The sequence below is a fragment of the Procambarus clarkii genome, chromosome 3 (assembly GCF_040958095.1).
Source record: "Procambarus clarkii isolate CNS0578487 chromosome 3, FALCON_Pclarkii_2.0, whole genome shotgun sequence".
NCBI classification, from domain to species: domain Eukaryota; kingdom Metazoa; phylum Arthropoda; class Malacostraca; order Decapoda; family Cambaridae; genus Procambarus; species Procambarus clarkii.
In genome coordinates this window covers 44811505-44882588 of record NC_091152.1, presented here as the reverse complement: position 1 = coordinate 44882588, position 71084 = coordinate 44811505, and the positions used below count along the sequence as shown (strand labels likewise).

Below are 71084 nucleotides of genomic sequence, written 5' to 3'. Positions count from 1 at the left end.
TACCAAATCACCTCATTCTTTGGGGCACACGTGAGGAACACAAATGCGAACAAGCCTGAATGGTCCCCAGGACAATATGCAACTGAAAACTCACACCCCAGAAGTGACTCGAACCCATACTCCCAGATGCCACGCAACTGGTATGTACAAGACGCCTTAATCCACTTGACCATCACGACCGGACATAATGAGGTGATAGCCGAGGCTATTTGAACCACCCCACCGCCGGCACTCGGATAGTAATCTTGGGCATAGCATTTTACCAAATCACCTCATTCTTTGGGGCACACGTGAGGAACACAAATGCGAACAAGCCTGAATGGTCCCCAGGACAATATGCAACTGAAAACTCACACCCCAGAAGTGACTCGAACCCATACTCCCAGATGCCACGCAACTGGTATGTACAAGACGCCTTAATCCACTTGACCATCACGACCGGACATAATGAGGTGATAGCCGAGGCTATTTGAACCACCCCACCGCCGGCACTCGGATAGTAATCTTGGGCATAGCATTTTACCAAATCACCTCATTCTTTGGGGCACACGTGAGGAACACAAATGCGAACAAGCCTGAATGGTCCCCAAGACAATATGCAACTGAAAACTCACACCCCAGAAGTGACTCGAACCCATACTCCCAGATGCCACGCAACTGGTATGTACAAGACGCCTTAATCCACTTGACCATCACGACCGGACATAATGAGGTGATAGCCGAGGCTATTTGAACCACCCCACCGCCGGCACTCGGATAGTAATCTTGGGCATAGCATTTTACCAAATCACCTCATTCTTTGGGGCACACGTGAGGAACACAAATGCGAAAAAGCCTGAATGGTCCCCAGGACAATATGCAACTGAAAACTCACACCCCAGAAGTGACTCGAACCCATACTCCCAGATGCCACGCAACTGGTATGTACAAGACGCCTTAATCCACTTGACCATCACGACCGGACATAATGAGGTGATAGCCGAGGCTATTTGAACCACGCCACCGCCGGCACTCGGATAGTAATCTTGGGCATAGCATTTTACCAAATCACCTCATTCTTTGGGGCACACGTGAGGAACACAAATGCGAACAAGCCTGAATGGTCCCCAGGACAATATGCAACTGAAAACTCACACCCCAGAAGTGACTCGAACCCATACTCCCAGATGCCACGCAACTGGTATGTACAAGACGCCTTAATCCACTTGACCATCACGACCGGACATAATGAGGTGATAGCCGAGGCTATTTGAACCACCCCACCGCCGGCACTCGGATAGTAATCTTGGGCATAGCATTTTACCAAATCACCTCATTCTTTGGGGCACACGTGAGGAACACAAATGCGAACAAGCCTGAATGGTCCCCAGGACAATATGCAACTGAAAACTCACACCCCAGAAGTGACTCGAACCCATACTCCCAGATGCCACGCAACTGGTATGTACAAGACGCCTTAATCCACTTGACCATCACGACCGGACATAATGAGGTGATAGCCGAGGCTATTTGAACCACCCCACCGCCGGCACTCGGATAGTAATCTTGGGCATAGCATTTTACCAAATCACCTCATTCTTTGGGGCACACGTGAGGAACACAAATGCGAACAAGCCTGAATGGTCCCCAGGACAATATGCAACTGAAAACTCACACCCCAGAAGTGACTCGAACCCATACTCCCAGATGCCACGCAACTGGTATGTACAAGACGCCTTAATCCACTTGACCATCACGACCGGACATAATGAGGTGATAGCCGAGGCTATTTGAACCACCCCACCGCCGGCACTCGGATAGTAATCTTGGGCATAGCATTTTACCAAATCACCTCATTCTTTGGGGCACACGTGAGGAACACAAATGCGAACAAGCCTGAATGGTCCCCAGGACAATATGCAACTGAAAACTCACACCCCAGAAGTGACTCGAACCCATACTCCCAGATGCCACGCAACTGGTATGTACAAGACGCCTTAATCCACTTGACCATCACGACCGGACATAATGAGGTGATAGCCGAGGCTATTTGAACCACCCCACCGCCGGCACTCGGATAGTAATCTTGGGCATAGCATTTTACCAAATCACCTCATTCTTTGGGGCACACGTGAGGAACACAAATGCGAACAAGCCTGAATGGTCCCCAGGACAATATGCAACTGAAAACTCACACCCCAGAAGTGACTCGAACCCATACTCCCAGATGCCACGCAACTGGTATGTACAAGACGCCTTAATCCACTTGACCATCACGACCGGACATAATGAGGTGATAGCCGAGGCTATTTGAACCACCCCACCGCCGGTACTCGGATAGTAATCTTGGGCATAGCATTTTACCAAATCACCTCATTCTTTGGGGCACACGTGAGGAACACAAATGCGAACAAGCCTGAATGGTCCCCAGGACAATATGCAACTGAAAACTCACACCCCAGAAGTGACTCGAACCCATACTCCCAGATGCCACGCAACTGGTATGTACAAGACGCCTTAATCCACTTGACCATCACGACCGGACATAATGAGGTGATAGCCGAGGCTATTTGAACCACCCCACCGCCGGCACTCGGATAGTAATCTTGGGCATAGCATTTTACCAAATCACCTCATTCTTTGGGGCACACGTGAGGAACACAAATGCGAACAAGCCTGAATGGTCCCCAGGACAATATGCAACTGAAAACTCACACCCCAGAAGTGACTCGAACCCATACTCCCAGATGCCACGCAACTGGTATGTACAAGACGCCTTAATCCACTTGACCATCACGACCGGACATAATGAGGTGATAGCCGAGGCTATTTGAACCACCCCACCGCCGGCACTCGGATAGTAATCTTGGGCATAGCATTTTACCAAATCACCTCATTCTTTGGGGCACACGTGAGGAACACAAATGCGAACAAGCCTGAATGGTCCCCAGGACAATATGCAACTGAAAACTCACACCCCAGAAGTGACTCGAACCCATACTCCCAGATGCCACGCAACTGGTATGTACAAGACGCCTTAATCCACTTGACCATCACGACCGGACATAATGAGGTGATAGCCGAGGCTATTTGAACCACCCCACCGCCGGCACTCGGATAGTAATCTTGGGCATAGCATTTTACCAAATCACCTCATTCTTTGGGGCACACGTGAGGAACACAAATGCGAACAAGCCTGAATGGTCCCCAGGACAATATGCAACTGAAAACTCACACCCCAGAAGTGACTCGAACCCATACTCCCAGATGCCACGCAACTGGTATGTACAAGACGCCTTAATCCACTTGACCATCACGACCGGACATAATGAGGTGATAGCCGAGGCTATTTGAACCACGCCACCGCCGGCACTCGGATAGTAATCTTGGGCATAGCATTTTACCAAATCACCTCATTCTTTGGGGCACACGTGAGGAACACAAATGCGAACAAGCCTGAATGGTCCCCAGGACAATATGCAACTGAAAACTCACACCCCAGAAGTGACTCGAACCCATACTCCCAGATGCCACGCAACTGGTATGTACAAGACGCCTTAATCCACTTGACCATCACGACCGGACATAATGAGGTGATAGCCGAGGCTATTTGAACCACCCCACCGCCGGCACTCGGATAGTAATCTTGGGCATAGCATTTTACCAAATCACCTCATTCTTTGGGGCACACGTGAGGAACACAAATGCGAACAAGCCTGAATGGTCCCCAGGACAATATGCAACTGAAAACTCACACCCCAGAAGTGACTCGAACCCATACTCCCAGATGCCACGCAACTGGTATGTACAAGACGCCTTAATCCACTTGACCATCACGACCGGACATAATGAGGTGATAGCCGAGGCTATTTGAACCACCCCACCGCCGGCACTCGGATAGTAATCTTGGGCATAGCATTTTACCAAATCACCTCATTCTTTGGGGCACACGTGAGGAACACAAATGCGAACAAGCCTGAATGGTCCCCAGGACAATATGCAACTGAAAACTCACACCCCAGAAGTGACTCGAACCCATACTCCCAGATGCCACGCAACTGGTATGTACAAGACGCCTTAATCCACTTGACCATCACGACCGGACATAATGAGGTGATAGCCGAGGCTATTTGAACCACCCCACCGCCGGCACTCGGATAGTAATCTTGGGCATAGCATTTTACCAAATCACCTCATTCTTTGGGGCACACGTGAGGAACACAAATGCGAACAAGCCTGAATGGTCCCCAGGACAATATGCAACTGAAAACTCACACCCCAGAAGTGACTCGAACCCATACTCCCAGATGCCACGCAACTGGTATGTACAAGACGCCTTAATCCACTTGACCATCACGACCGGACATAATGAGGTGATAGCCGAGGCTATTTGAACCACGCCACCGCCGGCACTCGGATAGTAATCTTGGGCATAGCATTTTACCAAATCACCTCATTCTTTGGGGCACACGTGAGGAACACAAATGCGAACAAGCCTGAATGGTCCCCAGGACAATATGCAACTGAAAACTCACACCCCAGAAGTGACTCGAACCCATACTCCCAGATGCCACGCAACTGGTATGTACAAGACGCCTTAATCCACTTGACCATCACGACCGGACATAATGAGGTGATAGCCGAGGCTATTTGAACCACCCCACCGCCGGCACTCGGATAGTAATCTTGGGCATAGCATTTTACCAAATCACCTCATTCTTTGGGGCACACGTGAGGAACACAAATGCGAACAAGCCTGAATGGTCCCCAGGACAATATGCAACTGAAAACTCACACCCCAGAAGTGACTCGAACCCATACTCCCAGATGCCACGCAACTGGTATGTACAAGACGCCTTAATCCACTTGACCATCACGACCGGACATAATGAGGTGATAGCCGAGGCTATTTGAACCACCCCACCGCCGGCACTCGGATAGTAATCTAGATAGTAGCATATTGTCCTGGGGACCATTCAGGCTTGTTCGCATTTGTGTTCCTCACGTGTGCCCCAAAGAATGAGGTGATTTGGTAAAATGCTATGCCCAAGATTACTATCCGAGTGCCGGCGGTGGGGTGGTTCAAATAGCCTCGGCTATCACCTCATTATGTCCGGTCGTGATGGTCAAGTGGATTAAGGCGTCTTGTACATACCAGTTGCGTGGCATCTGGGAGTATGGGTTCGAGTCACTTCTGGGGTGTGAGTTTTCAGTTGCATTGTAACGGGGGGTGGGGGAAATAGCTCTATCTTGTCCATTATTCCACCCCCCAGTTAACTAACGAGGCCGGGGGAAACAGCTCTCTCTAGTCCGTTATCCCGTCCCCAGTTAGCTAACTATTCTAGAGCACTCCCAGAGTTCCTAAGGCAACCTCTCTCGTTCAACACCTTGTAACCTAGGTATTTGACTACCTAGGTGCTAAGACTACAAGGCGCCGAGACTTGATCAGTTACCCGAAACTCCAGAGAGAACTCTAGAATACAGAATCATTGCCACCAACGTATAAGAGAAAACGAAAGGAAAGAAATGAATAGTGAAGTAATTAGTGAGGGTTTGGGGTGAGAGGGAGATAGGTGGGAGGAGCGAGGAGGGTCATTAGTTGAAAGTGAGAGTTTAGAGAGGGGTGGAGGGAGAGGTGTAGATAGGTAGAAGTAGAAGAGTAGATAGTAGAAGTAGAAAGTAGAAGACGAAATGCTGCCACCATCCATTCATGATCATTACATACAAGACAAGGAATGGAACTTGCCTGTATCACAAAATTCTCAAAAGATGTTATCATGAGTTCATTATTAGTATGTTCCCTCTGTACCATGTATCAGCTCCAAACATGTACTCGTTAATATCATGAAACCAGTAACCACAGAGGCTTTCTCACCTCAACTCAAAATCTCTAGGGAACAAAGTTAAACACAATTTAAATAATAAATTCATAATTATATTTCCCATGAAGTATCATAATATAAGCAATCCAAGTAAAATGTTAACGATTAATATTCAAAGTGAGTCATCATCCAAGAATTCGAGAACCCTACAACTTGACTGCCCCTGATCGTCACACAACACTTGTAAAACACGACAAGTCACCTTAATGTTCACTCACCGAGGACTGAGTCTAAGTTGAATAGAGAGGGGGGGGGGGGGGTCTGTAGTTGACAGAGACTCCCGCCCTTGCCGGCCGACAGCCTCCCTGCTAGGGACGTCGTCTCTGCTCTCGTCTGCTCTTCTCTTGATGCTGTTCTGTCTGTCAATGCTTCATGCTCGATAGTTCTTCGAGTATTTATTGGGGAACCTAGTAGCTAACTCCGCCCACAAATAGATAGCCTCCGGCACTACCAAGCCACTCCTTAAACGTCGGCATGTTTGAAGGCTACCCGGCTCCAATTATACGCTTAGCGGAAGCAAGGTGAAATTATCATGATCTGACCTCAGGTCACTTGGGGTCATTAACGGTTAGAGGTGTGAGATCTCAGGCAGACAACTGGCGCCTCTCAGATCCTTGTCTGTGACTCGTGTACTCTATATATATTTTAAATAAACTAACCCAAACACTTTTACAGTGTTACAGCATATTGTCCTGGGGACCATTCAGGCTTGTTCGCATTTGTGTTCCTCACGTGTGCCCCAAAGAATGAGGTGATTTGGTAAAATGCTATGCCCAAGATTACTATCCGAGTGCCGGCGGTGGGGTGGTTCAAATAGCCTCGGCTATCACCTCATTATGTCCGGTCGTGATGGTCAAGTGGATTAAGGCGTCTTTTACATACCAGTTGCGTGGCATCTGGGAGTATGGGTTCGAGTCACTTCTGGGGTGTGAGTTTTCAGTTGCATATTGTCCTGGGGACCATTCAGGCTTGTTCGCATTTGTGTTCCTCACGTGTGCCCCAAAGAATGAGGTGATTTGGTAAAATGCTATGCCCAAGATTACTATCCGAGTGCCGGCGGTGGGGTGGTTCAAATAGCCTCGGCTATCACCTCATTATGTCCGGTCGTGATGGTCAAGTGGATTAAGGCGTCTTGTACATACCAGTTGCGTGGCATCTGGGAGTATGGGTTCGAGTCACTTCTGGGGTGTGAGTTTTCAGTTGCATATTGTCCTGGGGACCATTCAGGCTTGTTCGCATTTGTGTTCCTCACGTGTGCCCCAAAGAATGAGGTGATTTGGTAAAATGCTATGCCCAAGATTACTATCCGAGTGCCGGCGGTGGGGTGGTTCAAATAGCCTCGGCTATCACCTCATTATGTCCGGTCGTGATGGTCAAGTGGATTAAGGCGTCTTGTACATACCAGTTGCGTGGCATCTGGGAGTATGGGTTCGAGTCACTTCTGGGGTGTGAGTTTTCAGTTGCATTGTAACGGGGGGTGGGGGAAATAGCTCTATCTTGTCCATTATTCCACCCCCCAGTTAACTAACGAGGCCGGGGGAAACAGCTCTCTCTAGTCCGTTATCCCGTCCCCAGTTAGCTAACTATTCTAGAGCACTCCCAGAGTTCCTAAGGCAACCTCTCTCGTTCAACACCTTGTAACCTAGGTATTTGACTACCTAGGTGCTAAGACTACAAGGCGCCGAGACTTGATCAGTTACCCGAAACTCCAGAGAGAACTCTAGAATACAGAATCATTGCCACCAACGTATAAGAGAAAACGAAAGGAAAGAAATGAATAGTGAAGTAATTAGTGAGGGTTTGGGGTGAGAGGGAGATAGGTGGGAGGAGCGAGGAGGGTCATTAGTTGAAAGGGAGAGTTTAGAGAGGGGTGGAGGGAGAGGTGTAGATAGGTAGAAGTAGAAGAGTAGATAGTAGAAGTAGAAAGTAGAAGACGAAATGCTGCCACCATCCATTCATGATCATTACATACAAGACAAGGAATGGAACTTGCCTGTATCACAAAATTCTCAAAAGATGTTATCATGAGTTCATTATTAGTATGTTCCCTCTGTACCATGTATCAGCTCCAAACATGTACTCGTTAATATCATGAAACCAGTAACCACAGAGGCTTTCTCACCTCAACTCAAAATCTCTAGGGAACAAAGTTAAACACAATTTAAATAATAAATTCATAATTATATTTCCCATGAAGTATCATAATATAAGCAATCCAAGTAAAATGTTAACGATTAATATTCAAAGTGAGTCATCATCCAAGAATTCGAGAACCCTACAACTTGACTGCCCCTGATCGTCACACAACACTTGTAAAACACGACAAGTCACCTTAATGTTCACTCACCGAGGACTGAGTCTAAGTTGAATAGAGAGGGGGGGGGGGGTCTGTAGTTGACAGAGACTCCCGCCCTTGCCGGCCGACAGCCTCCCTGCTAGGGACGTCGTCTCTGCTCTCGTCTGCTCTTCTCTTGATGCTGTTCTGTCTGTCAATGCTTCATGCTCGATAGTTCTTCGAGTATTTATTGGGGAACCTAGTAGCTAACTCCGCCCACAAATAGATAGCCTCCGGCACTACCAAGCCACTCCTTAAACGTCGGCATGTTTGAAGGCTACCCGGCTCCAATTATACGCTTAGCGGAAGCAAGGTGAAATTATCATGATCTGACCTCAGGTCACTTGGGGTCATTAACGGTTAGAGGTGTGAGATCTCAGGCAGACAACTGGCGCCTCTCAGATCCTTGTCTGTGACTCGTGTACTCTATATATATTTTAAATAAACTAACCCAAACACTTTTACAGTGTTACATCTCCCCTTCTCCCCGAAAATAAAGTTTTTGCAACACTGCTAAAGCAAGCTAGCTGTGTGCGACAACTTTATTAACGAAAAGAATACATCCTAGCTAAACAAATATACATCATCCTATTCTAAAAAATGAAATATGTAGACAGACGTCCATTGTCTCTGGCTGGGCGACGTCACTGCTTGGTCTTGTAGATAATCCTGTACCACATTTTTTTCAACACAACTGCCTCCGTCGCTTCTCCGTCGTTAACGCACAACAACCCTTGGTCAACCCGAAAGCCGTTACTACTTGAACTGCGCACAGGACCGTGGAATTCGGTTGTCCCAGCTGATCTGTAATTGGCCCTACGTCAGTCACCATGAGAGACGTATATTGGGGTTCTTCACAGCTATAGGGACTACAAGTTTCGAGACCTTCATATAGTTGCCAACAGTAGAAATCCCATCCTACTCTTCTTCCTCCCTGTTGCTCCAGCACGCCTCCTTCAGAGAGCTACTTCTGACAGCCACATCAAGTCCGCATGACACAGGAAGAATCACTCAACAGAGCAACATGCTTGTAGGAGGGGCGGCCAGTTAAGGCAAACGATCCTGTCTTGCAATTACGCTCCATGCAATGATGCTGATACCAGCAAGGGACACTAGGCATCGTGTCTCACTCAGCTTGTCTTATCTTCTTCTTCTTCTTTCTTCTTTCTTCTCTCTTCCTTCTTCTCTCTTCTTTCTTCTCTCTTCTTTCTTCTCTCTTCCTTCTTCTCTCTTCCTCCTCCCCTGGGTCTTTGACAAGCGACCTGGGGTCCATTGGGGTCTGTCCGTCCTGGGGTCCACTGGGTAGACCGATGTTGGTGGGACAGACTGGAGTCGTTGTTGCTCCTCTTCCATCTTTACTGGGTCGTCTGGGGTCGTCTGCAGAACGACCTGGGGTCCACTGGGGTCCGTCCGTCTTGGGGTCCACTGGGTAGACCAATGTTGACCGACCGAGAGGGCTGCATCTTGGGGTCCCCTGGGGTGGTGGTGGTGGTGGTGGAGCCATGACCTCCAGGTAGTGGGCTGGTCGTGGTGGTGGTGATAAACGCCCGTGAGTATGGTACACAGCAGCCGTCTCCCTCTTTTGTATGTGCGTCTCTCCTCTCTTCTGGCTCCCACCTGTGGGTGAACAGAAAGGCAACAATACCCGTGTTCCATCTTGTTGTGTGACCCTGTAGTTTGTATAGGGTTCACACAGTCCAATTATAAGCTCTCCTCCTGGCAACAACTACACTTAAATTTTAATAATCCAATTAACTCTGAATGATATTGACTTGGTGGAACATAAAACAGTAACAGAGTAAAGTTAGAGAAGAGAGAATAAGGTCATCACTACTTTTAACTTGTCACACAAAAAAAAATCAACACTAATAGACAAAACACTAGCCTAACTTAACTGTACCGTTCCTAATCTTAAGTACATAATTAAACGTTACTCCCACCCTTAACCTACAGCCACCTACGTGACCCAGAGTGTTTCCCTAGCATCTCCGCCGGTCAACAACTCCAAACTGTTGCCACCCCTGTGACCAGACTATCTAACGTCGAGCGTCCCCAACGTGAAGTCTACTGACATACTAAGGCTCCCCCTAGCATGCTGTACAATACCAGTACACCTCGGGTTATTGCGTTCAAATGGAGTAAAACAGTCGATCGCAATAATCTGAGCAGAACCACTACTTAAACTATTTAAAAACTACACCTGCCACTCCCCACTGACCTGGAGACCAGCGGTGGCTGGGTGTCCCCGTGGGACATGCGAGGTCACCTGTCACACTCAGCTGACCTGCACTACCAACACCGCTAAGTTCCCAAATCGCCAAATCTTATTACTAACATAAATCACTACACACGCAAGTTCTGGTGAACATTCCCTGAACTACACAAAACTCACAAAATCACTAAACACAACACCAGAGAATCACTATCTCCAAGCCTGAAAAAAACTCGCTAAATCGCGAAAGTAAAACACCTGTCAAGATCTCCCTGATAGCGCCTGAGCGGCAAAAGACACGTGGGACTGAACAATGTTAAAAGAACACCAACTACCTACAACATTGTTCAACACCGCTGCCAACATTGTAACGGGGGGTGGGGGAAATAGCTCTATCTTGTCCATTATTCCACCCCCCAGTTAACTAACGAGGCCGGGGGAAACAGCTCTCTCTAGTCCGTTATCCCGTCCCCAGTTAGCTAACTATTCTAGAGCACTCCCAGAGTTCCAAAGGCAACCTCTCTCGTTCAACACCTTGTAACCTAGGTATTTGACTACCTAGGTGCTAAGACTACAAGGCGCCGAGACTTGATCAGTTACCCGAAACTCCAGAGAGAACTCTAGAATACAGAATCATTGCCACCAACGTATAAGAGAAAACGAAAGGAAAGAAATGAATAGTGAAGTAATTAGTGAGGGTTTGGGGTGAGAGGGAGAGAGGTGGGAGGAGCGAGGAGGGTCATTAGTTGAAAGTGAGAGTTTAGAGAGGGGTGGAGGGAGAGGTGTAGATAGGTAGAAGTAGAAGAGTAGATAGTAGAAGTAGAAAGTAGAAGACGAAATGCTGCCACCATCCATTCATGATCATTACATACAAGACAAGGAATGGAACTTGCCTGTATCACAAAATTCTCAAAAGATGTTATCATGAGTTCATTATTAGTATGTTCCCTCTGTACCATGTATCAGCTCCAAACATGTACTCGTTAATATCATGAAACCAGTAACCACAGAGGCTTTCTCACCTCAACTCAAAATCTCTAGGGAACAAAGTTAAACACAATTTAAATAATAAATTCATAATTATATTTCCCATGAAGTATCATAATATAAGCAATCCAAGTAAAATGTTAACGATTAATATTCAAAGTGAGTCATCATCCAAGAATTCGAGAACCCTACAACTTGACTGCCCCTGATCGTCACACAACACTTGTAAAACACGACAAGTCACCTTAATGTTCACTCACCGAGGACTGAGTCTAAGTTGAATAGAGAGGGGGGGGGGGGTCTGTAGTTGACAGAGACTCCCGCCCTTGCCGGCCGACAGCCTCCCTGCTAGGGACGTCGTCTCTGCTCTCGTCTGCTCTTCTCTTGATGCTGTTCTGTCTGTCAATGCTTCATGCTCGATAGTTCTTCGAGTATTTATTGGGGAACCTAGTAGCTAACTCCGCCCACAAATAGATAGCCTCCGGCACTACCAAGCCACTCCTTAAACGTCGGCATGTTTGAAGGCTACCCGGCTCCAATTATACGCTTAGCGGAAGCAAGGTGAAATTATCATGATCTGACCTCAGGTCACTTGGGGTCATTAACGGTTAGAGGTGTGAGATCTCAGGCAGACAACTGGCGCCTCTCAGATCCTTGTCTGTGACTCGTGTACTCTATATATATTTTAAATAAACTAACCCAAACACTTTTACAGTGTTACAGCATATTGTCCTGGGGACCATTCAGGCTTGTTCGCATTTGTGTTCCTCACGTGTGCCCCAAAGAATGAGGTGATTTGGTAAAATGCTATGCCCAAGATTACTATCCGAGTGCCGGCGGTGGGGTGGTTCAAATAGCCTCGGCTATCACCTCATTATGTCCGGTCGTGATGGTCAAGTGGATTAAGGCGTCTTGTACATACCAGTTGCGTGGCATCTGGGAGTATGGGTTCGAGTCACTTCTGGGGTGTGAGTTTTCAGTTGCATATTGTCCTGGGGACCATTCAGGCTTGTTCGCATTTGTGTTCCTCACGTGTGCCCCAAAGAATGAGGTGATTTGGTAAAATGCTATGCCCAAGATTACTATCCGAGTGCCGGCGGTGGGGTGGTTCAAATAGCCTCGGCTATCACCTCATTATGTCCGGTCGTGATGGTCAAGTGGATTAAGGCGTCTTGTACATACCAGTTGCGTGGCATCTGGGAGTATGGGTTCGAGTCACTTCTGGGGTGTGAGTTTTCAGTTGCATATTGTCCTGGGGACCATTCAGGCTTGTTCGCATTTGTGTTCCTCACGTGTGCCCCAAAGAATGAGGTGATTTGGTAAAATGCTATGCCCAAGATTACTATCCGAGTGCCGGCGGTGGGGTGGTTCAAATAGCCTCGGCTATCACCTCATTATGTCCGGTCGTGATGGTCAAGTGGATTAAGGCGTCTTGTACATACCAGTTGCGTGGCATCTGGGAGTATGGGTTCGAGTCACTTCTGGGGTGTGAGTTTTCAGTTGCATATTGTCCTGGGGACCATTCAGGCTTGTTCGCATTTGTGTTCCTCACGTGTGCCCCAAAGAATGAGGTGATTTGGTAAAATGCTATGCCCAAGATTACTATCCGAGTGCCGGCGGTGGGGTGGTTCAAATAGCCTCGGCTATCACCTCATTATGTCCGGTCGTGATGGTCAAGTGGATTAAGGCGTCTTGTACATACCAGTTGCGTGGCATCTGGGAGTATGGGTTCGAGTCACTTCTGGGGTGTGAGTTTTCAGTTGCATATTGTCCTGGGGACCATTCAGGCTTGTTCGCATTTGTGTTCCTCACGTGTGCCCCAAAGAATGAGGTGATTTGGTAAAATGCTATGCCCAAGATTACTATCCGAGTGCCGGCGGTGGGGTGGTTCAAATAGCCTCGGCTATCACCTCATTATGTCCGGTCGTGATGGTCAAGTGGATTAAGGCGTCTTGTACATACCAGTTGCGTGGCATCTGGGAGTATGGGTTCGAGTCACTTCTGGGGTGTGAGTTTTCAGTTGCATATTGTCCTGGGGACCATTCAGGCTTGTTCGCATTTGTGTTCCTCACGTGTGCCCCAAAGAATGAGGTGATTTGGTAAAATGCTATGCCCAAGATTACTATCCGAGTGCCGGCGGTGGGGTGGTTCAAATAGCCTCGGCTATCACCTCATTATGTCCGGTCGTGATGGTCAAGTGGATTAAGGCGTCTTGTACATACCAGTTGCGTGGCATCTGGGAGTATGGGTTCGAGTCACTTCTGGGGTGTGAGTTTTCAGTTGCATATTGTCCTGGGGACCATTCAGGCTTGTTCGCATTTGTGTTCCTCACGTGTGCCCCAAAGAATGAGGTGATTTGGTAAAATGCTATGCCCAAGATTACTATCCGAGTGCCGGCGGTGGGGTGGTTCAAATAGCCTCGGCTATCACCTCATTATGTCCGGTCGTGATGGTCAAGTGGATTAAGGCGTCTTGTACATACCAGTTGCGTGGCATCTGGGAGTATGGGTTCGAGTCACTTCTGGGGTGTGAGTTTTCAGTTGCATATTGTCCTGGGGACCATTCAGGCTTGTTCGCATTTGTGTTCCTCACGTGTGCCCCAAAGAATGAGGTGATTTGGTAAAATGCTATGCCCAAGATTACTATCCGAGTGCCGGCGGTGGGGTGGTTCAAATAGCCTCGGCTATCACCTCATTATGTCCGGTGGTGATGGTCAAGTGGATTAAGGCGTCTTGTACATACCAGTTGCGTGGCATCTGGGAGTATGGGTTCGAGTCACTTCTGGGGTGTGAGTTTTCAGTTGCATATTGTCCTGGGGACCATTCAGGCTTGTTCGCATTTGTGTTCCTCACGTGTGCCCCAAAGAATGAGGTGATTTGGTAAAATGCTATGCCCAAGATTACTATCCGAGTGCCGGCGGTGGGGTGGTTCAAATAGCCTCGGCTATCACCTCATTATGTCCGGTCGTGATGGTCAAGTGGATTAAGGCGTCTTGTACATACCAGTTGCGTGGCATCTGGGAGTATGGGTTCGAGTCACTTCTGGGGTGTGAGTTTTCAGTTGCATATTGTCCTGGGGACCATTCAGGCTTGTTCGCATTTGTGTTCCTCACGTGTGCCCCAAAGAATGAGGTGATTTGGTAAAATGCTATGCCCAAGATTACTATCCGAGTGCCGGCGGTGGGGTGGTTCAAATAGCCTCGGCTATCACCTCATTATGTCCGGTCGTGATGGTCAAGTGGAGTTTTCAGTTGCATATTGTCCTGGGGACCATTCAGGCTTGTTCGCATTTGTGTTCCTCACGTGTGCCCCAAAGAATGAGGTGATTTGGTAAAATGCTATGCCCAAGATTACTATCCGAGTGCCGGCGGTGGGGTGGTTCAAATAGCCTCGGCTATCACCTCATTATGTCCGGTCGTGATGGTCAAGTGGATTAAGGCGTCTTGTACATACCAGTTGCGTGGCATCTGGGAGTATGGGTTCGAGTCACTTCTGGGGTGTGAGTTTTCAGTTGCATATTGTCCTGGGGACCATTCAGGCTTGTTCGCATATATATATATATATATAAAATATAAAATATTTAGAAAAGAGAAATATACACAGTAGACCCCGTGGTCAAACATATACAACTACACGACATTTTAACCATTTTTCCAACGATCTCTCAACACATTCTTGGGAAGAGACGTAATTCCAGGGTGGCAGAAGACACAGTCCGGCAGTTTGTTGCACCAAATGGCTTTGGAATGTTAAAGTGAATGAGCGCGACGGCGGCCTCCTCCTTGCTCCAGACACACTGTGTGTGAGCAGCTCACTCACTGACCAACACTGTGGACAAGAATGGTCAGCAGCTGGCCAAGAGCGGCGGCCTCCTCCTTGCTCCAGACACACTGTGTGTGAGCAGCTCACTCACTGACCAACACTGTGGACAAGAATGGTCAGCAGCTGGCCAAGAGCGGCGGCCTCCTCCTTGCTCCAGACACACTGTGTGTGAGCAGCTCACTCACTGACCAACACTGTGGGCAAGAATGGTCAGCAGCTGGCCAAGAGCGGCGGCCTCCTCCCTGCTCCAGACACACTGTGTGTGAGCAGCTCACTCACTGACCAACACTGTGGACAAGAATGGTCAGCAGCTGGCTAAGAGCGGCGGCCTCCTCCTTGCTCCAGACACACTGTGTGTGAGCAGCTCACTCACTGACCAACACTGTGGACAAGAATGGTCAGCAGCTGGCCAAGAGCGGCGGCCTCCTCCTTGCTCCAGACACACTGTGTGTGAGCAGGTCACTCACTGACCAACACTGTGGACAAGAATGGTCAGCAGCTGGCCAAGAGCGGCGGCCTCCTCCTTGCTCCAGACACACTGTGTGTGAGCAGGTCACTCACTGACCAACACTGTGGACAAGAATGGTCAGCAGCTGGCCAAGAGCGGCGGCCTCCTCCTTGCTCCAGACACACTGTGTGTGAGCAGCTCACTCACTGACCAACACTGTGGACAAGAATGGTCAGCAGCTGGCCAAGAGCGGCGGCCTCCTCCTTGCTCCAGACACACTGTGTGTGAGCAGCTCACTCACTGACCAACAGTGTGGACAAGAATGGTCAGCAGCTGGCCAAGAGCGGCGGCCTCCTCCTTGCTCCAGACACACTGTGTGTGAGCAGCTCACTCACTGACCAACACTGTGGACAAGAATGGTCAGCAGCTGGCCAAGCAACATTCGAATTTTCATGGCATTAAAATTCACGGAAGTATTTGTGATGGAGTAAACTGGACCAGTTGTGTGGGAGGGATGAAGATGTTGGACCAGAGGTGTTGGAAGTTACCTTGAGGTTACCTTGAGGTGCTTCCGGGGCTTAGCGTCCCCGCGGCCCGGTCGTCGACTAGGCCTCCGGGTTGCTGGACTGATAAACCAGGCTGTTGGACTCGGCTGCTCGCAGCCTGACGTATGAGTCACAGCCTGGTTGATCAGGTATCCTTTGGAGGTGCTTATCCAGTTCTCTCTTGAACACTGTGAGGGGTCGGCCAGTTATGCGGCGGGAGGGATGAAGATGTTGGACCAGTGGTGTGGGAGGATGAAGATGCTGGACCAGTGGTGTTGGAGGGTTGAAGATGCTGGACCAGTGGTGTTGGAGGGTTGAAGATGCTGGACCAGTGGTGTTGGAGGATGAATATGCTGGACCAGTGGTGTGGGAGGATGAAGATGCTGGACCAGTGGTGTGGGAGGATGAAGATGCTGGACCAGTGGTGTTGGAGGGTTGAAGATGCTGGACCAGTGGTGTTGGAGGGTTGAAGATGCTGTACCAGTGGTGTGGGAGGATGAAGATGCTGGACCAGTGGTGTTGGAGGGTTGAAGATGCTGGACCAGTGGTGTGGGAGGATGAAGATGCTGGACCAGTGGTGTGGGAGGGTTGAAGATGCTGGACCAGTGGTGTTGGAGAGTTGAAGATGTTGGACCAGTGGTGTGGGAGGGATGAAGATGCTGGACCAGTGGTGTGGGAGGATGAAGATGCTGGACCAGTGGTGTGGGAGGGATGAAGATGCTGGACCAGTGGTGTGGGAGGGATGAAGATGCTGGACCAGTGGTGTGGGAGGGATGAAGATGCTGGACCAGTGGTGTAGGAGGGATGAAGATGCTGGACCAGTGGTGTGGGAGGATGAAGATGCTGGACCAGTGGTGTGGGAGGGATGAAGATGCTGGACCAGTGGTGTGGGAGGATGAAGATGCTGGACCAGTGGTGTGGAAGGATGAAGATGCTGGACCAGTGGTGTGGGAGGATGAAGATGCTGGACCAGTGGTGTGGGAGGGATGAAGATGCTGGACCAGTGGTGTTGGAGGATGAAGATGCTGGACCAGTGGTGTGGGAGGATGAAGATGCTGGACCAGTGGTGTGGGAGGGATGAAGATGCTGGACCAGTGGTGTGGGAGGATGAAGATGCTGGACCAGTGGTGTGGGAGGATGAAGATGCTGGACCAGTGGTGTTGGAGGATGAAGATGCTGGACCAGTGGTGTGGGAGGATGAAGATGCTGGACCAGTGGTGTGGGAGGATGAAGATGCTGGACCAGTGGTGTGGGAGGGATGAAGATGCTGGACCAGTGGTGTGGGAGGGATGAAGATGCTGGACCAGTGGTGTGGGAGGATGAAGATGCTGGACCAGTGGTGTGGGAGGGATGAAGATGTTGGACCAGTGGTGTGGGAGGGATGAAGATGCTGGACCAGTGGTGTTGGAGGATGAAGATGCTGGACCAGTGGTGTGGGAGGATGAAGATGCTGGACCAGTGGTGTGGGAGGATGAAGATGCTGGACCAGTGGTGTGGGAGGATGAAGATGTTGGACCAGTGGTGTGGGAGGATGAAGATGTTGGACCAGTGGTGTGGGAGGATGAAGATGTTCCTCTACATGTGTTTTTCCTATATGTGCTTCTCCGCCAAGATGTGTTTCAACGGTAGAGTCATACTCACTTGAGCGCGGGGTTCTATTCGAAATAATTAAAAGGAATTCTAGCAAGTAATCCCCTGAGTGCCTGTCAATGGGACGGTACTAGCCACCACAGCACGAGAAGCGTTGCCTGTCTGACAATGTTGGGACCAGAAGGCTTAGCATTGATTACGCAAGAGTGCGTGCTGGCTTAGCATTGATTACGCAAGAGTGCGTGCTGGCTTAGCATTGATTACGCAAGAGTGCGTGCTGGCTTAGCATTGATTACGCAAGAGTGCGTGCTGGCTTAGCATTGATTATGCAAGAGTGCGTGCTGGCTTAGTGTGCTTGATTACCTAGTGTTCGTTAGGTTGAATTTAACTCCTGGGCCACCGGTGTTATAACAGTCTATCGCAACAGATGTCAAATTATATATCCTTTTCATCGTATTCATCAAATTGTGTAATAACCAGATTTTAGTTCAAGGGTCGAGCGCCAGCTCCCAAGACCTGCCTTAAAATTAGGTTTTGTTTTTTTACCTTTTCAGCTAGTGGATGTTTTTCATAGGCACATTTTTGTCGATTACGATTCACCAGCGATGAGAGCAAAGTTTCTCTTATTCGTCAAGTAGCAGAGTTCTCCTTCTTGTCTCTTATTAGTCTGATAGACGGACGTCTCAAGTAATATTTTTGCCCTATGAAATTCTCTTGATCTAACTTGAAGAGAAAATAAGCTTGTCGGAAAATCCGACACCATTTAATAATATCATACAGGCAGATAATATTGCTGTGTTGTATAAACAAGTTAACCCATAGAAAATGTAACTTGTAGTGGAATTTCCGTCTATAGAAAACGGGATATCATTACCACATACTATTATAAATTCACCACTTATTATGGTGGGAATTATTCTTAAATACATTAGTCTTTGGACTTTACCATCATAAAAACATCTCATATAAATTAACTTAATTATCAGAATTAAAATAGAATAAATGTGACCCTTCTATCACTTACTGTCATCTGGACAATGTAGGCCAGTAGCGTCAGTTGTGAGGGAGTGGTCAGCCATTGTTATTGTTTAAGACCACAGAGTCGTGGAGCGAATTACGGCTCCTATAAATTCTCTTGGACGAAGTGTTATGGATGATCAGAGTAGTGATCTGCCATCATCAACACGCTGTCATCAATCTCAAGGGAAGTGTCTTTCCGAAACCCGTTTATCTTTCATTTATGGCCATTAATGTCAGTAGATATTGGGTTTGCCGGTTAGATCACAAATGATCGACTCAAACAAGGTAATTAAGCCTAGGTCTTTATGGTTCCTTGTACAGTGTTTTCTCTGATATAGCTGTCATATATTAGGATTCTGGCTTCACAGCTAGCGCCCTTTTGACAGGTCAAGACGAGGAAGCATGCTTTGTGTACCAGTTACTGGGTGATGGAAGCTACCTCAAAGAGGATAATTTGGTGTCTACATCCTAGTTATACCTGGTGGACTAAAGCCTGCTGTACAATAAGATAAGGAACCTCTTCAATGTATGTAGTCTAATACTGTAGTTTGATTGGCTGCATATATATAAATTCAATTTAACCCCCCCCCCTAATGTGTAGAGGATCGATTTATGAGATTATTGCAGAAATACAGTCCACTTAACATCATACAAATTGCTATCGAAGTATATAAATTAAGGTAAATATAAATTCATATAAATCACACAGGTTGGTTCCCACAAAGCTAGAGAGAACTGAGGCTGCAATATACTCATCGTATCACGATCCAAATCCTGATGTGTCATGATTACCGCCTTAAACAAGGTCTGGCTAACCCCATTCCCGCAGGATATTGGGTGTCCTTCACAGCTGTGATACGACTCGTGGTGGCGGCGTCTCCCAATACTCCTTTCTCCTCCCCCACACAACACCCGCCTCATGGACTCCATCACAACACAACGGAATCGCATGCGAGGAAATTTCACGCGAAATGAAAAGCTTTTCTGCCACCGAAATTGATTAGATTATTAATTTCATTTTTAGTTTTTATTTAGGATGAATATTTGGAAATAATATAGAGGGAAACAAAAAGTATTTTGTGGTGTTGTGAAGAAAGGGCAAGAGAGATTTAGGGGAGGAAATAATAAACAAGCTTATAAACAGTTTATAAACACACACAGTAGATTATGTGTGATTTGCCTTGTAGATATGGAAGACGGCTAATGTAGTCCCGATATACAAGAAGGGTGATAGACAGGAAGTATTGAACTACAGGCCAGTGTCCCTGACCTGTATACCATGCAAGCTGATGGAGAAGATTGTGCGAAAAAAGCGAGTGGAACATCTGGAGCGGAAGAACTTTGTAACACAGCATCAACATGGGTTCAGGGATGGCAGATCATTCCTCAAAGATTTGATTGAATTCTATGACCAGGCAACAAAAATCAGGCAAGCAAGAGAGGGGTGGGCAGACTTCATATTTTTGAATTGCCAGACAACCTATGACACAGTACCACATAAGAGACTAGTGCACAAACTGGAGATGCAAGTAGGAGTGAAAGGGAAGGTTCTCCACTGGATAAGGGAGTATCTAAGCAACAGAAGACAGCGAGTCACTGTGAGGGGTGAGGTCTCAGAGTGGCGAGGCGTCACCAGTGTAGTCCTACAGGGATTAGTTCTTGGACCTAAACTGTTCCTGAAAGAAAGACTTAGGAGTTGATATCACCTCAAACCTGTCTCCTGAAGCCCACATCAAAAGAATAACATCAGCAGCGTATGCGAGGTTGCCTAACATAAGAACTGCTTTCAGAAACCTGTGTAAGAAATCATTCAGAACCTTGTATACCACATATGTAAGGTCAATCCTGGGATATGCGGCCTCAGCATTGAGCCAGTACCTTGTCAAGCACAAGACGAAGCTGGGAAAAGCTCAGAGGCATGCCACTAGGCTAGTCCTAGAACTAAGTGACATGAGTTACGAGGAAAGGCTGAGGGAACGGCACCTTACGTCGCTGGAAGACAGAAGAGCTCGAGGAGACATGAACACCAGATAAAATTCTCAGGGGAATTGACAGGGTAGATAAGGATAGATAATTTAACACAGGTGGTACACGCACAAGGGGACACAGGTGGAAGCTGAGTACCCATTAAACCACAGAGACATTAATAAAAACTTTTTTCAGCGTTAGAGTAGTTAGTAAATGGAATACACAAGGAAGTGATGTGGTGGAGACTGACTCCATACACAGTTTCAAATGTAGATATGATGGAGCTTAAGGAGCTCAGAATTCTGTACACCAGTAGATTGAAGGTTGAGAGGCGGGACCAAAGAGCCAAAGCTCAACCCCCGCAAGCACAATTAGGTGTGTACACACGGCACGACACAACTCCTCCTATGTGAGCGTAGTTACCCACACCACTCTTGCTACTCAGCCCACAACTGCTTCCCACTCCCCAAACCTGCCTTCCCATCCCCCTGCTTATCTCCCCAACAACTCCCCTGTCCCCTCTGACCCCAATGCACTCAAAATCCATCTGCTTCGTCCCACATTCCAAGGATCCCCTCAACCCCCAAAACCCGCCCAACCCTCACCCCTCAACCCCCAAAACCCGGCCAGGCCTCACCCCTCCTTTCCCCCCCCCCCTTCTTCCATGTGACCCCCTTCGCAAGGAGAGGGGGTCACATGGACCCCCAGTGGGGGACGGGGGAAACCCCCAATCTCCTCCATTTCAACTTTCCCCTACTTCTGCCCCAATGCCACACATATACCTGAGTTCCCCCTGACTAATACAACCTATCTGCCACTCTCACTATCCATGCTCCAACCTCCCCTCTTCCCCCCCAACCCCCGTCTACCCTTCTCCCCCCCAACCTTTCAACCTCTATCTGACTCATCCTCACGCTACCTCTCAACCCCCACCCCTGTGCCTCTCAGACCCTCCCTAATTTTCGGACCCAGTACGCCTTTCTTATTCCAGACCTACCTACCAAAACCTTACTACCCCAGACCTTCCAACCTGCTTTCCTAGATACCCAGCCCCCACTCGCCACCCCCAGGCACCCATCCAGACCCCATTCACTCCCCGGATCCCCCCAGCCCCCATTCACCCCCAGACACCCCTCCAGACCCCAAGAGAGAGTGAGCTCTGACACCAGAGTTTCCAAGAAGAGTCTCAAGGTTTGGTACACAAATGCTGATGGGGTATTTAATAGAGCAGAAGAGATAAAAGAGTTAGTGAGGCAGATCCGGACATATTTACAATAGTGGAAACTAAAATAAATGGCATGATCTCGGATGTAATCTTTCCAGAGGGGTACCAGGTGATAAGAAAAGGAGAGGACACAGAGACAGGGAGGAGGAGTGGCACTCCTAATAAAGAAGAAATGGAAATTTGAAGACTTGTGAAATCGGGGAACCAATGAGAGCACAAGCTCCATACATGGAACTCTGACAGCAGATGGGAGGAAGATTATGATTTTGGTAATCTACAATTACCCACCAAATAGTAGAAGACCCAGGCAAGAGTATGATGACAATAACAGGGCATGGTTGAATGAACTGCAGAAGGCAGCAACATTAGCTCACAGAATGAGAGCGAAATTGCTGGTCATGGGGGACCTAAATCATGGTGAGATAAACTGGGAATCAAGGAATCCCCATGGAGGGGAAGAAACGTGGGGAGCTAAGTTAGTCGATGTTATAGACAGGAATTTCCTAACACAACATGTGAAGGAAGACACAAGGGAAATAGGAGGAGATCCACCGAGCCAACTAGACCAGATTTTCACCCAGAACGTAGAAAACATCGAGAATTTGGAACGTGAAATACCTCTAGGGGCCAGCGACCATTGTGTTCTAGTCTTTGACTACATGATGGAATTCAAACCTGCGACCAAGGGACAAGAGGACGGGGAAAAGAGAGTTGACTACAGGAAAGGGGACTACAGGAGGAAAAGGAACTATCTGGGAGAAGTGCAGTGAGAGGAAGAAATTAGAGGAAAAACAGTCCAAGATATGATGGACCTAGACATACGGAAATGTCAGGAGGCCGAAGAGAGATTTATACCAACAGTAAAGGGAAAAGTAAGAGGGAATATAATAACCCATGGTTTAATAGACAGCGTCAGGAAGCAAAAATGGCCAGCAGGCGGGAGTGGAGGAAGTACAGAAGACAAAGGACAGAGGACAACAGGATCAGATACAACAGAGCTAGGAACGATTACATTAACATAAGAACAGCATCAGAAAGAAATTATGCGAACGATATTGCGATCAAAGCGAAAAAACAACCTAAATTATTACACAGCCATATAAGGAGAAAAATGTAGGTGATCAACCAAGTGACAAGACTAAGGAAGACAGAAGGGGCATATACAAAAAGTGACAAGGAAATCTGCGAGTCACTAAATGCAAGTTTCCATGGAGTGTTCACAACCGAGCCTGAGCAGCTCCCATTGTTAGAAGAGATTACCCTAGATGAAAGAATATCAGATATAGAGGTGACAGCAGAGGATGTAATGAAACAGTTGACAACACTGGATGCAACTAAGGCGGTTGGACCAGACAAAGTATCACCGTGGATACTAAAAGAGGCAGTGCAGGCCCTCAGCGTGCTTCTGGCAATGATCTTTAATGAATCACTTATGTCGGGAGAATTGCCCAGTTGCTGGAAGAAGGCAAAGGTTGTATCGATTTTCAAGAAAGGTGATACGGAGGAGGCACTTAACTATAGACCTGTATCATTGACAAGCATCCCCTGTAAAATACTTGAAAGGATAATTAGGCTAAGACTGGTTGCACACCTGGAGAACGTTAGGTTTGTAAACAAACTTCAACATGGGTTCTGGAAAGGGAAATCATGCCTAACAAACCTTTTAGAATTCTATGATAAAATAACAAGGATATGACAGGACAGAGATGGTTGGGCAGACTGCATATTTTTAGACTGCCAGAAAGCCTTTGATACAGTACTGCACATAATGCTGCTATTCAAACTCAAGAGGAAGGCGGGGGTGGGAGGAAAGGCCCTAGTATGGATAAAGAACTACCTAACAGGAAGGAGCCAAAGAGTTACGGTAAGGGACGAGAAGTCTGACTGGCAAACAGTAACGAGTGGAGTACCTCAAGGATCGGTGCTGGGACCAATTATATTTCTAATATATGTTGACGACATGTTTACAGAAGTAGAATCCTACAGGCCGATGTTCGCGGATGACGTAAAGTTGATAAGAAGAGTTGTGACAGATGAGGATTGTAGGATCCTCCAATAGGACTTTAGCAGGTTGCAAAGATGGTCAGAGAAATGGCTACTGGAGTTCAACATGAGCAAACGTAAAGTTATGGAAATGGGACTAGGAGATAGGAGACCAAAGGGACAGTACACAATGAAGGGGAACAGCCTACCTGTGACGACGCGAGAAAGACCTGGGTGTGGACGTAACACCTAATCTATCTCCTGAGTCACATATAAATATTATAACGACAGCAGCGTACTCTACACTGGCAAAAGTGAGAACGAGAACATCATTCAGAAGCCTAAGTAAGGAGGCATTTAGGGCGCTTTACACTGCCTACGTGAGGCCAGTCTTAGAGTATTCCGCCTCATCATGGAGTCCCCATCTGAAGAAACACATAAGGAAACTGGAAAAGGTTCAGAAGTTTGCAACGAGACTTGTCCCAGCGTTACGAGGGATGGGGGTATGAAGAGCGCCTGAAGGAACTAAGCCTTACGACACTAGAAAAGAGAAGGGAGAGGGGGGATATGTTAGGAATATATAAAATATAAAATACTCGGGGGAATTGACAGAGTGAACATAGACGAAATGTTCACACGGAATAGTAACAGAACAAGGAGACATGGGTGGAAGCTGCATATTCAGATGAGTCACAGAGATGTTAGGAAGTTTTCTTTTAGCGTGATAGTGGAAAAATGGAATGCACTGAAGTAGCAGGTTGTGGAAGCAAATTCTATTCATAATTTTAAAACTAGGTATGATAGGGAAATAAGACCGGAGTCACTGCTGTAAACATCCGATGCTCGAAAGGCGGGATCCAAGAGTAAATGCTCGTTCCTGCAGACACGAATAGGTGAGTACACACACACACACACACACACACACACACACACACACACACACACACACACACACACACACACACACACACACACACACACACACACACACACACACACACACACTCCAGAATTGGTCTTACGTATGTGGTGTACACATACGTAAGACCAATTCTGGAGTATGCGGCCCCAGCATGGAGCCCGTACCTTGTCAAGCACAAGACGAAGCTGGAAAAAGTTCAGAGGTATGCCACTAGACTAGTCCCAGAACTAAGAGGCATGAGTTACGAAGAAAAGCTGCGGGAAATGCACCACCCGACACTGGAAGACAGAAGAGTGAGGGGAGACATGATCACTACCTACAAAATCCTCAGGGGAATTAACAGGGTAGACAATGACAAACTATTCATCATTAGGGGTATGCGAACAAGGGGACACAGGTGGAAACTGAGTACCCACATGAGCCACAGGGACATTAGAAAGAACTTTCAGTGTCAGAGTAGTTAACAGGTGGAATGCATTAGGCAGTGATGTGGTGGAGGCTGACTCCATACACAGTTTTAAATGTAGATATGATAGAGACCAGTAGGCTCAGGAACCTGTACACCAGTTGATTGACAGTTGAGAGGCGGGACCAAAGAGCTAAATCTCAACCCCTGCAAGCAAAACTAGGTGAGTACAACTAGGTGAGTACACACCTGAGGGGGGAGTGGGGAACCCCCAACCAACACCCCAGCAACCCCAGAGGAGAGGACAACACCCCCATCTTCCTCTCTATAGAATCCCCCCCCCCCTTACCCTGACCTCTCCCTGTCTTCATTAAAATGCTCATTCAACCCTCCCTCTCCCCTCTCCCTATACCCTTCTTCCCCCCCCCCCTCCCTCACCCCATACTCTCCCTGTCCCCCCCCTCCCTCACCCCATACCCTCCCTGTCCCCACTTTCCTTGACCCTCAACCCCCTCGCCCCAGAATCCGCGGAGACCTTGTTAACCAACTCACAAATTCACTCCCCAACCACTGATCTCCCTGGCCCCCCCCCTCACGCCTAGACTCCCCTGCATTTCCCAACCCCTTCCTCCCCTCCACCACATACCCCCCTACTTCCCCATTCCATGCCCTAATTGAACCCAACATCAGACCCTGTCAGCCACACCACCCTAGACAATCCCTGCCCCCCCTGTACCAGATCCTCCCCCCCTCACCCCAGGTCCCCCAGGTCCTCCTTCCTAGGTCCACCCCCAGACACCCCTTGTCCCCCAACTCCAGTGGGATCAACGGAAACTGAGGGTGGACAGAAAAGAGTCAGCTTCATGGTAATGTACTCAAACATAGCTATGATCACAAGCAAGGTAAGTGAACTTAGGGAAGGAGCTCAAGAAATTGCTGCATCAGGAGAAAAACAATAGTGAACGAACAGGTAATGAAACTGAGGATTAGGACAGACAGATTCAGATTTAACGAAAAGGAAGTGTGTGAAGAACTCAATTAGAAATTCCAGGAGGTCTTCACAGTAGAGCAAGGAGAAGTCCCAGAGACACGAGAGGGAATATCTAACCAGACACCACTAGAGCAGTTTGTGATTACCAGTGGGGAGGTGAGGAAGCAACTCCTAGATTTGAATGTGACAAAAGCTCTAGGCCCGGATGGAATCTCACCATGGATACTAAAGGAAGGAGCAGAAGCTCTGTGCCTGCCACTCTCCATGGTGTACAACAAGTCACTGGTAACAGGTGAACTGCCAAGAATTTTGAAGACGGCCAACGTAGTCCCAATTTACAAGAAGGGTGATAGGTAGGAGACACTGAACTACAGGCCAGTGTCCCTAACCTGCATACAATGAAAGGTGATGGAGAAGATTGTGCGAAAAAACTAGTATTTACGTAGTTGTATTCACCTTGTTGTGCTTGTTGTGGACGAGCTCTGGCTCTTTCGGTGCGCCTCTGAACTGTTAATCAATCAACTGTTTTTTTTCACACACACACACACACACATACGTCCCCAGGAAGCAGCCTGTAACAGCTGTCTAACTCCCAGGTACCTATTTAATGTTTGGTGAACAAACGCATCAGGGTGAAAGAAACTCTGCCCTTTTTGTTACCACCATCGCCAGGGATTAATCCGCGGTCCCTAGGATTAAGAATCCCGGGCGCTGTCCACTTAACTACCAGGCCCCTATCTGGAACGAAAGAACTTTGTACACAACAACAGTATGGGATCATGGATGGCAAGTCATGACTCACAGGATTAATTGAATTCTATGACCAGGCAAGACAAATCAGGCAAGACAGAGAGGGCTGGGCAGACTGCATATTTCTGGATTGCTAGAAAGCCTTTGACACAGTACCACATAAGAGACTAGTGCACAAGCTAAAGATGCGGGCAGGAGTGCAAGGGACGGTACTCCACTGGATAGGGGAGTATCTAATCAACAGAAGACAGCGAGTCACAGTCAGGGGTGAGGTCTCGGAATAGCGAGGCGTCACTGTCAGACGCACCCGCTTCGGCGTTTATCTGTGCTCGCTGCAGTCTAGACTGTCATTCTCGGGTTGGCCTTCACAGCCACAGCAGGCGCTGCATCCAACTGCACTACAACAACTAGACACCCAGGGCACAACTCCATAACCCCACGGGATTGACGGATGCCTAGTACTATGTTGTCAGTGAAGAAACATTGTTCAATGTGTATGTTGTCAGTGAAAAAACATTGTTCAATGTGTGTGCTGTCAGTGAATCAATGTGGATATAATGGGTAATGCTGAAACAACATTGATCAGCATCAATGATCTAGGTAAAGGCACAATACTTTACAAAAATGTTACTGAAACAACAGTCTCTCTCGCCTAAGTCAATGTAAAGTATTTACTGAATCTGGTCTCACAAAGTTTTCACGAAGGCATCAGGTAAAAAAACACTGGCGGCCAATCAAGGTAATAATGCATTTATTTTAAGCTTAACTGACTTGTTTAAAGTAAATAGAGAAACTGCTTTATACGTCAGAAGTAGAAATAGTCCAAGTAAAAACAAGGGTTTATAAACCATAAGAAGTACAAATAGTACCAAATTAGTTTGATATTAATACAGTATAAGCAAATAAATAAAATACACATTCTGGCTAGAGTATTAATAAAGTGATAACTGAATCATCTCAAGACTCGTATGACAGTTTTCAGTGAGATTCGACAATGATTTTAGACTCGGGCGAAGAAAGAATATAAATATATCTTATTTTGCAAACGTTTGGAAGATAACACACTCGGAGAATAGAGTGAACGTTTGCCCAGCTCCTGCTCTCAGGATAGCTTGAACTTTCAGATCTTGCTCCGAGAATAGCTGGAAAAATTAGATCTTGCTCTGAGGATAGCAGAAAAGACGATATGTTGCTCTAAGGATAACGGTAAAGACTAGATGTTCCTCTAAGGATAGCGGAAAGAGTAGATCTTGCTCTAAGGATAGCGGAAAAGAATAGATATCGCTATATGGATAGCAGTAAAGACTAGATCTTGGTCGAAGGATAGCGGAAAACAATAGATCTTGCTCTAAGGATAGCGTTAAGAACTAGATTTTGCTCTAAAGATAACGTTAATGTTCAGATCCTTATTTGAGGATATCCTAAACATGAACGTTCACATCCCTCTCTGAGGTTGGCCAAAATGTTCAGATATTACCGCGATGGTAATTTATACTTTGGTCAGGATATATTTTGACCAAGTTTGTATAAGTTAACATTAAAAATGTATTTCTCCAACTCGTGTTATTTCCAATACAAATATTAGCAGCGCGGGTAAAATGTTATACAATAACGCTTGCGAATTAATATAACTTCCAAATCAATACCAATCTAATTTGATGTTAAATTTTGAGTATGAGTTAGAATGAGTTAGGAAGCGTTAGAGAATAGAAGTGTGGCATGATTAAGGTTGTTAGTTGTGGTGCTCTGGTTAGTGAGTGTCGTTAGAAGTGTATCGCTGGTTATAGTGAGGAAATGTGGAGGAGCACTGGTGAGGATTCGAACCTGTGTACTAAGGGGGGGGGGGGTATGAATCCTTACCCAGGCACACGCCCCAGACAACTAGGCCACGACAGTGTCTAGGGGCGTGTGTGGTTGGGAGTATTCACCGCATGGGTTCGAATCCTCATGACGGCTCCTACGGATTTTCTCATTGATACTTCACATTAGTGTGAGTACACTCTCTCTATTTACTTTTTGTGTCTGCAGGGTTGAGATATTAGCTCTTGAGCCCCGCCTTTCTAACCAATCTATTTGGTTATCAATCTATCAGTCTACCTGCGTGTTGTTAGCATATATCACTTGTTAGATAACGTTGTTAGTCGTATACCACATGTTAGAGAGTACTATTAATAGTGCATCACCGGCGAGGGAGTAGTAAGGACATATACATAGAGACAATCATTTTGGGTCATCTTTTAGTCTCTCATCTTGGGTCATCTCCTCTAACAATGGGAGCTACTCAGGCTCGGTTGTGAACACTCCATGGAAACTGCATTCAGTGCCTCGCAGATTTCCTTGTCACTTTCCATATATGCCCCTTCTATTTTCCTTAGTCTTCTCACTCAGTCGTTCACCGACATTTTCCTTCTTATATGACTTTGTAGTAATTAAGGTTGCTTTCTCGCTTTCATTGTAATATCGATTTCATAATTTCTTTCTGATATTCTCCTTAAGTTAATGTATTCATTCCTAGCTCTTTTGCATCCTATTGTCCTCTGTCCTTTGTCCCTTGTCCTTTGTCCTCTGTCCTTTGTCCTGTCGTTTGTCCTCTGTCATATTTCCTCTGTACCTTCTCCACTCCCTCCTGCTTCTCATTTTTGCTTCCTGGCACTGTTTAATAAACCATGAGTTTTTATATTCCCTCCTACTTTTTTTATTTTACTGTTGGTATAAAATTCTCTCCGTCCTCCTTGCATTTCCACTTGACTAAGTCCATTATATCTTGAAATATTTTTCTTCTTAGTTCTTCCTCCCACTGCACGTCTCCCAGATATTCTCTTATCCTCCTGTTAACCCCCTTTCCTATAGTCTACTCTCCTTTACCAAACCTCTTGCCCCGTGCTCACAATTTTAAACTCGATCATGTAGTCAAAGACTTGGATGCAATGGTGACTGGCTCCTAGTGATATTTCATGTTAAATATTCGTAATGTCTTCCTCATTCGCGGTGAAAATCAGGTATAAATGGTTTGGTGTATCTCCCTCTCTTTTCCTTGTCTTCCTTCAGATGTTGTTAGGAAATTCCTGTCTATAATGTCCACTACTTTAGTTCCCCACGTTTCTTCCCCCACTATGGGAGGATTTCTTGCAAGAAGAAAATGACAAAATTAGTCAGGAGAATGGTACTGATATGGAAAGGACATGTGAAGGGTTAGGTAATAACATGGAGCACACAGATATCATAACAACATTGATATCTCCGTGGTGTAGTGGTAAGACACTCGCCTGGCGTTCCGCGAGCGCTATGTCATGGGTTCGTATCCTGGCCGGGGAGGATTTACTGGGCGCAATTCCTTAACTGTAGCCTCTGTTTAACGCAACAGTAAAATGTGTACTTGGATGAAAAAACGATACTTCGCGGCAGGGGATCGTATTCCAGGGACCATAGGATTAAGGACTTGCCCGAAACGCTACGCGTACTAGTGGCTGTACAAGAATGTAACAACTCTTGTATATATATCTCTCTCTCTCTCATATATAAGGGCAGAGAGAGCGGCACAGTGGCAGGGACCCACAACCCCACAATGGGACCCATACACAAATATGAAGAGAAAACCCATAATCAGACGACGAGTCCTCCAGGATGGTGCAGGAAGAGGTCATCACATGACAGCAGAGTCACTAGTTATGACACTTCTCTCGGGGAGAATACAATGAGACACAAGGAAATCTTCGGAGAAGGATAAGAATGAGAGTTAATTGAGACACTCCACATTGTCTTCGTAACTCCATGTTGCGAGTCCTTCATTACTTCAGGGATTTTAAAATGTAAATGAACGTCTTTTGCAACAATTTATTCAAACCAATTTTTTAACGTGACTGTTAAGTAAACTGTAGATGTATACTAGTGGTCTACGTTCCTTGTCAGAGATCCCCACAATATTCTCAACCCTTCACGTTATGTAGAGTGGTGCAGGAAGCTTCACGTTATGTAGAGTGGTGCAGGAAGCTTCATGTTATGTAGAGTGGTGCAGGAAGCTTCATGTTATGTAGAGTGGTGCAGGAAGCTTCACGTTATGTAGAGTGGTGCAGGAAGCTTCACGTTATGTAGAGTGGTGTAGGAAGCTTCATGTTATGTAGAGTGGTGTAGGAAGCTTCATGTTATGTAGAGTGGTGTAGGAAGCTTCATGTTATGTAGAGTGGTGCAGGAAGCTTCATGTTATGTAGAGTGGTGCAGGAAGCTTCACGTTATGTAGAGTGGTGTAGGAAGCTTCATGTTATGTAGAGTGGTGTAGGAAGCTTCATGTTATGTAGAGTGGTGTAGGAAGCTTCATGTTATGTAGAGTGGTGCAGGAAGCTTCATGTTATGTAGAGTGGTGCAGGAAGCTTCATGTTATGTAGAGTGGTGCAGGAAGCTTCACGTTATGTAGAGTGGTGCAGGAAGCTTCATGTTATGTAGAGTGGTGCAGGAAGCTTCACGTTATGTAGAGTGGTGTAGGAAGCTTCACGTTATGTAGAGTGGTGCAGGAAGCTTCATGTTATGTAGAGTGGTGCAGGAAGCTTCACGTTATGTAGAGTGGTGCAGGAAGCTTCACGTTATGTAGACTGGTGTAGGAAGCTTCATGTTATGTAGAGTGGTGTAGGAAGCTTCATGTTATGTAGAGTGGTGCAGGAAGCTTCATGTTATGTAGAGTGGTGTAGGAAGCTTCACGTTATGTAGAGTGGTGCAGGAAGCTTCACGTTATGTAGAGTGGTGCAGGAAGCTTCACGTTATGTGGAGTGGTGTAGGAAGCTTCACGTTATGTAGAGTGGTGTAGGAAGCTTCATGTTATGTAGAGTGGTGTAGGAAGCTTCACGTTATGTAGAGTGGTGCAGGAAGCTTCACGTTATGTAGAGTGGTGCAGGAAGCTTCACGTTATGTGGAGTGGTGTAGGAAGCTTCATGTTATGTAGAGTGGTGCAGGAAGCTTCATGTTATGTAGAGTGGTGCAGGAAGCTTTATGTTATGTAGAGTGGTGCAGGAAGCTTCATGTTATGTAGAGTGGTGTAGGAAGCTTCATGTTATGTAGAGTGGTGTAGGAAGCTTCACGTTATGTAGAGTGGTGCAGGAAGCTTCACGTTATGTAGAGTGGTGCAGGAAGCTTCACGTTATGTAGAGTGGTGCAGGAAGCTTCACGTTATGTAGAGTGGTGTAGGAAGCTTCATGTTATGTAGAGTGGTGCAGGAAGCTTCACGTTATGTAGAGTGGTGTAGGAAGCTTTATGTTATGTAGAGTGGTGCAGGAAGCTTCATGTTATGTAGAGTGGTGCAGGAAGCTTCACGTTATGTAGAGTGGTGCAGGAAGCGTCACGTTATGTAGAGTGGTGCAGGAAGCTTCATGTTATGTAGAGTGGTGTAGGAAGCTTTATGTTATGTAGAGTGGTGCAGGAAGCTTTATGTTATGTAGAGTGGTGCAGGAAGCTTCATGTTATGTAGAGTGGTGCAGGAAGCTTCATGTTATGTAGAGTGGTGCAGGAAGCTTCATGTTATGTAGAGTGGTGCAGGAAGCTTCACGTTATGTAGAGTGGTGCAGGAAGCTTCATGTTATGTAGAGTGGTGCAGGAAGCTTCACGTTATGTAGAGTGGTGTAGGAAGCTTCACGTTATGTAGAGTGGTGCAGGAAGCTTCATGTTATGTAGAGTGGTGCAGGAAGCTTCACGTTATGTAGAGTGGTGCAGGAAGCTTCACGTTATGTAGAGTGGTGTAGGAAGCTTCATGTTATGTAGAGTGGTGTAGGAAGCTTCATGTTATGTAGAGTGGTGCAGGAAGCTTCATGTTATGTAGAGTGGTGTAGGAAGCTTCACGTTATGTAGAGTGGTGCAGGAAGCTTCACGTTATGTAGAGTGGTGCAGGAAGCTTCACGTTATGTGGAGTGGTGTAGGAAGCTTCACGTTATGTAGAGTGGTGTAGGAAGCTTCATGTTATGTAGAGTGGTGTAGGAAGCTTCACGTTATGTAGAGTGGTGCAGGAAGCTTCACGTTATGTAGAGTGGTGCAGGAAGCTTCACGTTATGTGGAGTGGTGTAGGAAGCTTCATGTTATGTAGAGTGGTGCAGGAAGCTTCATGTTATGTAGAGTGGTGCAGGAAGCTTTATGTTATGTAGAGTGGTGCAGGAAGCTTCATGTTATGTAGAGTGGTGTAGGAAGCTTCATGTTATGTAGAGTGGTGTAGGAAGCTTCACGTTATGTAGAGTGGTGCAGGAAGCTTCACGTTATGTAGAGTGGTGCAGGAAGCTTCACGTTATGTAGAGTGGTGCAGGAAGCTTCACGTTATGTAGAGTGGTGTAGGAAGCTTCATGTTATGTAGAGTGGTGCAGGAAGCTTCACGTTATGTAGAGTGGTGTAGGAAGCTTTATGTTATGTAGAGTGGTGCAGGAAGCATCATGTTATGTAGAGTGGTGCAGGAAGCTTCACGTTATGTAGAGTGGTGCAGGAAGCTTCACGTTATGTAGAGTGGTGCAGGAAGCTTCATGTTATGTAGAGTGGTGTAGGAAGCTTTATGTTATGTAGAGTGGTGCAGGAAGCTTTATGTTATGTAGAGTGGTGCAGGAAGCTTCATGTTATGTAGAGTGGTGCAGGAAGCTTCATGTAGAGTGGTGTAGGAAGCTTCACGTTATGTAGAGTGGTGTAGGAAGCTTCATGTTATGTAGAGTGGTGCAGGAAGCTTCATGTTATGTAGAGTGGTGCAGGAAGCTTTATGTTATGTAGAGTGGTGCAGGAAGCTTCATGTTATGTAGAGTGGTGCAGGAAGCTTCATGTAGAGTGGTGTAGGAAGCTTCACGTTATGTAGAGTGGTGCAGGAAGCTTCATGTAGAGTGGTGCAGGAAGCTTCATGTTATGTAGAGTGGTGCAGGAAGCTTCACGTTATGTAGAGTGGTGCAGGAAGCTTCATGTTATGTAGAGTGGTGCAGGAAGCTTCATGTTATGTAGAGTGGTGCAGGAAGCTTCATGTAGAGTGGTGCAGGAAGCTTCATGTTATGTAGAGTGGTGCAGGAAGCTTCACGTTATGTAGAGTGGTGCAGGAAGCTTCATGTTATGTAGAGTGGTGCAGGAAGCTTCATGTTATGTAGAGTGGTGCAGGAAGCTTCACGTTATGTAGAGTGGTGCAGGAAGCTTCATGTTATGTAGAGTGGTGTAGGAAGCTTCATGTTATGTAGAGTGGTGCAGGAAGCTTCATGTTATGTAGAGTGGTGTAGGAAGCTTCATGTTATGTAGAGTGGTGTAGGAAGCTTCATGTTATGTAGAGTGGTGCAGGAAGCTTCATGTTATGTAGAGTGGTGCAGGAAGCTTCGTGTTATGTAGAGTGGTGCAGGAAGCTTCATGTAGAGTGGTGTAGGAAGCTTCATGTTATGTAGAGTGGTGAAGGAAGCTTCATGTTATGTAGAGTGGTGTAGGAAGCTTCATGTAGAGTGGTGTAGGAAGCTTCATGTAGAGTGGTGCAGGAAGCTTCATGTTATGTAGAGTGGTGAAGGAAGCTTCATGTTATGTAGAGTGGTGTAGGAAGCTTCATGTTATGTAGAGTGGTGCAGGAAGCTTCATGTAGATTGGTGTAGGAAGCTTCATGTTATGTAGAGTGGTGCAGGAAGCTTCATGTAGAGTGGTGTAGGAAGCTTCATATTATGTAGAGTGGTGAAGGAAGCTTCATGTTATGTAGAGTGGTGCAGGAAGCTTCATGTAGAGTGGTGTAGGAAGCTTCATGTTATGTAGAGTGGTGCAGCAAGCTTCACGTTATGTAGAGTGGTGCAGGAAGCTTCATGTTATGTAGAGTGGTGTAGGAAGCTTCATGTTATGTAGAGTGGTGAAGGAAGCTTCATGTTATGTAGAGTGGTGCAGGAAGCTTCATGTTATGTAGAGTGGTGTAGGAAGCTTCATGTTATGTAGAGTGGTGAAGGAAGCTTCATGTTATGTAGAGTGGTGCAGGAAGCTTCATGTTATGTAGAGTGGTGCAGGAAGCTTCACGTTATGTAGAGTGGTGCAGGAAGCTTCATGTTATGTAGAGTGGTGCAGGAAGCTTCACGTTATGTAGAGTGGTGCAGGAAGCTTCATGTAGAGTGGTGTAGGAAGCTTCATGTTATGTAGAGTGGTGCAGGAAGCTTCATGTTATGTAGAGTGGTGTAGGAAGCTTCACGTTATGTAGAGTGGTGCAGGAAGCTTCACGTTATGTAGAGTGGTGTAGGAAGCTTCATGTTATGTAGAGTGGTGCAGGAAGCTTCATGTTATGTAGAGTGGTGTAGGAAGCTTCACGTTATGTAGAGTGGTGCAGGAAGCTTCACGTTATGTAGAGTGGTGCAGGAAGCTTCATGTTATGTAGAGTGGTGCAGGAAGCTTCATGTTATGTAGAGTGGTGTAGGAAGCTTCATGTTATGTAGAGTGGTGCAGGAAGCTTCATGTTATGTAGAGTGGTGCAGGAAGCTTCACGTTATGTAGAGTGGTGCAGGAAGCTTCATGTTATGTAGAGTGGTGTAGGAAGCTTCATGTTATGTAGAGTGGTGCAGGAAGCTTCATGTTATGTAGAGTGGTGCAGGAAGCTTCACGTTATGTAGAGTGGTGCCGGAAGCTTCACGTTATGTAGAGTGGTGCAGGAAGCTTCACGTTATGTAGAGTGGTGTATGAAGCTTGAAGAATAAAGAAGCTTATAAGAAAATAATACCAAATTAGGTGAGGGGCGAGGACCAATCAGGTCAAGCAGCCTTGTAAGGATCATCGGCGATTACATAAATTCATATACAACACTGAACGTCATATATGGCATCTGAAGTGCAGATATATAGACGTTATTGTGACCATATTGCAAAGATAGCGTATGTGTCAACAGAGGTATAGTTATGTGTCAGTAATGGTATAGTTATGTGTCAACAATGGTACAGTTATGTATCGCCTGTGTTCAGACACTCTGGGGCCACCATAACATCGTCACTCTCTGGACGAACGGACACGATTGGGTCAGTTCCCCGGCTGAGGCGTCAATATCATTGGCTAAACATTATGATGAACAATATTACCTTCTCTCTGATTGGTCAAGGCAAGAACACTAGTAATATCAAGCGAGACGAAGGTGTACTAGATCAGTATTGCTAATTATGACCAATCAACTCCTTGTTGCATCTTGCATACGGGTCTTCGTAACACTGCTGCTTAAGATATTGATAACACTTAGTGAATCTTGGTTCTGATCTCGATTTCCTTGACCGAACGGAGACGTTTGAGAACGTTTTCTTTCATCTGCTGCCACTGTCCACTTTGTGGTAAATGGATGTCAGGGAGTCAGGAGACTGTTGTGGTCTGCATCCTGAGGATGGTCAGTCGTAGGCCTAAGAGAGACCTGGATAAGCCTAAGAGGTTTGGTGTCTGGGACAATGGGACAATAATATCCTGGCCAACTGTTGCAGGACAACATTGCTGGCAGGATTATACAACTTTGTGTCAACTCTGCTGATAAAAGTGGTCATTGTTTAATACATAACAACAATCACATACCAATTGTTGTCAAACTCAAAGTTAAAGCAGTTCATAACAAAATAAATTATTAGTTCATTTTCATACTGACCAATTATTGCAGCTGATAACAATATATGGGAGACCCATTACCCAGATTGATGAGCACTGTAGCAAGGTTAAATGTGCGCGCGCGCACATTTAACACGCGCGCACACACACACGTGTGTGTGTGTGTGTGTGTGTGTGTGTGTGTGTGCGCACTCACCTCTCTCTCTCCTTCCTCTCTCTCCTCCCCCTCTCTCTCCCTACCCCCTCTCTCTCGCATCTCCCTCTCTCTCCCCTCTCCCTCTCTCTCCCCTCTCCCTCTCTCTCTCCTCTCCCTCTCACTCCCCTCTCCCACCCTCTTTGTCTTCTCCCCCCCTCTCCCTCTCCCCCCTCTCCCTCTCCCCGCTCTCTCTATTCCCCCCTTCTCTCTCTCTCTTTTCCCCTTTCTCTCTCTCTCTCTCTCTCTCTCTCTCTCTCTCTCTCTCTCTCTCCTCCCTCCCTCTCTCTCTCTCTCTCTCCTCCCTCTCTCACCTCACTCCTTCCTCTTTCTCCATAACCCCAGAGGCAGTAACACCAGAGGCAGTAGCACCAGAGGAAGTAACACCAGAGGCAGTAACACCAGAGGCAGTAATACCAGAGGAAGTAACACCAGAGGCAGTAACACCAGAGGCAGTAACACCAGAGGCAGTAACACCAGAGGAAGTAACACCAGAGGCAGTAACACCAGAGGCAGTAACACCAGAGGCAGTAACACCAGAGGCAGTAACACCAGAGGAAGTAACACCAGAGGCAGTAACACCAAAGGCAGTAACACCAGAGGAAGTAACACCAGAGGAAGTAACACCAGAGGAAGTAACACCAGAGGCAGTAACACCAGAGGAAGTAACACCAGAGGCAGTAACACCAGAGGAAGTAACACCAGAGGCAGTAACACCAGAGGCAGTGACACCAGAGGCAGTGACACCAGAGGCAGTAACACCAGAGGAAGTAACACCAGAGACAGTAACACCAGAGGAAGTAACACCAGAGACAGTAACACCAGAGGCAGTAACACCAGAGGCAGTAACACCAGAGACAGTGACACCAGAGGCAGTAACACCAGAGGAAGTAGCACTAGAGGCAGTAGCACCAGAGGCAGTAACACCAGAGGCAGTAACACCAGAGGAAGTAACACCAGAGACAGTGACACCAGAGGCAGTAACACCAGAGGAAGTAGCACTAGAGGCAGTAACACCAGAGGAAGTAGCACTAGAGGCAGTAGCACCAGAGGAAGTAACACCAGAGACAGTGACACCAGAGGCAGTAACACCAGAGACAGTAACACCAGAGACAGTAACACCAGAGGCAGTGACACCAGAGACAGTGACACCAGAGGCAGTGACACCAGAGGCAGTAACACCAGAGACAGTAACACCAGAGGAAGTAGCACCAGAGGCAGTAACACCAGAGGAAGTAACACCAGAGGAAGTAACACCAGAGGCAGTGACACCAGAGGAAGTAGCACCAGAGGCAGTAACACCAGAGGCAGTAACACCAGAGGAAGTAGCACCAGAGGAAGTAACACCAGAGGAAGTAACACCAGAGGCAGTAACACCAGAGGAAGTAGCACTAGAGGCAGTAACACCAGAGGCAGTAACACCAGAGACAGTGAACCCAGAGGCAGTGACACCAGAGAAAGTAACACCAGAGGAAGTAACACCAGAGACAGTAACACCAGAGACAGTAACACCAGAGACAGTGACACCAGAGGCAGTGACACCAGAGGAAGTAGCACCAGAGGCAGTAACACCAGAGGAAGTAACACCAGAGGCAGTAACACCAGAGGAAGTAGCACAAGAGGCAGTAACACCAGAGGCAGTAACACCAGAGACAGTGACACCAGAGGCTGTAACACCAGAGGCTGTAACACCAGAGGCAGTAACACCAGAGGCAGTGACACCAGAGGCAGTAACACCAGAGGCAGTGACACCAGAGGCAGTAACACCAGAGGCAGTGACACCAGAGGCAGTAACACCAGAGGCAGTGACACCAGAGGCAGTGACACCAGAGGCAGTAACACCAGGGCAGTGACACCAGAGGCTGTAACACCAGAGGCAGTAACACCAGAGGCAGTGACACCAGAGGCTGTAACACCAGAGGCAGTAACACCAGAGACAGTGACACCAGAGGCAGTAACACCAGAGGAAGTAGCACTAGAGGCTGTAACACCAGAGGCAGTAACACCAGACGCAGTGACACCAGAGGCAGTGACACCAGAGGTAGTAACACCAGAGGCTGTAACACCAGAGGCAGTAACACCAGAGGCAGTAACACCAGAGGCAGTGACACCAGAGGCAGTGACACCAGAGGCAGTGACACCAGAGGCTGTAACACCAGAGGCAGTAACACCAGAGGCAGTGACACCAGAGGCAGTGACACCAGAGGCAGTAACACCAGAGGCAGTGACACCAGAGGCAGTAACACCAGAGGCTGTAACACCAGAGGCAGTAACACCAGAGGCAGTGACACCAGAGGCTGTAACACCAGAGGCAGTAACACCAGAGGCAGTGACACCAGAGGCTGTAACACCAGAGGCAGTAACACCAGAGACAGTGACACCAGAGGCAGTAACACCAGAGGAAGTAGCACTAGAGGCAGTAGCACCAGAGGCAGTAACACCAGAGGCAGTAACACCAGAGGAAGTAGCACCAGAGGCAGTAACACCAGAGGCAGTAACACCAGAGGAAGTAACACCAGAGGCAGTAACACCAGAGGAAGTAACACCAGAGGCAGTTACACCAGAGGCAGTGACACCAGAGGCTGTAACACCAGAGGCAGAAACACCAGAGGCAGTGACACCAGAGGCAGTGACACCAGAGAAAGTAACACCAGAGGAAGTAACACCAGAGACAGTAACACCAGAGACAGTAACACCAGGGGCAGTGACACCAGAGGCAGTGACACCAGAGGCAGTAACACCAGAGGAAGTAGCACTAGAGGCAGTAGCACCAGAGGAAGTAACACCAGAGGCAGTAACACCAGAGGAAGTAGCACTAGAGGCAGTGACACCAGAGGCAGTAACACCAGAGACAGTAACACCAGAGGCAGTAACACCAGAGGCAGTAACACCAGAGGAAGTAACACCAGAGGCAGTAACACCAGAGGAAGTAACACCAGAGGAAGTAACACCAGAGACAGTAACACCAGAGACAGTAACACCAGGGGCAGTGACACCAGAGGCAGTGACACCAGGGGCAGTAACACCAGGAGCAGTAACACCAGAGGAAGTAACACCAGAGGAAGTAACACCAGAGGAAGTAACACCAGAGGCAGTAACACCAGAGGAAGTAACACCAGAGGCAGTGACACCAGAGGCAGTAACACCAGAGGCAGTAATACCAGAGGCAGTAACTCCAGAGGCAGTAACACCAGAGGCAGTAACACCAGAGGAAGTAACACCAGAGGCAGTAACACCAGAGGCAGTGACACCAGAGGCAGTGACACCAGAGGCAGTGACACCAGAGGCAGTAACACCAGAGGCAGTGACACCAGAGGCAGTAACACCAGAGGAAGTAACACCAGAGGCAGTAACACCAGAGGAAGTAACACCAGAGGCAGTAACACCAGAGAAAGTAACACCAGAGGCAGTGACACCATAGGAAGTAACACCAGAGGCAGTAACACCAGAGGAAGTAACACCAGAGGCAGTAACACCAGAGGCAGTAACACCAGAGGCAGTAACACCAGAGGCAGTAACACCAGAGGAAGTAACACCAGAGGCAGTAATACCAGAGGCAGTAACACCAGAGGCAGTAACACCAGAGGCAGTAACACCAGAGGCAGTAACACCAGAGGCAGTGACACCAGGGGCAGTAACACCAGAGGCAGTAACACCAGAGGCAGTAACACCAGAGGCAGTAACACCAGAGGCAGTAACACCAGGGCGAGTATCATAAAACACAGTATTTTAAGTGATGATTCAGCTCTCCAAATCAACAGTTTTAGCACAAAGCCGAATTGCTCGTCTGCAAGATAAACTACCTGTAAGTATAACATTAAGAATATGAGCACACATTAAATAATATATTTTATATGTGACAAAGGTACAATATGAGCAGACTTTCTAGTATAACGTCACTTCTGCTGTTAGCATAAATGAAGAGTCGGCGTATGCCTGGTACACGATGCTTATACATTATTCCTGTACGACACCACAACCATGAAGCTCAAGTTTATTACACAAGTTTGTGGCCTCCTTGAGGCATCATGTCCTCTTTAATGATCTCTTGGGGCATCATGTCCTCTTTAATGATCTCTTGGGGCATCATGTCCTCTTTAATGATCTCTTGGGGCATCATGTCCTCTTTAATGATCTCTTGGGGCATCATGTCCTCTTTAATGATCTCTTGGGGCATCATGTCCTCTTTAATGATCTCTTGGGGCATCATGTCCTCTTTAATGATCTCTTGGGGCATCATGTCCTCTTTAATGATCTCTTGGGGCATCATGTCCTCTTTAATGATCTCTTGGGGCATCATGTCCTCTTTAATGATCTCTTGGGGCATCATGTCCTCTTTAATGATCTCTTGGGGCATCATGTCATCTTTAATGATCTCTTGGTGCATCATGTCCTCTTTAATGATCTCTTGGGGCATCATGTCCTCTTTAATGATCTCTTGGGGCATCATGTCCTCTTTAATGATCTCTTGGGGCATCATGTCCTCTTTAATGATCTCTTGGGGCATCATGTCCTCTTTAATGATCTCTTGGGGCATCATGTCCTCTTTAATGATCTCTTGGGGCATCATGTCCTCTTTAATGATCTCTTGGGGCATCATGTCCTCTTTAATGATCTCTTGGGGCATCATGTCCTCTTTAAGGATCTCTTGGTGCATCATGTCCTCTTTAATGATCTCTTGGGGCATCATGTCCTCTTTAATGATCTCTTGGGGCATCATGTCCTCTTTAATGATCTCTTGGTGCATCATGTCCTCTTTAATGATCTCTTGGGGCATCATGTCCTCTTTAATGATCTCTTGGGGCATCATGTCCTCTTTAATGATCTCTTGGGGCATCATGTCCTCTTTAATGATCTCTTGGGGCATCATGTCCTCTTTAATGATCTCTTGGGGCATCATGTCCTCTTTAATGATCTCTTGGTGCATCATGTCCTCTTTAATGATCTCTTGGGGCATCATGTCCTCTTTAATGATCTCTTGGTGCATCATGTCCTCTTTAATGATCTCCTGGGGCATCATGTCCTCTTTAATGATCTCCTGGGGCATCATGTCCTCTTTAATGATCTCTTGGGGCATCATGTCCTCTTTAATGATCTCTTGGGGCATCATGTCCTCTTTAATGATCTCTTGGGGCATCATGTCCTCTTTAATGATCTCTTGGGGCATCATGTCCTCTTTAATGATCTCTTGGTGCATCATGTCCTCTTTAATGATCTCTTGGGGCATCATGTCCTCTTTAATGATCTCTTGGGGCATCATGTCCTCTTTAATGATCTCTTGGGGCATCATGTCCTCTTTAATGATCTCTTGGTGCATCATGTCCTCTTTAATGATCTCTTGGGGCATCATGTCCTCTTTAATGATCTCTTGGGGCATCATGTCCTCTTTAATGGTCTCTTGGTGCATCATGTTCTCTTTAATGATCTCTTGGGGCATCATGTCCTCTTTAATGATCTCTTGGGGCATTCTCCATGACCTTCATCTCTATGGTACTGAACGGTCCAGCTTCATCACTGTGGTACTGAACGGTCCAGCTTCATCTCTGTGGTACTGAACGGTCCAGCTTCATCTCTGTGGTACTGAACGGTCCAGCTTCATCTCTGTGGTACTGAACGGTCCAGCTTCATCACTGTGGTACTGAACGGTCCAGCTTCATCTCTGTGGTACTGAACGGTCCAGCTTCATCTCTGTGGTACTGAACGGTCCAGATTCATCTCTGTGGTACTGAACGGTCCAGCTTCATCTCTGTGGTACTGAACGGTCCAGATTCATCTCTGTGGTACTGAACGGTCCAGCTTCATCTCTGTGGTACTGAACGGTCCAGCTTCATCTCTGTGGTACTGAACGGTCCAGATTCATCTCTGTGGTACTGAACGGTCCAGATTCATCTCTGTGGTACTGAACGGTCCAGCTTCATCACTGTGGTACTGAACGGTCCAGCTTCATCTCTGTGGTACTGAACGGTCCAGCTTCATCTCTGTGGTACTGAACGGTCCAGCTTCATCACTGTGGTACTGAACGGTCCAGCTTCATCTCTGTGGTACTGAACGGACCAGCTTCATCACTGTGGTACTGAACGGTCCAGATTCATCACTGTGGTACTGAACGGTCCAGCTTCATCTCTGTGGTGCTGAACGGTCCAGCTTCATCACTGTGGTACTGAACGGTCCAGCTTCATCTCTGTGGTACTGAACGGTCCAGCTTCATCTCTGTGGTACTGAACGGTCCAGCTTCATCTCTGTGGTACTGAACGGTCCAGCTTCATCTCTGTGGTACTGAACGGTCCAGCTTCATCTCTGTGGTACTGAACGGTCCAGCTTCATCACTGTGGTACTGAACGGTCCAGCTTCAACATTGTGGTACTGAACGGTCCAGCTTCATCTCTGTGGTGCTGAACGGTCCATCTTCATCTCTATGGTACTGAACGGTCCAGCTTCATCACTGTGGTACTGAACGGTCCATCTTCATCTCTATGGTACTGAACGGACCAGCTTCATCACTGTGGTGCTGAACGGACCAGCTTCATCACTGTGGTGCTGAACGGTCCAGCTTCATCACTGTGGTACTGAACGGACCAGCTACATCACTGTGGTACTGAACGGACCAGCTTCATCACTGTGGTACTGAACGGTCCAGCTTCATCTCTATGGTGCTGAACGGACCAGCTTCATCACTGTGGTGCTGAACGGAATTGTTTGTGTATCCTTATTTATGTGTCCTTGTTTATGTGTGTCGTTGTTTATGTGTACTCACCTAGGATTAGGTGAGTACACATAAACAACGTACACCTAGGTCTCTGTGGCTCATCTGGGTACTAAGTTTCCACCTGTGTCCCCTTGTTTGTGTTCCACCCGTGCTGAAGAGTTTGTCTTTGTCCACCCTGTCAATTCCCCTGAGAATTTTGTAGGTGGTTATCATGTCTCCCCTTACTCTTCTGTTTTCCAGGGATGTGAGGTTCAGCTCCTTTAGCCTTTCCTCGTAGCTCAATCCTCTCAGTTCCGGGACGAGCCTGGTGGCATACCGCTGAATCTTCTCTAACTTAGTCTTGTGTTTAATGTGTCCGTGTTTATGTGTCCTTGTTTATATGTGTCCTTGTTTATGTGTCCTTGTTTATGTGTGTCCTTGTTTATATGTGTCCTTGTTTGTGTATGTCCTTGTTTATATGTGTCCTTGTTTGTGTGTGTCCTTGTTTATATGTGTCCTTGTTTGTGTGTGTCCTTGTTTATATGTGTCCTTGTTTGTGTGTCCTTGTTTATATGTGTCCTTGTTTGTGTGTCCTTGTTTATATGTGTCCTTGTTTATGTGTCCTTGTTTATGTGTGTCCTTGTTTATATGTGTCCTTGTTTGTGTGTGTCCTTGTTTATATGTGTCCTTGTTTGTGTGTCCTTGTTTATATGTGTCCTTGTTTGTGTGTGTCCTTGTTTATATGTGTCCTTGTTTGTGTGTCCTTGTTTATATGTGTCCTTGTTTGTGTGTGTCCTTGTTTATATGTGTCCTTGTTTGTGTGTGTCCTTGTTTATATGTGTCCTTGTTTGTGTGTCCTTGTTTATGTGTCCCCTTGTTGTGTGGTGTGACAGCGTGCCTGGGTCGTGGCAGCCTGTGAGTGAGCAAGCACCTGTCTCGTTTATCACCTGTCCCATTAACTGTCCACTAAATTAATTATCTGCGGTGATAGAGAGCCTACCTGGCAGGTGGTAACGCTAATTATCTGCGGTGATAGAGAGCCTACCTGGCAGGAGGTAACGCTAATTATCTGCGGTGATAGAGAGCCTACCTGGCAGGAGGTAACGCTAATTATCTGCGGTGATAGAGAGCCTACCTGGCAGGAGGTAACGCTAATTATCTGCGGTGATAGAGAGCCTACCTGGCAGGAGGTAACGCTAATTATCTGCGGTGATAGAGAGCCTACCTGGCAGGAGGTAACGCTAATTATCTGCGGTGATAGAGAGCCTACCTGGCAGGTGGTAACGCTAATTATCTGCGGTGATAGTGAGCCTACCTGGCAGGTGGTAACGCTAATTATCTGCGGTGATAGTGAGCCTACCTGGCAGGTGGTAACGCTAATTATCTGCGGTGATAGTGAGCCTACCTGGCAGGTGGTAACGCTAATTATCTGCGGTGATAGTGAGCCTACCTGGCAGGTGGTAACGCTAATTATCTGCGGTGATAGTGAGCCTACCTGGCAGGTGGTAACGCTAATTATCTGCGGTGATAGTGAGCCTACCTGGCAGGTGGTAACGCTAATTATCTGCGGTGATAGAGAGCCTACCTGGCAGGTGGTAACGCTAATTATCTGCGGTGATAGAGAGCCTACCTGGCAGGAGGTAACGCTAATTATCTGCGGTGATAGAGAGCCTACCTGGCAGGAGGTAACGCTAATTATCTGCGGTGATAGAGAGCCTACCTGGCAGGTGGTAACGCTAATTATCTGCGGTGATAGTGAGCCTACCTGGCAGGAGGTAACGCTAATTATCTGCGGTGATAGAGAGCCTACCTGGCAGGAACATCTGGACACTTGTTTAAATGTTGAAAAACAGAGTTAGAATTACAATATTTTTTAAATGTTGAAAAACAGATTTAAAATAATAATTCTGGTATAATATATGAAAATTTAACTCTATGAATTGGTCAGTAATCAAAATCGAAGCCCCTGTGTAATTGTCTCAGCCCAGAACAAACGGTTATGGAAAATTATGTTGTGCTATTTTTGCAGAATGTTTGAACACAGGAGAGGCGGACCAATATAAACACTGACACTTCTAGTGAGTGAGAACACTTGGCTGTACAGTCAGCTGAAACCTGTGATATAGTATAGGAATTTTTTTTATATTTGTAGATACATGTAATAAACATTTGGTGTGTTCCTTAACATGTCAAGGTTGACATTGATTGGGGAGTGGTTAGTACACGGATGTGTACCTGATAGTTCCGTAGTACGCTCCCGGATGACTGAAAGTTCAGTCTGAAGTTATAACTTTAATGTTTATGTTTGAGCACGGTGTGGCCGGCTCTAGAGGTCACATGGACTTGGCTAGTGAAGAGCCAAGAGAGTTTAATAGCTAGTCTTTGATGGTAGAGTAGGGACATGTTATTTAGCTATGTCAGTAAGGATAGGATGTATGTTTCCTGATATTGGAGGATTGCTGTCAGTTGACAGCTGAGAAATTTATGAAATATGAACGTTTATTATGATGTTGGACTAATATTTGTCAAATTTTATTAGTTAGGTTAGCTTTTGTTTATGGCATGAGTTGAATTGTGGGTTTGGATACTAAACCTCGTGATTTTTAACAAATTAACAAGGTTTACTAAGTGCTTGTGCGGGGGGGGGGTTGTAACAAACTAGGCTGTTGTAAGAATTATCCAGAGTGGTTTATCGACAAAAGAGAATGGGAAGCTGAGCCCGCATGGTGACCTGACCCCAGGGGAATTCGCGGTGGAAATAACCGACGCTTTGTTCATAGCTGCGTATAATGAACCATCCTATAGTATTCAGTAATTTAGAGAAAATTAGCCTGTATTCATTTTGCATTAAAATTGAATTGTATAATAGTACTGGATACAATATCAAGAGTATTCTAATTATTGAGTTTAAGTCACCATCAGTGACGTCACGAATCAGATCTAACTTGTAAGGCGGAGTGACCGGCGGTCATAGGTCAGCAGGGTTGACATGTCTATTATTTCTCAAAGTTCAATTAACCATTTTGGGGGATCGGGAACAGCTCTGCCGTTAGATGCTTGTGTAATTTAATTTCAGTAAAATAATTCAACCAGTCTGGATCAATTCAGTACAAACAGAGGTTAATTGTTATAACTTAAACCTTGCTAGTAACTGGGTAGAACTTTGACTAGGCGGAAGGATACAATACTCTGTCTGGGGTAGACCAGACAAGGAAGAGATCAGTGTGATCTGCCGAGCAGCTGGGAGAGGTCAAACATCTTACCTCTCCCCAAGACCAGCCCAACATCTTTAGCTGGTAAAACATAGAGGTATAGTTGCTATTGTTATGTATAGAAATAGTCTCATTTGCCAGTCAGGTCAAGTAGGGAGTGTTAAAGTGACAGGGAGTGAACATATTTAGATTTTGTTTTAGTTTTTCTTTTAATAAATTAAATTTGTTAATATTTTGCATTTTTATTGTTTCCATTTGGTTATGTGTATACTTGTCCTGGTCACGTGGTCCTCACGAGGCAGAGTTGTATTGGGCGCCGATTCTAACATCGAATCGGAATTATCATTACCGTGTAATTTATTCCACACTCAAAGTCATCGTTTATAGTGGGGATCAAGCCCCTAGGTTGATTAATTAGCGTGATCGATCCAGACCTCGATCATTGCTCTTGTGTTACTGGTCTGGTGGTGGCAGCGTAGAGGCGACTCTAGGGTTTTGATCAGAGCCTAGGTCACGTCATACTGGGTGTAGAATCCTAAGTCGGTCAATCGTCTTAGGACCACGTGGCGTGGAGTTGGTTTTGGTAAAAGTTTTGGAGTCCCTTGGTAGAGAATAAAAAGTAAGAATACGGGTAGAGGGCAAAGAAAGAAGAGAAGTAGAGAGAGGAACCCTAACCCGTGTTACAGTAACGCTAATTATCTGCGGTGATAGTGAGCCTACCTGGCAGGTGGTAACGCTAATTATCTGCGGTGATAGTGAGCCTACCTGGCAGGTGGTAACGTTAATTATCTGCGGTGATAGTGAGCCTACCTGGCAGGTGGTAACGCTAATTATCTGCGGTGATAGTGAGCCTACCTGGCAGGTGGTAACGCTAATTATCTGCGGTGATAGTGAGCCTACCTGGCAGGTGGTAACGCTAATTATCTGCGGTGATAGTGAGCCTACCTGTCAGGTGGTAACGCTAATTATCTGCGGTGATAGAGAGCCTACCTGGCAGGAGGTAACGCTAATTATCTGCGGTGATAGAGAGCCTACCTGGCAGGAGGTAACGCTAATTATCTGCGGTGATAGAGAGCCTACCTGGCAGGTGGTAACGCTAATTATCTGCGGTGATAGAGAGCCTACCTGGCAGGAGGTAACGCTAATTATCTGCGGTGATAGAGAGCCTACCTGGCAGGTGGTAACGCTAATTAATTATCTTCTCTTGATTAATTCTCGTAATGGTGATCTGTGTTGTCCTTGAACCTTCGCCTCTTTCTTGTCAGTCTTTCTCCTGTGAGTAGTTGTTGGTGCTATTGGTTCCTTCTCTGTGAGTGCTGGATTACCACATCGTTATTTCAACGACAGCAGAGTCAGCATAAATAGCCAGATAACTCACCATTACTCACCATGGTACTCACTTTGCGGTACCAAAGCAAATGAAATGAAATTATAATTGTTTAATTAATATATGAACGAATAGAGGAAAGGTGAGTGAACTTTAGACTCTCCAATACCTGTTTATCCACTAATGTGTTCTTACCTTGAACGTCCTCCAGCACAACCTCTCTCTAACATGTGTCTACATTACCACTAACAACACTACACCAGTACAGTACCAACACTAATCTCTGTAAGTACTGTTACGCTACACAAAACCTCTCTGTAACCCCTGCTCTATTACTCAAATTACTCCCCATTCAGCTCAAACACCGGTTTAAGACGTGATAATCTCATGAATACTTTATTAGTGGATAAATTCATAACTATTTCAGGAATATTCTGTATTGGATTCTGAAATAGACAGCTCACAGACTCGGTCGTGTGCCGTCTGTCGTGTCAGGTAACGACATACAGAATTCACAGCATCAATCAAATTAATCTTAGGACGCACATTTAGACCAGGACTAAATAAAGCTTCAGGACGACTTGGACAGAATTTTAAAACGGACAGAACATTAACGGATGGACAGTTATGAGGACAAATGTTGGAGCTGACAGCTGAACAACGAGGAAATACGACATTTCTGAGTGAGAGATGAATTTAAAATTCAATGTTTTCATTTTCGAAATGTTGCTAATTGGACTCTAGTGATTATTTCTAGACGCTCTAGTAACTGGTTATCTAAAGGTTGCCATCAGCTGTACCTGTTATGTCAGGCCACGATCATACAGTTCAGAATTAGAATCACCTGCCTTAAGGTGTTCAGAATTAGAATCACCTGCCTTAAAGTGTACAGAATTAGAATCACCTGTTTTATGGTGCTCAGAAAAAGGTGATTTTAATTAAGAGAATTTCGACAGCTGTTTGTAGGAACATTTTAAACCGTAATTTGCATTCTCAATTAAGACAAAAATTATTTGAAAATATGATTGAAGAACAATTTACAAACTCTATAATTTGAGGATATAAATAGAGAATTATAATTACGAATTTAAAAAGCTTACATAAAACAACTGAATAAAAACTTAATAAGTTTAAATTTAGAAACAACTGAGTAAAAGTTTGTTTGTAAATAGATAACTGTATTTAAAGATCAGACCGCCAGGAAACATAATATATGACCGCCGGGTTGTTCCAGGTGTATGAATGACCATAGTTGAATGTGTATAAGGAACTGCCTCTCATGTGCTCTGGGACTACTGCAGTTGTCTCTGTGTATATGTCCTTACTACTCCCTCGCCGGTGATGCACTATTAATAGTACTCTCTAACATGTGGTATACGACTAACAACGTTATCTAACCAGTGATATATGCTAACAACACGCAGGTAGATTGATAGATTGATAACCAAATAGATTGGTTAGAAAGGTGGGGCCCAAGAGCTAATATCTCAACCCTGCAAACACAAAAAGTAAATAAACAGAAAGCAATAAGACTAACGTGAAGTATCAGTGAGAAAATCCGTAGGAGCCGTCATGAGGATTCGAACCCATGCGGTGAATACTCCCAAGCACACACGCCCCATAGACCATGTCGTGGCCTAGTTGTCTAGGGCGTGTGCCTGGGTAAGGATTCATACTCCCTTAGTGCACAGGTTCGAATCCTGATCACTGCTCCTCCACATTTCCTCACTATAACCAGCGATACACTTCTAACGACACTCACTAACCAGAGCACCACAACTAACAACCTTAATCATGCCACACTTCTATTCTCTAACGCTTCCTAACTCATTCTAACTTATACTCAAAATTTAACATCAAATTAGATTGGTACTGATTTGGAAGTTAAATGAATTCGCAAGCGTTATTGTATAACATTTTACCCGCGCTGCTAATATTTGTATTGGAAATAACACGAGTTGGAGAAATACATTTTTAATGTTAACTTATACAAACTTGGTCAAAATATATTCTGACCAAAGTATAAATTACCATCGCGGTAATATCTGAACATTTTGGCCAACCTCAGAGAGGGATGTGAACGTTCATGTTTAGGATATCCTAAAATACGGATCTGAACATTAACGATATCTTTAGAGCAAAATCTATTATTTTACGCTATCCTTAGAGCAAGATCTAGTATTTACTGCTATCCATAGAGCAATATCTATTCTTTCCCGCAATCCTTAGAGCAAGATCTTCTCTTTTCCGCTATCCTTAGTTCAACATCTAGTCTTTACCGCTATCCATAAAGCAACATATAGTCTTTTCAGCTATCCTCAGAGCAAGATCTCATCCTTTCTGCTATCCTCGGAGCAAGATCTCATCTTTTCTGCTATCCTCAGAGCAAGATCTGAAAGTTCACGCTATCCTCAGAGCAAGATCTGAAAGTTCACGCTGTCCTGAGAGCAGGAACTGGGCAAATGTTCACTCTATTCTCTGAGTGTGTTATCTTCCAAACGTTTGCAAAGTAAGATATATATGCATTCTTTCTTGGCCCGAGTCTAAAATCATTATTGAGTCTCACTGAAAACTGTCATACGAGTCTTGAGATGATTCAGTTATCACTTTATTTATACTCTAGCCAGAATGTGTATTTCATTTATTTGCTTATACTGTATTAATATCAAACTAATTTGGTACTATTTGTACTTCTTATGGTTTATAAACCCTTGTTTTTACTTGGACTATTTCTACTTCTGACGTATAAAGCAGTTTCTCTATTTACTTTAAACAAGTCAGTTAAGCTTAAAATAAATGCATTATTACCTTGATTGGCCGCCAGTGTTTTTTTACCTGATGCCTTCGTGAAAACTTTGTGAGACCAGATTCAGTAAATACTTTACATTGACTTAGGCGAGAGAGACTGTTGTTTCAGTAACATTTTTGTAAAGTATTGTGGCTTGTTACGGCCCTCTCGGGACGCAACGGGGTTCTTACTCTGATGTTGTTAGAGGAAGTTGTATCCGACCCCAAGCCAGTAGTGGCTTTCAAGGGATGTGATCCGTGACGCAAGTAACTTAAAGGGGAAGGGAAATAAAGGCAAAAACTTAAGATTATAATTATTAAACCATCACCAAATAAATAATATAAGATTACACAGGGGGAAGGGTATTAACACTGTACACAATCGTCTTCTCCTGAAGACTCTGGATCCAAGCTCTTGGTGCTAAGTCCTCGGTGCTTTCGTGGCCTCACAACGAATCCTTTGAGAAGCTGAGCCTACCCTGGCCACAGGTCAGCCAAAACACAGGTCCACTGGGGGCACCGCCGTGGAGGCCGTCAACCACAAGTCCAGCAGGTCTGCTGGCAGGTTCCGGACCAGCAACGCTGGTCAGGCCACTCCACGAGCGATATTAGGGTAACGCCCTAGTCAGGAGCCTCGTGTGATACCACAAATCACTCTCCTGTCCTCAATACCCCAGTGGATAATCGTCTCCTGCAGTCGGTCCCGGGTAATCTTTCTACTGCCACTCCACTGGCAGGGTAACACCACACTGTTCTTCCGGGGGACGACTTCACAGCTGCTACAGCAAAGCACAAGGTATGGGGACAGCTGCCTTGGGTAGACTGACTCAACTTCCATCACAGCAGTCCCAGGTCGACTCTGTAAGCAGACACGTCATCAATAACAGGGACACTAAAACACCTCACCTACAGGCTCAGACACAAACGCCCACCTATCCACTCCATAGATGGCGCAGTTGTCTGAGCTTCACCTCACCAGAGGTCAGCAGCGGCTGTGTTGTGAGCTGCACAGGACTGGAAACCAGCCCTTGTGGCCAGTACTCGTCGTCCTCACCAACCCACAGATGGCGCGGTCGTCACTGCTCCGTGCTCGGACGCTGGATCCGGGTTCGTAACATGGCTTTACCTAGAGCATTGATGCTGATCAATGTTGTTTCAGCATTAACCATTATATCCACATTGATTCACTGACAACACACACATTGAACAATGTTTCTTCACTGACAAGAAACATATTCAAGAATACACAATAAAATGTCAACAACTTCACAGACAATAACTTCACTGACATCAACTTCACCGACAACATTCGCATCAGTCAATTGATCTGCCCTGCCATCAACAGCTATTGAAGCTGCTCCAACTCTCAGATAACTCGCTGATTTATCAATAACACGTGACTGACAAAACTCAGGTTACCCGACATTGCACTCCCTCATAAACCAACTAAAAACTCCAGGTCTTATAAAAAGCTTTAAAGGAGAGACATTTCTCGGGTCCAATATCCTATATTGGAAAATAGATGAAAGTCAAACAGCAGCTCGCAGTCTCCAGCCACCAGTCAGTATCGATATGAAGCTAACATAGGCCAGTAGAGCTTGGATCAATGTTTTGAGCTACACAGAACGTTGTAATTTCTAATACTGAATTGTTCAAATAAATACACGTCAATATTTGCCTTGTAAGTCACTAGCTCATGTTTGAAGCTGTCAGTGAAAACGTGATTTGGTCACCTTCCGTCTGTTGTGTAAACACGCATCAACGTGACAGTAACGTAACTAAATAGCCTAACATAATCTATCCTAACCTGACCTAGTATAACCTGATCTAACCTAACCTAACCTGACCTAGCCTAACCTGACCTGACCTAACCTGCCCCTACCTAACCTAACCTGACAAAACCTGACCTAACCTAGTCTAACCATCCTAACCTGACCTAGCCTAACCTAACATAATCAAGCCTAACCTAATCTAACCTGAACTGACCTAATCTGACCTAGCCTGACCTAACCTAGTCTAACCATTCTAACCTAACCTAACAAAGCCTAACTTAACCTAACCTGACCTGACCTAACCTAAACTGAACTAACCTACCTTAACCTAACATAACCTAACCTAACCAAATATCTAACCAAACCTAACTATGCTAAACCAACATAATAAACAAATATTAATTTTTATATATGAGAGAAAACCAGTTTGTTTTTATACATTGTGAAAGTTTCATGCTATCAGCTGAATAAATCATGTTTTGATGAATTAAAATGAACGGTTTTTCCAAGCTTTGTGATTTTGTGTAAAACTCCGGTTGTATGACTTATCATGTCAGTGTTGGTACAGTGGTAGAGTATGCGGCTTGGCAATGCCTTGGTCGCTGGTTTGCGGCCACCACACGGCCCTAGTGGATTTTCTCATTGGTATATATCACGTTAGTATGATTTCTCAGTGTGTGTATGTATATTATGATGTCTGTGCTGCTCCCTAAGCTTAATCGTGTCTGGTTTCGGTTCGTGTTATCTGTTTAACAGTGAGTTTCTGTTAATATTTTTTTTCAATATTTTTAATGGTATGTACTGTTTTGTTGCCTCTGAGCACTGAGACGTCCAAAGTACTGTGATGTCAAGCACTAGAGAGGTGAGATACATGAGCAACGTCATACGTAATAAACATTGGGAAGAGTTCCTACAAAGCATAAATAAGCAAACAACACTTGTTGAAGTTTGGGAAAAGATACGAAAAATCTCTAGAAGCAGCCCAACCAAACCGCTGCACCACAGCCCACTAGAACAAGCAAACATCCTCCTTGATCAATGGGCACTAACATCGAGCTACGACTCACTCCCAATTAACATACAGCACAAACTTGATGACACACGCCCCAACAGACAACGAACCATCAATGTTGCCTGTACAGCTATCGACGTGTCGGACCTTAATGATGTAACTGAATATGAATTAAATCATGCACTAAAGATGGGAAAATCAACTGCTCCTGGAGAGGATGGTATTACTTAGTCTACTGAGATTAGTCTCACACGTACCAGGTAATCCACTATTAGTGTTGTACAGAATGAGTTTACGTGAAGGAGTATTACCTGATGCTTGGACAAAGAGTGTCATTGTTCCCATCCCCAAACCACACTCAGATAATTATAGACCCATATCTCTAACATCGTGTGTTTGTAAAGTGCTTGAACGTATTGTTCTTAACCGACTCTTGTATCGTATACAGGGGCACCTGTCACCCCAACTGTTTGGATTTATGCCTGGGCTCAGTACACAACACTGTTTTGCTGAGTACTTCGCACATATTGAAGCTTCCCCTCAAACAGTCTTCATCAACCTAGCAGCAACTTTTGATACAGTAAACAGAGAAATCATACTGGAACAGCTTGCCGAGCTGGGAATACAAGGAAAATTACTGAAATGGATAAAGGGCTATTTGTCTAATCGAACAGCATATGTTTTGTTTAATGGTGTTAAAAGCACAGAGAGCAAACACTTTGAACGGGGAACTGCACAAGGAGGGGTCCTCAGTCCCTTGTTGTTCAACGTTCTGATGCATAAACTTATTAAAGATCTTCCAACTAATAATGAAGACACTGTCATTTGTTATGCTGATGATATATGTTTACAGGCTGCCACCGAGCATAGAATGCAAGTTCTGCTCGACGCTTTTGCTACTAGAGCTGAGGAATGTGGCCTCCTTATATCTGTACAGAAAACTCGTGCCCTCATTCCATGTGGTATTCCACCAGCCAATTATCATATAGATGGGCGAGCACTTGAGAACTGCGAGTCTTACAGATACCTTGGTGTCCCCATTAACGACCCTGGGTACCTTTCTTCTCTCAAGAGGAGACTTTGGGAGAGATTAAAGCCCTTGCGGGTCCTTGTTGGTGTCAATCATGGACTTAACGTGAGACTTGCTAGAATGTTTTATGTATCATTTGTACGCTCTGTGATTGACTACAATACTCTACATCTCACATTGTATACTGACAAAGAGCTGAAATCTCTTGAAACCTTGCAAAATGAAGCTATGCGTCTCATCCTTGGGCTCCAAAGTCCACGAGAATAATTAATATGAGAGCAGAGTTAAAATTACCTACCATAAGTGAGAGAATTTTGTCTATTAGCACAGTTTTCGGCGTGAAGGCATTGAGTAGATCTAGACAACACATGAAGTTTCAAGCTAAACTTTCTAATATGCTGCACTCACCTGAGGTCTATAGAAGAAGAACGAAATCTGATTATGTATATTGGTTCTACAAGGTAGCCAACTCCATCAAAATATTAAATATGTACCCAACTCAACTAATGATTAATCAGCCAATTACTCCATGGGATAACTGGGTTCTATCAGTTGATTTTGTAAATGCGCCCAAGAAAGATAGTGTGCACACTACATTATTAAAACAGTTAACACTGAAAAGCATCACTGAAAGTACTCAGAGTATGGGTAACGATGTGTATCAGAAGGTGGACGATGTACCGGATGTGCATGTAACATATTTGAATAATCTTCTCTCGTACATACAGCAATGAAGCACGTCAATGACTGGGCAAGTACAACTCAAACCGAACTTGCAGGCATATACCTTGCCACTGAATTTTTAAAAAACAAAGGCAGTGAACTTATATACTGTGACTCGCAGAGTGCACTCCTGGCATTGAACGCACATAGTAGTGACACCCAGAAAATAGTCAGTGATATTCGGATGAATGCTTTAGCTGCCAAAGAAAACAGATTTGAGATTAAATTCCTATGGATACCATCACATGTTGGCATCTTAAGGCATGACACTGTTGATATGCTTGCTAAGACAGCCTGCAGAAAACCAGTGGTAGAAATTGATATGGGTGTTTCATTAGCAGTGACAAAGAGAATACTTAAACAAATATCTAATGAAAATCTCACCGACCTAACAAATTCTCAAAGACCTGAAAGTTGTAGCATTAAATATTATGATAGATATCGTGAGGAGACATTCACATATGGGACTAATAGAACAAGAACCCGGCAATGTGATGTTATAGTGGCCAGAATACGCCTGGGATACAGACGTATCTGGCAGCTTTCTCAAAACCCAAATGTCGAGTACACAATGTGTCAACTTTGTGAAAGAGAAAACATGCACTCTCTTGAACATTATATTGTAGAATGTCCCATACTGACTGACTTTCGCCCTCCTGGGCTAAGGTATGCTGAACTCTGTAGTTACTATATGAGTACTGGAACACGATGATATATTGGACTTATATTACATGGTCAATCTTGGATACATCAATCATACAATGTATATATATGATGTAACTATATAACCTGAGCTTGTAAAAGCACCTTCATCACCTTCAGTGATTAAGTGCTTAATTGCACACTAGTTTCTTTATCAGCTATCTCACCCTGTCAGAGTAAATGAGACAAATGTATGTGAATGCATGTGTGTGTGTGTGTATATGTATGTATATGTGTGTGTATATGTATATGTATGGGTATAAAGTATATATGGAAGCTGATCAGAATTACATTTCACCTTTGTGAATGTACATTAATGACACTATGTAAAAGTCACATCAAACACTTTATGTAAGGCATACGTAAATCTGTGTATCTATGTATTTACGTATGTAGGTTAGCTTAGCATTTTAAAAGCACCGAATCACCTTCTGTGGTTGATTGTTCAATAAACCCTTGAACTATATGTTTAACACTTCTCTAACCCTGTCCATGGAGGACAGAAGAAAATGTATATATGCTGGTTAGCATTGTAAATGTGTGGCCACGTTTGTGGTAGAAAATAATAAAAAAAAATAAAATAAAATAAAAATATGTTACAGCGACCACTGTCGCCAAATGGTTTCTCATGTGAATTTAGCTCTAGGCACACTCTAGGCTTAGCTGTCCAACCACTTGGGATGAACGGTAGAGCAACGGCCTCGCTTCATGCAGGTCGGCGTTCAATCCCCGACCGTCCAAGTGGGTGGGCACCATTCCTTTTCCCCGTCTAATCCCAAATCCTTTTCCTGACTCCTTCAAAGGATCATTACAGGTGTAATGGCTTGGCGCTTTCAACTAATAGTTCCCTCCACTTCCAGGTTTAACATGTTGGGTCATCACTGTTTTTTGAGTTACATGGTGCAGCAGGAACAGGAATTATTGATCATGCCTATATAGAATGATCAATACTCTCACCCCACCAAGTGTCTCGCTCTCAATGGTAATTCTCTGTTGCCCAGTCATTTGTCTTATGAACAAAATCACCGAGAACTAGGAAGTTGACCCGTGATCCACATGCCGTCAATCCTGTTCATTGTATTGCCTCTAGGACATTTCTAGTTATTTGTTCATACTGTGTTACCACAAGTGTGTTTTGGAGTAGACGGCTTATAACTACCTTGCCATTGCTCACAGCTGTACAGGTGTTTCCCTGGAACGCGGTCCGTCAAAAGGTTTATCACCAGGTCCTCAACTGCTGCTGTGAGCAAGTGCGATCAGTAACAGTTTGAGTCCTAGTCAATCCTCTTGTGGTTTTCTCAGGGACCGAGTGCGCGTGTGTGTTATGTGTGCAGTGTTTAATATGTGTTTGGTGTTACATAAGCATTTGTGTGTATGTGTTTAATATCTACAAGGAAAATTAAAGTAAAATTCCGAAAGTTGATTATAAGAGTAATGAAAATTGTGATTATTCTTGCATGTATGTATATCTTTCTTACTCATAGGCCAGGATGCAGGCCACAACAGCTGTCTAATCCCAAGCTACCAATTTACTGCTTGGCCAACAGAGAAATAAGGTAAGGAAAAGCTGCCTTATTATTCCTGCCCCGACCAGGGCACGAACCAGGGATTTATGGCTGAGAAGTAGAGTCGTTCACCACTCTAAACCTGTGAATATTTACTCGTATTTCAAAAGGATTTTCAATATCAGTGTGTGTGTGTGTGTGTGTGTGTGCGCGCGCACCTAATTGCTCCATCTCTTTGGTCCCGCCTCTCAACTGTCAATCAACGGGTGTACAGGTTCCTGAGTCTACTGGGCTCTGTCATATCTACACTTGAAACTGTGTATGGAGTCAGCCTCCACCACATCACTTCCTAATGCATTCCATTTGCTAACTACTCTGACACTGAAAACATATTAATGTGTCTGTGGATGAATTGGGTGCTCAGTTTGCACCTGGGTCCCTTTATACGAGAAGCATACATGTTAAAACAGCCTGACTAACCTTTACAATTTCCTAAAAAATTTTGAATCTGTTAAATGAAGGCGCTAGACACTAAAGCAGCTATTAATGTATTGCGCAGTTTCTGTTTTGTTACTGAAATCATCTATATATGTATTACGCGGTTTAAGGGTTAATTATGATTTACAAAACGCTTCTGTATTCCAGCGATGCGAGGTGGAGTTATATCACCTTTACTGATAACTCATATCTCGTTGTTCTGGAACTAGTCTGTTGGCATACCTCTGAACCTCTTACAACTTCGTTTTGCGCTAGACTATATATGGAAGCAATGCTGCCTCTGCATACTTCAGGATTGGTCTAACGTGTGTGTGTGTGTGTGTGTGTGTGTGTGTGTGTGTGTGTGTGTGTGTGTGTGTGTGTGTGTGTGTGTGTGTGTGTGTGTGTGTGTGTGTGTGTGTGTGTGTGTGTGTATTGTGTATATTGTGTATAATATGTGTCTGCATATATCTGGACTACCAGAAAGCTTTTGGCACAGTACCACATAAGAGACTGGTGCACAAACTGGAGATGCAGGCAGAAGTGAAAGGGAAGGTACTCCACTGGATAAGGGAGTATCTAAGCAACAGGACACAGCGAATCACCGTGAGGGGTGAGGTCTCAGAGTGGCGGGGAGTAACCAGTGGAGTCCCACAGGGATTAGTCCTTGGACTTATACTGTTTCTGATATACGTATATGATCTTCCAGAAGGAATTGACTCGTTCCTCTCGATTTTTGCTGATGATGCAAAAATGATGAGGAGGATCAAGACAGAGATGGACAGTATGAGGCTACAAGGTGACCTAGACAAACTGAAGGAATGGTCCGACAAATGGCTACTAAAATTCAACCCAAGTAAATGTAAGGTAATGAAACTAGGAGGAGGAACTAGGAGGCCAGTCACTGGATACCAAATGGGAGATGAAGTCCTTCACGAAACGAACAGAGAGAAAGATCTAGGAGTATCGCCAAACCTGTCTTCTGAAGCCCACATCAAAAGAATAACATCAGCAGCCTTCGCGAGGCTGGCTAACATCAGAACTGCTTTCAGAAACTTGTACAAGGAATCCTTCAGAATCTTGTATACCACATATGTAAGACCAATCCTGGAGTATGCGGCACCAGCATGGAGCCCGTACCTTGTCAGGCACAAGACAAAGCTGGAAAAAGTTCAAAGGTATGCCACTAGACTAGTCCCAGAACTAAGGGCATGAGTTACGAGGAAAGGCTGCGTGATATGCACCTCACGACTCTGGAAGACAGAAGAGTAAGGGGAGACATGATCACAACCTACAAAATTCTCAGAGGAATTGACAGGGTAGATAAAAATAAATTATTCAACACTGGTGGTACGCGAACAAGGGGACGCAGGTGGAAACGGAGTACCCAAATGAGCCACAGGGACGTTAGAAAGAACTTTTTCAGTGTCAGGGTAACTAGTTAACAGGTGGAATGCATTAGGCAGTGATGTGGTGGAGGCTGACTCCATACACAGTTTTAAATGTAGATATGATAGAGCCCAGTAGGCTCAGGAATCTGCATCAGTTGATTGACAGTTGAGAGGCGGGACCAAAGAGCCAGAGCTCAACCAAAGAGCCAGAGCCGGTAAGCACAACTAGGCGAGTAAACTATGTGAGTACAGGATGGAGCCCTGCAGAAAACAAGTACTAGTGAGTTACTTCCTGGTGTACCAACAGGGCATCAGGGGAGGAAATATTCTCACACCATTTGATTCTGTAAAGTCAGGAAGTTGATCCCGGGTCCGTGACCTGTGAATCGCGAGCACTGCCGCATATGTGTGTGTGTGTGTGTGTGTGTACTCCTAGTTGTGCTTACGGGGGTTGAGTTTCGGGTCTTTGGTCCCAACTCTCAACTGTCAATTAATCGGTGTACAGTTTCCTGAGCCTACTGGATCTTATCTGCATTTGAAACTGTGTATTGAGTCAGCCTCCACCACATCACTGCTTAACACGGGTGTCACAATCAGGAAAATTTGAGCAGTGGTACATTGAATGTTCCTCTTGGCAGAACAAACATGTTCCAAAGCATCCAGTACCCTGACCGTTGGGTGGACTGCGCTTACGATTCGTAGTCCTGAGGTTCCGGGTTCGATATAACCCACTGAACCAAACTCAGAACCTTAATTAAAGAGAGATGGTAATCTCTTTTAAGGTAATGGTAATTACCTTAAAATTGGTAATTTTTACTAATTTGAGATGGTAATAAAACAAATAATATTATATATATATTATATATATATTATATTATATATATATATATATATATATATATATATATATATATATATATATATATATATATATATATATATATTAGTATATATATATAACTATTTGAAACTGTGTGTGGAGTCAGCCTCCACCACATCACTTCCTAATGCATTCCATTTACTAACTACTCTGATACTGAAAACGTTCTTTCTAATGTCACTGTGGCTCATTTGGGTACTCAATTTTCACCTCTGTCCCCATTGCACGTGTGCCTCCTGTGTTAAATAAACTTGTTAATAAATAAAATAAACAAATGTAATAAATAAACTTTAAATATATTGTGTCTTTTCTAACCCTATCAGTTCCTCAGAGTGTGCGTGTGTCTTTATATTTTCCCATGACTATCATATTTACTTTTCAATTTGCTTGTTTTATATGAATAATGAGACGGTAGTCATCTGTAAACAGCGGCATGCTACCTGATCCTGCACCATTAATATGAAGCACGCTTACCTCGTGCTCTAAGAGTGTAGTTTATACCAAATAAAAGATTCAAGTTCCCCAGAGCATAAATATATTTCACCGTGGCATTACATTACCTTGATCCACTCATTAATGAGGGAATATTATCCCATGTTCCTCACCGTAATCTCGCCTGCATGTCATGGAACAGTTGGAGAAAAATTTCATTCCCAAGCATCAAAAGGTGTAGGATTACATTGCATCTTCGCACGATATCATCGAAATCTCTGAGAATATATTGTAAACATAACTGAGCACGAGGCTTTGTTGATGACAGCACGCGACCAGCGTCCTGGAGATATATGTATGTGTGTGTGTGTATTATTTATATATATATATATATATATATATATATATATATATATATATATATATATATATATATATATATATATATATATATATATATATATATATATATATATATATGTAATATTCGAATTATATCTAATATGTCGAACAATTTGAGTTTCAAAGGTATAATTTGTAGCATTAATCCTAAAATAGCCAAACGTTTCATGCACTTAAATGCACATTAGAAAGTGTGAAGGAAATTACTTGTGGCTATTATGGGCTACGAATTCCCACGGCGGCCCAGTAAGTGGTAAGAAACACACACACACACACACACACACACACACACACACACACACACACACACACACACACACACACACACACACACACACACAAGGTAGGTAGATCAAGGTAGTATTCAAGAGCGAGGACATCAAAGTAAGGAAGAGCAAACTGAGGCATGCAAGGAACTACAAAGAGGTATATGTTCAGAGGGACATGACCAGAGACGAGATAGTAAGGGTAGCAGATGCAAGGAAAAGGCGCAAGGAGAGGGAAGAGAGCCAGGGAACCTCAGCCTCCAACCCAGCAATCCCAGAGGGGAGTGGGGAACCTCAATCCAGCAACCCAGAAACCCCAGGGGGGAATGCAACACCCCAGCCCACCACCCAATAGGGCCCTCCCTACCCCCCAGCACAAACCCTTCCTTGCCCCTGCATAATGCCCATCATGAAACCCAAATCCTCCCCCTCCCCTTACCCCAAGTAGCCCCTGCTTTCCCAGCCCCTGGTCTTCTCCCTGCCCCAAGCAGGCCTGAGCAAGACCAAAGCCCTCTATCCCCCACTCCACCTCCCTCCAAACCCCTGTCAACTACACCGCAGGAGGGTGTGCCCTCTCCCCAAGCAATCCCTGCTCCCTCACCCCCAGGACTTCTTCCTGCCCCAAGCAGGCCTGAGGAAGACCTAAGCCCTCCACCCCCCACTCCACCTCCCCCTGAACCCCTGGCAACTACCTCACAGGAGGATGAGCCTACCCAAGTAGCAATGACCATAGAACAACCTCCTACACTTGTAGGGAGTGAGGGTGAAATTGGATATAAGAAAGTGAGCTTCAAGGTAATGTCCTCAAACATTGATGGGATTACCAATAAAGCAAGTGAACTGGCAGAAAGGGTGCAAGAAGAAAACCCTGATGTAATAGGACTAACGGAAACAAAATTGTCAGGAGTCATAACAGATGCTGTGTTTCCAAAGGACTACTATATAGTAAGGAAAGAGAGGGAAGGGAGAGGAGGTGGAGGAGTGGCCCTGCTGATAAGGAAGGACTGGAGTTTTGATGAGATGGAAATTCCGGGCTGTGACGGATTCAGAGATTACATAACAGGAACAATAACAATGGGTGGACCTAAGATAATAGTGAAAGTCATTTACAACCCTCCCCTAAATGACAGAAGACCTAGACAGGAGTTTGATAGGAACAACATGGCAACCATTAATATAATAGAGAGAGCAGCTTCAGTTGCCTGCAGGAATGGCTCAAGACTCTTTATCATGGGTGATTTTAACCATGGAAAGATAGACTGGGAGAATGGTGACCCACATGGTGGTGCAGATACGTGGCGAGCTAAACTCTTGGAAGTGGCAACAAGGAATTTTCTGAGGCAGCATGTCAAGGAACCCACAAGAGTGAGAGGCAATGATGAACCAGCTAGACTCGACTTGATATTCACCCTGAATGAGTCAGAAATACAGGAAGTCAAAGTTGAAGCCCCCATAGGAATGAGTGACCACAGTGTACTGACCTTTGAGTACTTGGTGGAGGTAGGGATAACCTATCCAAGGATGGGAGTGGAGGGGAAAAGACTGAATTACCGAAGAGGAAAATATGACGAGATGAGGAACTTCCCCAGGGGAATACCATGGGAAACAGAACTTAGAGACAAGAATGTGCAGGTCATGCTGGATTTTGTCACCCAAAAGTGCCAGGAAGCTGCAGACAGGTTTATCCCCGTCCAAAAGGAGAAAAACGAAAAACAACAGAAAAACCCATGGTTCAACCAAGAATGTAAGGTAGCGAAACAACTGAGTAAAAGAACATGGAGAAACTACAGAAATAACAGAACACCAGAGTGCAGGGAGAGATACCAGAGGGCCAGAAATGAGTACATCAGAGTGAGGAGGGAAGCAGAGAGAGAGTTTGAAAATGACATCGCGAGTAAAGCCAAGACCCAACCAAAGCTGCTCCACAGCCACATCAGGAGGAAAACAGCAGTGAAGGAACAAGTGATGAAGCTGCGGAAAGGGGAGAACAGATACACAGAGAATGACAAGGAGGTGTGGGAAGAACTCAACAAGAGATTCCAGGAGGTCTTCACAATAGAACAAGGAGAAGCCCCTGCACTAAATGAGGAGGCGGCAAACCAAGCAACCTTGGAGGAATTTGACCTCACCAGTGATGAGGTCAAAAGGTGTCTGCTGGAGCTGGATGTGACAAAGGCTGTTGGGCCTGTTAGAATCTCACCTAGCCACCACCTGATAGAATCTCACCTAAAGGAAGGTGCAGAAGCACTAAGTGTGCCACTCTCTATGGTGTATAACAGGTCACTGGAAACAGGAGACTTACCAGAAAGTTGGAAGACAGCTAACGTGGTCCCAATATACAAAAAGGGTGACAGGCAAGAGGCACTGAATTACAGGCCAGTTTCCTTAACTTGTATACCGTGCAAGGTGCTGGAGAAGATCGTAAGGAAAAGGCTCGTAGAGCATCTGGAGGGAAATAACTTTGTAATGCACCACCAACATGGGTTCAGAAATGGTAAATCGTGCCTCACAGGTTTAATAGAATTTTATGACCAGGCAACGAAAATTAGGCAGGAAAGAGAAGGGTGGGCCGACTGCATTTTCCTGGATTGCCAAAAAGCCTTTGACACAGTACCCCATAAAAGGTTGTTTAAAAAAGTTGGAGCAACAGGCAGGAGTAAAAGGGAAGGTGCTCCAGTGGATAAGGGAGTACTTAAGCAACAGGAAACAGCGAGTAACGGTGAGAGGGGAGACATCAGAGTGGCGAGATGTCACCAGCGGAGTCCCATAAGGCTCAGTACTTGGACCCATCCTGTTTCTAATATATGTGAACGATCTTCCAGAGGGTATAGACTCATTCCTCTCGATGTTTGCTGATTGTGAGGGGATGGTTCACCAGCTCACTTACAATAGTGCTCTTATGCCTGTGGGAGCCAGTACACTTGTTAAGTGCACTTGTTAAGTGGGCGGACTTAAGTTTGGTAACCAGCAACCGAAACATCTAGTGTTTGGGCTCATGTGAGAGCCCCAGTCATCAGCAGTCCATAAATGTTACCCTGGCCGGAGTAACACGTCTGTGGACAGTGCTAGAGCTGATAGCATCATTTCCTTGTATGGCATGAGGCGAGACTCAACTTTGCGCGGGAACAGCTAGGCCGCAGGCGTGGGTGAGCTGTGGGCCTCCCGCGCTCGCTGGCTACTTGAGTCGTTGTCATGGAAACAGCCGCCATCTTAGTAAACATCTTGAGCCGCCATGTTGGTCGGCCATCTTGGAGTTGCCCTAGGGGCTATTCTACACCGTCGCTGATTGGATGAGAGGGGTAGACCGCTGTATGCCTTCCTCTCATTGGTTATTTCGAGGAGGACGCGGAAATCGCCGGTGTAAGACTTCGCAAAGGCATTCGATAAATGTGACCATGGAGTGATACCACACAAATCAAGGATGATGTGAATAGCTGGGAAAGTAACACGGTGGATACGCAATTTTCTGTCGAGCAGAACACAAATAGTTCAGAGTTGACTTTGGTCAACCATATAAAATCGAGTCCAAGCGCAGTTAAAAACTCTGTACCTCAGGGTACAGTCCTTGCACCACCACCGTCGTCTTCATCAACGACAGCCCGTCCTCATCAACACCAGACCGTCCTCATCAACAACAGTCCGTCAATAACCAATAACCAATGGCTACTAGAGTTCAACCCCAAACATTGCAAAGTAATAAAGATGAGATTGGATAAGGTAGCTCAGAAGAAATTTACACCTTAAAGACGAGCCAAACTGCAAGAGTTGGAACGTGGAAATAGTGAGTGGTTGTAATGAAGGTTCACACAGAGTCGTAAATTGGGCCAATATTTAAAAATGTTATAAAAAAGATATTTTTTAACAATGTTACCTACCAATGTAAGACCAATACTATAATATGCAGCACCGGCCTGGAATCCTCACCTCTTTAAACACAAAACTAAAATGTTGTAGTAGAGAGATATGGAACATGGCTCGTGCATGAATTAAGAGAACTTAGCTACAAGGATAGGTTGAAGAACCACAGCCTCACAACCCCTGGAGGAGAGAGATAAGGGATATGATCACAACGTGCAAGTACTAAGGAAAATTTATAAGGATGATAAGGATAGCCGCATTAAATTGAGAGAGGACATAAGGGAAAGCTGGAAACGCAAATGAATGGAAGAAAGGTGAAGAAATATCCTGAAAGAAGCAGTGTTAGAAGCCACCTCCTCCCTCAACTCTAAGGCCAGGCTCAACAGAACCAAATAAGTGTTAAAACTCATTTTCCCACAGTCAGTGTCAGGACAGTAGTGGGAGGACAGTGCCACACTGGCACTGTCCTTCACGCCACAGTCAGGATGTGTGTCACCTTGGCTGAGCCGTCCCTGGCAGAGCCTTATAGAGCACCACCAGCCGCCCCGGACAGAGCATCATAGAGCACCACCAGCCGCCCCGGGCAGAGCATCATAGAGCACCACCACCAGCCGCCCCGGGCAGAGCATCATAGAGCACCACCACCAGCCACCCCGGGCAGAGCATCATAGAGCACCACCACCAGCCGCCCCGGGCAGAGCATCATAGAGCACCACCACCAGCCGCCCCGGGCAGAGCCTCATAGAGCACCACCACCAGCCGCCCCGGGCAGAGCCTCATAGAGCACCACCACCAGCCCCGGGTAGAGCCTCATAGAGCACCACCACCAGCCACCCCGGGCAGAGCCTCATAGAGCACCACCACCAGCCGCCCCGGGCAGAGCATCATAGAGCACCACCACCAGCCACCCCGGGCAGAGCCTCATAGAGCACCTCCACCAGCCCCCGGGTAGAGCCTCATAGAGCACCACCACCAGCCGCCCCGGGCAGAGCATCATAGAGCACCACCACCAGCCGCCCCGGGCAGAGCATCATAGAGCACCACCACCAGCCACCCCGGGCAGAGCATCATAGAGCACCACCACCAGCCGCCCCGGGCAGAGCATCATAGAGCACCACCACCAGCCGCCCCGGGCAGAGCCTCATAGAGCACCACCACCAGCCGCCCCGGGCAGAGCCTCATAGAGCACCACCACCAGCCCCGGGTAGAGCCTCATAGAGCACCACCACCAGCCACCCCGGGCAGAGCCTCATAGAGCACCACCACCAGCCGCCCCGGGCAGAGCATCATAGAGCACCACCACCAGCCACCCCGGGCAGAGCCTCATAGAGCACCTCCACCAGCCCCGGGTAGAGCCTCATAGAGCACCACCACCAGCCACCCCGGGCAGAGCCTCATAGAGCACCACCACCAGCCGCCCCGGGCAGAGCATCATAGAGCACCACCACCACCCGCCCCGGGCAGAGCCTCATAGAGCACCACCACCAGCCACCACGGGCAGAGCATCATAGAGCACCACCACCAGCCACCCCTGGCAGAGCCTCATAGAGCACCACCACCAGCCGCCCCGGGCAGAGCCTCATAGAGCACCACCACCATTAGCCGCCCCGGGCAGAGCATCATAGAGCACCACCACCAGCCACCCCTGGCAGAGCCTCATAGAGCACCACCACCAGCCGCCCCGGGCAGAGCATCATAGAGCACCACCACCAGCCGCCCCGGGCAGAGCCTCATAGAGCACCACCACCAGCCGCCCCGGGCAGAGCATCATAGAGCACCACCACCAGCCACCCCGGGCAGAGCCTCATAGAGCACCACCACCAGCCGCCCCGGGCAGAGCCTCATAGAGCACCACCACCAGCCACCCCGGGCAGAGCCTCATAGAGCACCACCACCAGCCGCCCCGGGCAGAGCATCATAGAGCACCACCACCAGCCACCCCGGGCAGAGCCTCATAGAGCACCTACCACCAGCCCCCGGGCTAGAGCCTCATAGAGCACCACCACCAGCCACCCCGGGCAGAGCCTCATAGAGCACCACCACCAGCCGCCCCGGGCAGAGCATCATAGAGCACCACCACCACCCGCCCCGGGCAGAGCCTCATAGAGCACCACCACCAGCCACCACGGGCAGAGCATCATAGAGCACCACCACCAGCCACCCCTGGCAGAGCCTCATAGAGCACCACCACCAGCCGCCCCGGGCAGAGCCTCATAGAGCACCACCACCATTAGCCGCCCCGGGCAGAGCATCATAGAGCACCACCACCAGCCACCCCTGGCAGAGCCTCATAGAGCACCACCACCAGCCGCCCCGGGCAGAGCATCATAGAGCACCACCACCATTAGCCGCCCCGGGAAGAGCATCATAGAGCACCACCACCAGCCACCCCGGGCAGAGCCTCATAGAACACCACCACCATTAGCCGCCCCGGGCAGAGCATCATAGAGCACCACCACCAGCCACCCCTGGCAGAGCCTCATAGAGCACCACCACCAGCCGCCCCGGGCAGAGCCTCATAGAGCACCACCACCAGCCGCCCCGGGCAGTGCATCATAGAGCACCACCACCAGCCACCCCGGGCAGAGCCTCATAGAGCACCACCACCAGCCACCACGGGCAGAGCCTCATAGAGCACCACCACCAGCCACCACGGGCAGAGCCTCATAGAGCACCACCACCAGCCACCACGGGCAGAGCCTCATAGAGCACCACCAGCCACCCCGGGCAGAGCCTCATAGAGCACCACCACCAGCCGCCCCGGGCAGAGCCTCATAGAGCACCACCACCAGCCGCCCCTGGCAGAGCCTCATAGAGCACCACCACCAGCCACCCCGGGCAGAGCCTCATAGAGCACCACCACCAGCCGCCCCGGGCACAGCCTCATAGAGCACCACCACCAGCCGCCCCTGGCAGAGCCTCATAGAGCACCACCACCAGCCGCCCCTGGCAGAGCCTCATAGAGCACCACCACCAGCCACCCCGGGCAGAGCCTCATAGAGCACCACCACCAGCCGCCCCGGGCAGAGCCTCATAGAGCACCACCACCAGCCGCCCCGGGCAGAGCATCATAGAGCACCACCAGCCGCCCCGGGCAGATCATCATAGAGCACCACCACCAGCCGTCCCGGGCTGAGCATCATAGAGCACCACCACCAGCCACCCCGGGCAGAGCCTCATAGAGCACCACCACCAGCCGCCCCTGGCAGAGCCTCATAGAGCACCACCACCAGCCACCCCGGGCAGAGCCTCATAGAGCACCACCACCAGCCGCCCCGGGCAGAGCCTCATAGAGCACCACCACCAGCCGCCCCGGGCAGAGCATCATAGAGCACCACCAGCCGCCCCGGGCAGATCATCATAGAGCACCACCACCAGCCGTCCCGGGCTGAGCATCATAGAGCACCACCACCAGCCACCCCGGGCAGAGCCTCATAGAGCACCACCACCAGCCACCACGGGCAGAGCCTCATAGAGCACCACCACCAGCCGCCCCTGGCAGAGCCTCAGAGCACCACCACCAGCCGCCCCGGGCAGAGCATCATAGAGCACCACCAGCTGCCCCGGGCAGATCATCATAGAGCACCACCACCAGCCGTCCCGGGCAGAGCATCATAGAGCACCACCAGCCGCCCCGGGCAGATCATCATAGAGCACCACCACCAGCCGCCCCGGGCAGAGCCTCATAGAGCACCACCACCAGCCGCCCCGGGCAGAGCCTCATAGAGCACCACCACCAGCCGTCCCGGGCAGAGCACCACCAGCCACCCCGGGCAGATCATCATAGAGCCCCTCCAACCGCCCTCCGCTGCTCACTTTAGAGCTCTCCATATTACACTCATATATATCCTGGTTAGCATTGTAAATGTCAGGCTACGTCTGTGGCAGAAAAGAATAATAATAAAAATAATAAAGAAAAACAAAACAAAAAAAAACACGCCCCTGCTTTACTTTCCTTGTTCCATCCTCCTCCTTCCCTCCTCTCTCATCTCCTTCTCTCTACTCCTTCCTACGCCTCTCTTCTTCCCTCCCCCGTCTCTTCTCCTCTCCACCAGACGGGATATTGCTCCAGTGGAGTCTAGAGCTTTACGAGGTCGTAACTGCAGCCTCAGAGCACTGCTCTCTATGGAAATTTACCTTCGTAATATAAAGTTAAATAATAACACTGCAAGAATACTTTAGTCTTCCCTTTACAAAGAGAATGTGGGTTAGTCTCGTACTCGTGTCCTTGTAAGTCCTGGGTTTATATGACCTGATTAACAAGGTTCATTTTGCTCCTTACATGGTGGTAATTTGGTCTGTACCGGTGAGGTCTGGCTGTACCAGTGAGGTCTGGCTGTACCAGTGAGGTCCGGCTGTAACGGTGGGGTCCGGCTGTACCGGTGGGGTCCGGCTGTACCGGTGGGGTCCGGCTGTACCGGTGGGGTCCGGCTGTGCCGGTGGGGTCCGGCTGTACCGGTGGGGTCCGGCTGTACCGGTGGGGTCTGGCTGTACCGGTGGGGTCCGGCTGTACCGGTGGGGTCCTGCTGTACCGGTGGGGTCCGGCTGTACCAGTGAGGTCTGGCTGTACCACTGACACAGTAGTGAGATCTGGCTGTACCACTGACACAGTAGTGAGGTCTGGCTGTACCACTGACACAGTAGTGAGGTCTGGCTGTACCACTGACACAGTAGCGAGGTCTGGCTGTACCCCTGACACAGTAGCCAGGTCTGGCTGTACCACTGTGTTACGGACCCTAGTCTAGCGTCGTAGCACGGAGCAGTGACGACAACTTCATCTGTGAGTATGCTCCCAAAACCCCATCCAAATGGAAGACGCCATCTAATGAGGACGGGATATACCGGCTACAGGTGCTGGATTCCTGTCTTAATCAGCTCATAACATAGACGCTGATGACCTCTGGTGAAGTGGCGCTTAGACAGCAACGCCATCTATGGAGTGGATAGGTGGACGTTTGTGTCTAAGCCTGTAAGTGAGGTTCCCTTGCCCCAGTACTAATGACACGTCTGATTACAGAGTCGACCTGGGACTGCTGTATTGGACGATGGATCAGTCTACCCAAGGCAGCCAAGGTCTCTCCACGAGTTTGCTGAAGAAGCTGTGAGTCACCCCCGGACGAACACTGTTGAGTGTGTTAGCCTGCCTGTGACGTGGCAGTATCAGGAATTGCCTTATCCGAGGCTGGGTGGTGGAAGAGACTAGCCACTGTGGTGCGTAGTGAGGAGAGTGATCAGCGGGATCACACGAGGCTCCTGCCTAGGGCTCGCTACCTTAGTATCAGTCGTGGAGTGGCCTACACAGCGGAGCTGATCGGAACCTGCCAGCTACAGGCTGGATTGTGGTTGAAGGCCTCCACGACGGAGCACCCAGTGGGACTGTGATTTGGCTGGCCTGTGGCCAGGGTAGATTCGCCGAGAGAATCCAAGAGGATTCATCGTGGACCGAAGAAGAGAACCAGGGCTACTCATCCTGAGCACCGTGGAGCATCCTGTGTCTTCAGAGGAAGACAATTCTGTACATTATAGTGTTTAATACCCCCGTGTGACTGTTTATATATTTATTTATGGTGGTGGTGTAATAATATATATAAATCAGAGCATTTGTATCCCTCCCCCCATTAATTTAACTTGCGTTAGGGAACACATCCCTTGAAAGCCTCTACTAGCTTGGGGCCGGATTCCCAAATTCTAATAACACCAGAAAAGAACCCAGTTACGCCCCAGTAGGGCCGTAACACACTGACACAGTAGTGAGGTCTGGCTGTACCACTGACACAGTAGTGAGGTCTGGCTGTACCACTGACACAGTTGTGAGGTCTGGCTGTACCACTGACACAGTAG

At 46.6% G+C, this 71084-nt stretch overlaps 1 protein-coding gene across 1 annotated transcript; it reads left to right on the top strand.

The window, feature by feature from the left end:
• Nucleotides 1–27621: 27621 nt before the first annotated feature.
• On the top strand, nt 27622–50433 carry LOC138368983 (uncharacterized). The gene is made up of 4 exons (XM_069331726.1): nt 27622–27664; nt 39137–39681; nt 48434–48501; nt 50319–50433. Exons 1-4 carry the CDS (start codon nt 27622–27624, stop codon nt 50431–50433), a joined length of 771 nt encoding a protein of 256 aa, XP_069187827.1.
• The last annotated feature ends 20651 nt before the right edge of the window (nt 50434–71084 follow it).

Coding starts and splice junctions, on each gene's coding strand:
- LOC138368983 (XM_069331726.1), top strand. CDS start 27,622: ATGGGTAATGCTGAAACAACATTGATCAGCATCAATGATCTAG. Junction 27,665..39,136: donor GATCAGCATCAATGATCTAG/GTAAAGGCACAA, acceptor CTGTAACACCAG/AGGCAGTAACACCAGAGACA. Junction 39,682..48,433: donor AGGCAGTAACACCAGAGGAA/GTAACACCAGAG, acceptor TAACTATTTCAG/GAATATTCTGTATTGGATTC.